Source organism: Dendronephthya gigantea, unplaced genomic scaffold (assembly GCF_004324835.1).
Source record: "Dendronephthya gigantea isolate DGI-Jeju-01 unplaced genomic scaffold, DenGig_1.0 000322F, whole genome shotgun sequence".
Classification (NCBI taxonomy): Eukaryota; Metazoa; Cnidaria; class Anthozoa; order Malacalcyonacea; family Nephtheidae; genus Dendronephthya; species Dendronephthya gigantea.
The window spans coordinates 29137-101225 of record NW_021163332.1 but is presented as its reverse complement, the minus strand read 5'-3'; the positions used below and the strand labels follow the sequence as shown (position 1 = coordinate 101225).

Below are 72089 nucleotides of genomic sequence, written 5' to 3'. Positions count from 1 at the left end.
TGAAACGCATCAAAATGTTTTACCGGAACCATCAAATGTCAGGAAAACCCAAGCATGAAGCAAACCATGCTTTATCAACGTCAGACGTGTTTTACGACTTCGGAAGAGAAAAGAGTGGGTCTTTCAATCGCAATTTATTTTTTCAGAACATAATATTTTCCATTTATCTCCACGATTTTGACTAACTGATGCAAGGCATTTTCAAATCGAAAAAATATCATATCTCTTAGATAGGGGACAGAGATATTTTGGATACAAACTCCATTTTATCCTGATAATAATGTTTCATTGTTCGCTGTCCCATTTAATTGATGGTGTTGTATCATCCTAAATATTCTAGTTTTGCGAAAAGCATCTGTAACTTTTGTTTTCAGCATATCAAAGACGATTATACGGACTTTGAAACGCATCAAAATGTTTTACCGGAACCATCATATGTCAGGAAAACCCAAGCATGAAGCAAACCATGCTTTAGTCAACGTCACGACGTGTTTTACGACTTCGGAAGAGAAAAGAGTCGGGTCTTTCAAGCACAATTTAGTTTTTTAGAACATAATATTTTCCATTTCTCTCCACGATATTAACTAACTGATGCAAGGCATTTTCAAATCGAAAAAATATCATATCTCTTAGATAGGGGACAAAAATATTTTGGATACAAACTCCATTTTATCCTGATAATAATGTTTCATTGTTCGTTGTCCCATTTAATTGATGGTGTTGTATCATCCTAAATATTCTAGTTTTGCGAAAAGCTGTAACTTTTGTTTTCAGCATATCAAGGACGATTATACGGACTTTGAAACGCATCAAAAGGTTTTACCGGAACCATCATATGTCAGGAAAACCCAAGCATTAAGCAAACCATGCTTTAGTCAAGACCAAGACCTGTTTTACGACTTCTGAAGAGAAAAGAGTCGGGTCATTCAAGCGCAATTTATTTTTTTAGAACATAATATTTTACGTTTCTCTCCACGATATTGACTAACTGATGCAAAGCATTTTCAAATCGAAAAATATCATATCTCTTAGATAGGGGACAAAAATATTTTGGATGCAAACTCCAGTTTATCGTGATAATAATGTTTCATTGTTCGCTGTCCCATTTAATTGATGGTGTTGTATCATCCTAAATATTCTAGTTTTGCGAAAAGCATCTGTAACTTTTGTTTTCAGCATATCAAAGACGATTATACGGACTTTGAAACGCATCAAAATGTTTTACTGGAACCATCATATGTCAGGAAAACCCAAGCATGAAGCAAACCATGCTTTAGTCAACGTCAGGACGTGTTTTACGACTTCGGAAGAGAAAAGAGTCGGGTCTTTCAAGCACAATTTTTTTAGAAATAATTTCCATTTCTCTCCACGATATTGACTAACTGATGCAAGGCATTTTCAAATCGAAAAAATATCATATCTCTTAGATAGGGGACAGAAAGATATTTTAGATACAAACTCCATTTTATCCTGATAATAATGTTTCATTGTTCGCTGTCCCATTTAATTGATGGTGTTGTATCATCCTAAATATTCTAGTTTTGCGAAAAGCATCTGTAACTTTTGTTTTCAGCATATCAAAGACGATTATACGGACTTTGAAACACATCAAAATGTTTTACCGGAACCATCATATGTCAGGAAAACCCAAGCATGAAGCAAACCATGCTTTAGTCAACGTCACGACGTGTTTTACGACTTCGGAAGAGAAAAGAGTCGGGTCTTTCAAGCACAATTTAGTTTTTTAGAACATAATATTTTCCATTTCTCTCCACGATATTGACTAACTGATGCAAGGCATTTTCAAATCGAAAAAATATCATATCTCTTAGATAGGGGACAAAAATATTTTGGATACAAACTCCTTTTTATCCTGATAATAATGTTTCATTGTTCGCTTTACCATTTAATTGATGGTGTTGTATCATCCTAAATATTCTAGTTTTGCGAAAAGCATCTGTAACTTTTGTTTTCAGCATATCAAGGACGATTATACGGACTTTGAAACGCTTCAAAATGTTTTACCGGAACCATCATATGTCAGGAAAACCCAAGCATGAAGCAAACCATGCTTTAGTCAAGGCCAAGACCTGTTTTACGACTTCTGAAGAGAAAAGAGTCGGGTCTTTCAAGCACAATTTAGTTTTTTAGAACATAATATTTTCCATTTCTCTCCACGATATTGACTAACTGATGCAAGGCATTTTCAAATCGAAAAAATATCATATCTCTTAGATAGGGTACAAAAATATTTTGGATACAAACTCCTTTTTATCCTGATAATAATGTTTCATTGTTCGCTGTACCATTTAATTGATGGTGTTGTATCATCCTAAATATTCTAGTTTTGCGAAAAGCATCTGTAACTTTTGTTTTCAGCATATCAAGGACGATTATATGGACTTTGAAAGGCATCAAAAGGTTTTACCGGAACCATCATATGTCAGGAAAACCCAAGCATGAAGCAAACCATGCTTTAGTCAAGGCCAAGACCTGTTTTACGACTTCTGAAGAGAAAAGAATCGGGTCTTTCAAGCACAATTTAGTTTTTTAGAACATAATATTTTCCATTTCTCTCCACGATATTGACTAACTGATGCAAGGCATTTTCAAATCGAAAAAATATCATATCTCTTAGATAGGGGACAAAAATATTTTGGATACAAACTCCATTTTATCCTGATAATAATGTTTCATTGTTCGTTGTCCCATTTAATTGATGGTGTTGTATCATCCTAAATATTCCAGTTTTGCGAAAAGCATCTGTAACTTTTGTTTTCAGCATATCAAAGACGATTATACGGAATTTGAAACGCATCAAAATATTTTACCGGAAACATCATAAGTCAGGAAAATCCAAACATGAAGCAAACCATGCTTTAATCAACGTCACGACGTGTTTTACGACTTCGGAAGAGAAAAGAGTCGGGCTTTTCAAAAGCAATTTATTTTTTTAGAGCATAATATTTTCCATTTCTCTCCAGGATATTGACTAACTGATGCAAGGCATTTTCAAATCGAAAAAATCATATCTCTTAGATAGGGGACAAAAATATTTTGGATGCAAACTCCATTTTATCCTGATAATAATGTTTCATTGTTTGCTGTCCCATTTAATTGATGGTGTTGTATCATCCTAAATATTCTAGATTTGCGAAAAGCATCTGTAACTTTTGTTTTCAGCATATCAAAGACGATTATACGGACTTTGAAACGCATCAAAATGTTTTACTGGAACCATCATATGTCAGGAAAACCCAAGCATGAAGCAAACCATGCTTTATTCAACGTCAGGACGTGTTTTACGACTTCGGAAGAGAAAAGAGTCGGGTCTTTCAAGTGCAATTTAGTTTTTTAGAACATAATATTTTCCATTTCTCTCCATGATATTGACTAACTGATGCAAAGCATTTTCAAATCGAAAAAATATCATATCTCTTAGATAGGGGACAAAAATATTTTGGATACAAACTCCATTTTATCCTGATAATAATGTTTCATTGTTCGCTGTCCCATTTAATTGATGGTGTTGTATCATCCTAAATATTCTAGTTTTGCGAAAAGCATCTGTAACTTTTGTTTTCAGCATATCAAGGACGATTATACGGACTTTGAAACGCATCAAAATGTTTTACCGGAACCATCATATGTCAGGAAAACCTAAGCATTAAGCAAACCATGCTTTAGTCAACGTCAGGACGTGTTTTACGACTTCGGAAGAGAAAAGAGTCGGGTCTTTCAAGCGCAATTTAGTTTTTTAGAACATAATATTTTCCATTTCTCTCCACGATATTGACTAACTGATGCAAAGCATTTTCAAATCAAAAAAATATCATATCTTTTAGATAGGGGACAAAAATATTTTGGATACAAACTCCATTTTTTCCTGATAATAATGTTTCATTGTTCGCTGTCCCATTTAATTGATGGTGTTGTATCATCCTAAATATTCTAGTTTTGCGAAAAGCATCTGTAACTTTTGTTTTCAGCATATCAAAGACGATTATACGGACTTTGAAACGCATCAAAATGTTTTACCGGAACCATCATATGTCAGGAAAACCAAGCATAAGCAAACCATGCTTTAGTCAACGTCACGACGTGTTTTACGACTTCGGAAGAGAAAAGAGTCGGGTCTTTCAAGCACAATTTAGTTTTTTGGAACATAATATTTTCCATTTCTCTCCACGATATTGACTAACTGATGCAAGGCATTTTCATATGGAAAAAAATCATATCTCTTAGATAAGGGACAAAAATATTTTGGATGCAAACTCCATTTTATCCTGATAATAATGTTTCATTGTTCGCTGTCCCATTTAATTCATGGTGTTGTATCATCCCAATATTCGAGTTTTGCGAAAAGCATCTGTAACTTTTGTTTTCAGCATATCAAAGACGAGTATACGGACTTTGAAACGCATCAAAATGTTTTACCGGAACCATCATATGTCAGGAAAACCCAAGCATGAAGCAAACCATGCTTTAGTCAAAGTCAAGACGTGTTTTACGACTTCGGAAGAGAAAAGAGTCGGGTCTTTCAAGCACAATTTAGTTTTTTAGAACATAATATTTTCCATTTCTCTCCACGATATTGACTAACTGATGCAAGGCATTTTCAAATCGAAAAAATATCATATCTATTAGATAGGGGACAAAAATATTTTGGATATAAACTCCATTTTATCCTGATAATAATGTTTCATTGTTCGTTGTCCCATTTAATTGATGGTGTTGTATCATCGTAAATATTCTAGTTTTGCGAAAAGCATTTGTAACTTTTGTTTTCAGCATATCAAAGACGATTATACGGACTTTGAAACGCATCAAAATGTTTTACTGGAACCATCATATGTCAGGAAAACATAAGCATGAAGCAAACCATGCTTTAGTCAACGTCAGGAGGTTTTACGACTTCGGAAGAGAAAAGAGTCGGGTCTTTCAAGCACAATTTATTTTTTTAGAACATAATATTTTCCATTTCTCTCCACGATATTGACTAAATGATGCAAGGCTTTTCAAATCGAAAAAATATCATATCTCTTAGATAGGGGACAGAGATATTTTGGATACAAACTCCATTTTTTCCTGATAATAATGTTTCATTGTTCGCTGTCCCATTTAATTTATGGTGTTGTATCATCCTAAATATTCTAGTTTTGCGAAAAGCATCTGTAACTTTTGTTTTCAGCATATCAAAGACGATTATACGGACTTTGAAACGCATCAAAATGTTTTACCGGAACCATCATATGTCAGGTAAACCCAAGCATGAAGCAAACCATGCTTTAGTCAACGTCACGACGTGTTTTACGACTTCGGAAGAGAAAAGAGTTGGGTCTTTCAAGCACAATTTAGTTTTTTAGAACATAATATTTTCCATTTCTCTCCACGATATTGACTAACTGATGCAAGGCATTTTCAAATCGAAAAAATATCATATCTCTTAGATAGGGGACAAAAATATTTTGGATACAAACTCCATTTTATCCTGATAATAATGTTTCATTGTTCGCTGTCCCATTTAATTGATGGTGTTGTATCATCCTAAATATTCTAGTTTTGCGAAAAGCATCTGTAACTTTTGTTTTAAGCATATCAAGGACGATTATTCGGACTTTAAACGCATCAAAATGTTTTACCGGAACCATCATAATTATGTCAGAAAACCCAAGCATGAAGCAAACCATGCTTTAATCAACGTCAAGACGTGTTTTACGACTTCGGAAGAAAAAAGAGTCGAGTCTTTCAAGCGCATTTTATTTTTTTAGAACATAATATTTTCCATTTAATTTCTTTCCACTATTTTAACTAACTGATGCAAGGCATTTTCAAATCGAAAAAATATCATATCTTTTAGATAGGGGACAAAAATCTTTTGGATGCAAACTCCATTTTATCCTGATAATAATGTTTCATTGTTCGCTGTCCCATTTAATTGATGGTGTTGTATCATCCTAAATATTCTAGTTTTTTGCGAAAAGCATCTGTAACTTTTTTTTTTAGCATAACAAAGACGATTATACGGACTTTGAAACGCATCAAAATGTTTTACCGGAACTATCATATGTCAGGAAAACCCAAGCATTAAGCAAACCATGCTTTAGTCAACGCCACGACCTGTTTTACGACTTCGGAAGAGAAAAGAGTCGGGTCTTTCAAGCACAATTTAGTTTTTTGGAACATAATATTTTCCATTTCTCTCCACGATATTGACTAACTGATGCAAGGCATTTTCAAATCGAAAAAATACATATCTCTTAGATAGGGGACAAAAATATTTTGGATGCAAACTCCATTTTATCCTGATAATAATGTTTCATTGTTCGCTGTCCCATTTAATTCATGGTGTTGTATCATCCCAATATTCGAGTTTTGCGAAAAGCATCTGTAACTTTTGTTTTCAGCATATCAAAGACGATTATACGGACTTTGAAACGCATCAAAATGTTTTACCGGAACCATCACATGTCAGGAAAACCCAAGCATGAAGCAAACCATGCTTTAATCAACGTCATGACGTGTTTTACGACTTCGGAAGAGAAAAGAGTGGGGTCTTTCAATCGCAATTTATTTTTTCAGAACATAATATTTTCCATTTATCTCCACGATTTTGACTAACTTATGCAAGGCATTTTCAAATCGAAAAAATATCATATCTCTTAGATAGGGGACAAAACTATTTTGGATGCAAACTCCATTTTATCCTGATAATAATGTTTCATTGTTCGCTGTCCCATTTAATTGATGGAGTTGTATTATCCTAAATATTCTAGTTTTGCGAAAATAATCTGTAACTTTTGTTTTCAGCATATCAAAGACGATTATACGGACTTTGAAGCGCATCAAAATGTTTTACCGGAACCATCATATGTCAGGAAAACCCAAGCATGAAGCAAACCATGCTTTAATCAACGTCACGAGGTGTTTTACGACTTCGGAAGAGAAAAGAGTCGGGTCTTTCAAGCGCAATTTATTTTTTTAGAAAATAATATTTTCCATTTAATTTCTCTCCACAATATTGACTAACTGATGCAAGGCATTTTCAAATCGAAAAAATATCATATCTCTTAGATAGGGGACAAATATATTTTGGATGCAAACTCCATTTTATCCTGATAATAATTTTTCATTTTTCGCTGTACCATTTAATTGATGGTGTTGTATCATCCTAAATATTCTAGTTTTGCGAAAAGCATCTGTAACTTTTGTGTTCAGCATATCAAAGACGATTATACGGACCATTGCCAGAAATATGCGACATTTGCGCCCATAAACATGCAACAATGCTGTCAGCGCATTCCACTTGCGACATGCGCAGTAATTACATACTTCATGCTGCTCTGCTGCAAAGTCTGCTGCATGCTTGAGCTCCTACAAATTCGCCATGGCAAAGCAAAATATTTTGCCCAGAAAATCGAAGGGAAAATGCTTTGTCGATGGATTTTATTCCAATCATTTCGATGGCGTTAACTTTAGAGAACGTGCTCAACATGTAAGGCAATGTTTGCCCGGCCATTTTATGGTGGAACGGATAATTTCTTCGAGAGGAACAGTTAAGGTTAGTCTTAAAAATATTTTATTTCTTGAAATATATCTCTCGATAAACAAATTATGGAAGACTGAAATATAGGGCTAGAAAGACTCAGGAGTATATGACCTTTAAGTGTTTAAAACAGATGTTTAGCATTGTGTCTAAATATTAATATGACCACACTTGTCATATATAAAGCGAAGTAATTGCTTTATATAATGTGCTTAAAAAACTTATACATTTGTTTCCACTAGAACAAAGAATTCCTGGTAAAAAGGGAGGGCTACGATTTGGCAAACTGCACTTGGGAGCCAGAGAAGAATATTCCTTAACATATAATAAGGTAGGCCATAAATTATTTTATTAGCTTGATTTGTGCAACTGATCTTCCAACAGCAAATAATAATACAGTATATGTTCCTTGTTATATACATTTTAGATCTTTGTATGATAATCCCACAATTGAGCCAGTCAGAGTTGAGCAGTTCATGCTTAAGTTTATGCATAGCGTGAAGGCAAAGCTGAGATCGAAATTGATGGATCCGAATCTTACAATTGAGTGTGACCATGATGTATTCAGGTACTTGTTTGGAAAGAAAGGCTGTCTCTCCAGAGTTCCAGGAGCTACCATGCTAAACAAGGATGACTTTGTTGATTTGGGACTTCCATCGTATTGGCACTACTCACTAAACAAGTATGGTGATGGCTACTGCATCGAGTTCCCAGTCAGGGCTAAGTCTGTATTGAGAAAGACAAAAAAGGATTATTTTTTGAGTGATGATGGCATTTTAGTTCCATCAACATCATATGTAGTTGAAATGGCAACATTTTACATCACTAAAAACCCTTGTTCATAGGATAGCATGTAGCACACATGGGATGTGATAGTAAATTCAAATTAGATAATATATTACAGTAATAAAATATTCTTTGTTTTTATATACCGTAGTGAAGCCATGTTTGCACTATAGGTCCTGGCCTGGCCTTTAGAAATATTATTTTATAACAAGCAAATGCAGCACATAAATAATAGTTTATACCTTCCAAGGGTCTGCTTAGACGTGGACGCTTTCGCCTTTCCTTGAAGATTCTTTCTGTCCAATAGTCATTGTCATGTTTTGTGTAGTTATTTGGCGTCTTTTCATACTGTTGTAGAACATCCAGGCGTTTAAGCGCTAGAAGCGAGTCTTTGCATGAATCATGCTTGTTGCATTTTCTATGATATATGGCACGCACTACATCATTTGTCTTCTCGACTCCTTGGCCAGTGAAGATTTTAACACCATTATCATCAGATAAAGCCTTGGCACGTGGTACACAAGCATGTGCATATATGGTGTAATGTTTGATTTGGAATAGCCTTCTTCTTTGTCTTTTAAAGACAGAAACAGGTTCACCCACTCATTTGCCTTGAAAAAACAAAAGAGAGGGGAATTTTGATATTAACCTTTGATCTGATGCGCTTTTCAACTCGCTTAGCTAGAAAAACTTGCCTCGTGTATTCGGCCCCTTAGAGTAAATACTAATGGTTTTATTTACCTTCTTAAAAAAATCATCTAGATTTTGCCCTGATGTTGTCCAAGAAGATAGTGTCTTGTACAACTCTTCAAATCCCTTAAATAAAATTATAAAAGAAATATGTCTCTAATGCAAATTATAACTTTAGCCAAAATGTAATAAACAAGTTTTACTGGTGTACATTTCATTCACCTCAGAGGCTGCCAGCCCAAGCAAGGGGGGGGGAGTGGGGGTCTGGATCCTCCCTATTTACCTGCCATATTTGTTTGATTGTATCACATGTGTTTTCATTCACCACTTCACTGAACTTCTCGGGTAACCGGTTCAATAGCTGTTTTTTCTCTTTTCCCACCATACTCCTCCAGTCATACCCACTTGTCTTCTTTCCAGTTCCATCCACTTTCTTCCAAACAGTGAATGGAATCCCGACATCATTGATTGCCTTCACCAGTGTTTTTAGGTGAAGACCTTTTGGTTCATTTCCCTTCTTATTCTTGTCGTCTCTTAGATCCCACCTCACAGTTTGGAGAATAAGATTTCTCTCCAAGACATCTACAACAGAATAATTATAAGATTTTTAATCAATATCAGACTGGCATTTGTGCGACATCTGACATTGTTCCAGTCAGCATGTAAAAGAGGCTTGCTAACACCAGATGAGTGTAGACATATATTTACCTGTTATTCTTAGTAGGAGGTGGAGTTCATCAATCCTAACATTTTCAAGTTTAATTTGTAATAATGGAGGTGAAATACAACCAAAATTATTCTTCTTTTTGGTGCAAAGATTAATTAGCTCCTCCAGGGTCCTTTTAATTTCATCGCTCCAATAATGTGACTCAGATTTTGACATATCCCATCTATAGTATTAAACATAGTTTAACCTTGCAATATGTTATAAAATATATGTTAAAGATTCTGCTCATAATGAGTAGATAGACTTTAATTCCCACCTTTCATCCTTGCTGATCTTGCAATAAATGCAGGCATATATGGAGTTAGCAGCATTGAGGCCAAGCATTGCCAAGAGGAACTTAATTCATTAAGAGAATAACATTAGAATATACATGAAGCCAGCAACATTTTGGACGGCATTTGTCACTTTTTATTTAAAATATATATAGAATATAGCTGGAGTATGTAGGATTGTTACCTTGTAGTCACCTCCCAGAAAAAATTCCAGTTGGATGATTTTTCCATCGACCTCAATTGCGCCTTCTGCAATTAGCTGGTTTATCTCATCCAGAACTTCTTTGAAAGATGTGGCCATACTTTCATAGCACTCTTTTCCACAAACTATGGCAAATGCATGATTGCCTAGAACGATTTTTAATTGTACCTTGTGATATATGCAATTACTATAATTGCAAAGTAATTAAATTGACAGATTACCTTTTGTGGACATTACTTGCTTTTCATCAGAAAGTAAGGCAAACGACATCACAATATAGTTAGATACCCGGGATATATTGGCACCATCACCAGAAATTTTAACCTTCTGACAACTCACTTCTCCATTATCAACCTAAAATAATTAAAATAAACCTATTATACTAGTTTTCTACCAATATTATTGCCATAATCAATGCCACTGATTGGTTATGCATGACCTGGAGAAACTTTCCCACAGGATCAGAGTAAAATGCCCCTGTTGACAATGATGATTATCACCATTACTTCTGCATTTCAAAATACTTACTTTCTCTTTTATCTTTCGTCTAAGTTCCTCTTTAAAGCTGATCTGGGCACCCACTAGATCCCCTGAGTTCTTGAGATTGCAAAGGAACTATTCACATCAGCTCGAGACTGTTTGATCATGTAACTGCGAGGCAAACTACTCTCTTTTTCAGTGAGGGCATGATAAGCTGCGTCACCAACACAAAATCTGTCCATGATATACAAGACTTCCTTTATCTTAGTCTTTTTAGCCTCCGGCAACTCTTCATACTTTGAACTTTTTTGCTCCCTCGCTCCTGGATGTATGTCGATTTGTTGCCCATTGGAGTCTTCAACAGAAATTGCATTTAGAGTTACACCATATGAGTCAAGGAACCATAGAGCTCTCTCAGATTTTGTCTTCAATTCCCGCATCTAATGATAATAATAATAATTAGAAAGCACCATTCACCAAGGTGTTTTTCAGGGAGTGAATACACTGAATAAAGTTAAATCAAAATTAAATATATGTGAAGCTACAGCTTTTACCTTTCTCTGACGTTGCCTTGTTCCAACTTGGTCCAATTTACCTGACGTATTCTCAAGGTTATCAGCACAGTTTTGGCAAGCAGTATCTTGGAGCTTCTTGGTCAGGACAGAATTTTCATTCTATAACATGTTTTTTTCTTCAATCGAATCGTTCAATTTATCTTCAACAACTTTCGCCCTTTCGTTAGCTTCAACCAACTCGGAGTTCAGCTCTGAACACTTGGTTTCAAGCTCAGTTACGGTCCTTACGCTCTCGACATCTTCCTCACAGATCTTTATGCTACGTGTTTTTTGTAATAGCTTCTTCTTCTTCCTTCCACTTTTTCTACGGCATTCACGTATTGCTAAGCAGGCAGCATCATTGATCCGTTTCTCTAAGGCAGCACTTTCGACGATTTTGAACGGGAGCACTTGCTCTTTTGCAATCAAATTTACATATTTATGAGCTTGACCTTTCGTCTTAAGGTCGTGCCAGTATATTAAAATTTCCTGGGGAATTTCAAGAACGAAATAGGGTTTATGAGATGATATTTGTTTCCCATAGTTAACGTCGCTGGTTTTGCTAGAAAACGTTACTTTTGAAATGAACTTTTTGGGATTTTCAGCCATCACAACACTGCCAGGCCAAAAATCCAAAATTCCCGCGTTTACTCATATTTGAATAAATAGTGCAATGTTGTGACATACCGCTGATAAACTATGAACTTTGTGGGCTCATTTCTGAGCAAGCTCGGTATTTCAGCGGCGTTTAGCTTCATTTGACATGCGCCTGAGTATTTCAAAACATGTGAACTGAAAAGACAAGAAGACGAGCTTCAAAACAATAGTTTTGAAGGCGAAATCGTTCAAAATCTCGCCGAATTATGGCAATTTTAAGCAAAGCAAAGCTCTTTGCCGGACATAAACATAAGGCTGGACAAGGTAAAGGAAGGTAAATGTTTTTAGTTTTTATATTAGTCGAAGAAACCGACACCTCATCTTGCCAGAGCAAGCTTCGCATGTTGGAATTTGTATTATATATACCCTGAAATACGTCCTTTTAGTGGGGAAGTATGTTAGAATTGATGATCAATGGCGTCTAATTCGCTACAATCCGTAGATAAGTTTGAATCGCTCAAGGACAAGCTTTATCGGCTTCTAGAAATCACAATATTTTGCTTTTTGCTTTCGCTACAAGTCGATTTACCATGTTCATACTTCGCATATAACAAAATGTATTATTTTGCACTATTTCTAGTACTATTTATTATAAATTTGCAAGCATTTTAGAGAACAAATGCCTGTTGCGCAATATCGCATGTTGCTTATTTCTGGCAATGCTTTGAAACGCATCAAAATGTTTTACCGGAACCATCATATGTCAGGAAAACCCAAGCATGAAGCAAACCATGCTTTAATCAACGTCACGACGTGTTTTACGACTTCGGAAGAGAAAAGAGTCGGGCCTTTCAAGCAAAATTTATTTTTTTAGAACATAATATTTTCCATTTCATTTCTCTCCAGAATATTGACTAACTGATGCAAAGCATTTTCAAATCGAAAAATATCATATCTCTTAGATTGGGGACAAAAATCTTTTGGATGCAAACTCCATTTTATCCTGATAATAATGTTTCATTGTTCGCTGTCCCATTTAATTGATGGTGTTGTATCATCCTAAATATTCTAGTTTTGCGAAAAGCATCTGTAACTTTTGTTTTCAGCATAACAAAGACGATTATACGGACTTTGAAACGCATCAAAATGTTTTACCGGAACCAACATATGTCAGGAAAACCCAAGCATGAAGCAAACCATGCTTTAGTCAACGTCACGACGTGTTTTACGACTTCGGAAGAGAAAAGAGTCGGGTCTTTCAAGCACAGTTTTTTTTTTCAGAACATAATATTTTCCATTTCTCTCCAGGATATTGACTAACTGATGCAAGGCATTTTCAAATCGAAAAAATATCATATCTCTTAGATAGGGGACAAAAATATTTTGGATGCAAACTCAATTTTATTCTGATAATAATGTTTCATTGTTCGCTGTCCCATTTAATTGATGGTGTTGTATCATCCTAAATATTCTAGTTTTTCGAAAAGCATCTGTAACTTTCGTTTTCAGCATATCAAAGACGATTATACGGACTTTGAAACGCAGGAGGCAAGCAGGAAGCAAACCATGCTTTAATCAACGTCACGACCTGTTTTACGACTTCGGAAGAGAAAAGAGTCGAGTCTTTCAAGCGCAATTTATATTTTTAGAACATAATATTTTCCATTTAATTTCTCTCCACTATATTGACTAACTGATGCAAGGCATTTTCAAATCGAAAAAATATCATATCTCTTACAGTACTGCTCAGAAGTAAGTTAACAGAAAACGCGTTTGGAACGCGTCCAGAACGCGTCCGGAACGCGTTCCACATCGCATTCCAAACGCGTTCCAACTGCGTTCCATTTCGTTCCAAAACGCGTTCCATTTGCGTTCGGCTTTTAGCGGAACGCGTTTCAGACGCGTTCCTACTAAATCAGTCGGAAATCGGCGGGAGTTATCGTAAGAATTAATTAGCGTCAACGCTCGATAAACGATTCATTTCATTTGTGATTATACTGTCTGTGAACATGGGGAAGCTTTCCGAGTATGCGAGAAAAAGAATAATTTCTTTGCAGTCAAGCGGTGTTAACCAAACCAAAATAAAAAAATTGCTTGAGGAAGAGGGCATAAAAACCTCAAGAACTTCTGTATGTCGTTTCCTTTCGCGTTATTCGAAGACAGGCAACATTGGCGATGCTCCGCGTAGTGGTCGAAATACAAAATTGTCACCGGAAGCTATGGCATATATTGACGAGAAGATGGGGGAAAACGATGAACTTACGTCTCGAGAATTAAAAGAAAAGATGAAAAATTATTTAGACCTCAAAATTTCCGAAGCCACAATTCGAAGGATCAGACGCAAACTCGGTTGGAAAGTGGAAAACGCGCGATATTGCCAACTCGTGCGCGAGCCAAACAAAATAAAAAGGCTGGCATTCTGTCTTAAAGCATATACAGAAAAGGACAAATTTAAAAATGTCATCTTCACGGACGAAACATCAGTTCAAATGGAGCAATATGCTAGAGTGTGTTTTCACAAAGAGGGAACACAGCCGAAACGAAAAGGCCGTCCTAAGCATCCCTTAAAGGTATGTATGACACACCACTGTCCCCACATGGCATAAAAATGCAAATAATTTACAAAAACGTTGTATTTATACACTATTATAAAGTTATAAAAAATATATATTTGATATGTAGGCTATTCTAATAAGCAGTGCTTCATAAATTTTACAGATTTTTATAGCAATGTGTTTATACTTAATTTCTATGCAAACTTCAAAAACAGTTAAATCTAATGAATATGTCATCAGATCAGAGTTGTCATTATATGGAATATATCTATTTATACATGTCAGAAACAAATATGAAAATGATGAATACATGCATAATTATATCTAATGATTCGATTAGGTACATGTTTGGGATGGAATTTCTTGGAGAGGGGCAACCCAAGTGTGTATCTTCAGCGGATGCATGGAAAGCATTGGTTACCAAACCATTTTAGAAAGAAACTTGCTACCATTTGTGAGAACAGTCTATCCTGATGAGCACCGCATGTGGCAAGATAATGATCCTAAACACACCAGCAATTCCACAAAGAAATGGATGAAAGACAATGGAATTGAACATTGGGTGACACCTCCTGAATCACCGGTTAGTAAACAATATCCCAACATCTTCAAGTATACTTATAATACAAGCCACATGTGTCAATGTGTTATTATTCTGGGAATTATGAACTCAGTAAATTACTGATGGTACTGTAATATTATATATTCTTACAGGACTTGAATCCTGAATAATATCTTAATTGAGAATATTTGGGCTAGTTTGAAACATCATTTGAGAAAATATGTAAAGCCAACTAACAAGGATGAACTTATCAATGGCATTCGAGAATACTGGCAGAGTGTAACAAGAGAAACATGCCAAAGATACATTCAACATGTTCAAAAAGTTATTCCTGCAATTATTGCATGTGAAGGAGGACCTTCAGGATATTAATTAAATAAGTGTAAATAAGTGTAAATATTGTAAATATCATTAAAGTTAATTAAAGATATTCTATGTTACCAGGAAGTTTCATTTCTATGAATTGGTATGCTGATTCTGTTGATATGTCTAAATAAAACTTAAAACTTTAAAAGATTTTATTTTGAATTGAGCTTTTGACTATACACCAATCATCAGGATTAATATGGTAAGAATATATGCATGCTTAAAATAAGACATTTTACCAAGTCAGCATACCAATTCATAGAAATCATTAAAGTTATTGTAAGAATACAGAATATTGTAAATAAGTTTAAATATTGTAAATATCATTGAAGTTATATCATTATATCATATTGTAAATATCATGGAACATAAGAAAGGTTATTTCCTGCATTTGAGTTTTTTGAAAAAATATTGACCTACCAGAGCCCTGACTTTGGCATGTAAGGGCATTTCATTTGTGGGGCATTTTACACTGAAATTTTACCCACTTCATTGTGTTAAAAGATGACCTAGAGGTTTGAAAGGTTATATACCAAAGGTTTCACCACAAAAAAAGGTATGATACTTCTATAGTTCTATTGCTTGGCAATATTACATTATTACTCATTGCTTTATCAAATAATATATCAATTAGCAGTTTACTGTTGACAATCTACTAATCATTGAGCATTATTTTGTCAAATTGAATAAAGGTTGACCTAACTACCTTTAAAATCAAGCAAATTTTTTCTTTGACAATATTTTCTTTTATTAAATGACAAATAACTTATTAATATTATATACATTTCTTATGATAACAATAGCTAGGTTAGAAATATATTAAATTATAGTGCATGCAAAATGTAGAAATGTTTTAATATGTACAATAATGATGTTCATTATATCAATGATTGTGCTATGTATATATGACCAAGTTTCTTTTATTTGGAATTATTTTTGTTTATGAGTGCTGATATGATTACTGTTTATATCTTAGTTTCCTTATCGCACTGTCAATTGCCTTTCTACATACAGCCCATGTTTTTCTTCTATCTTCCGTAGGGAACTTTTTAAATGTTGTTTCTTTAATTAAGTCCATGCGAGGATCTTTCTCTAATGATTTTTTCTGATGAGAACCAGAACAGTTTGAAACCTTTAGCTCTTCTTCATCAAACATTTCAAACACTAGATTTTTTGCATAGTTTGAAACTGATGAACTTTTCTTGAATAATTCATCATAATTCATTGGTGAAAGTGTGGACACAGATGGAGAGGTAATACTTTCTGGTTCAGTTGTTGTAATGTTCATTCCCGTACAAATCACTCCCGTACGAATCTATAATAATACGTTCGCCATTTTGGCTTACAAATATGTTTAAGTCCCGACGCCTAATGCGCATGCGTGTCCACAATTTCTCGCCATGTTATGTGAAAAAATATGCTGTTTTCCACCGTAATTTTCCAAGATGAGTAATTTTGAAAGCTAATTGTCAATATCATTCCCTAGTTATAATCGAAAGGCTTTAATAAAAAGTACAGCGCAATCTACAAAACGCCACTATCTAGGTTAATCAAGTAGCTGCTTTCCAATGCAGTATTTTTTAAAATCTTAAACATTTCCCAGCAAATCTTTCCTTTCCTATCAAAAAAGCACGCATTGTGTACAGTTATAAACAATAAAACACACATATCACGGCGCAAATATGCAAAAAAGTATTTGAGGCCGAACACAAAATTCCAGAACACCTTTGTATGTCTATTAATTACGATAAATTACCACGACAATGCTTTTCCTTATATAATTGTATCCACGCTTGTTGTAATTCTCCAACAATAACATGGCTAGTTCATATATGAACTTAGCCTATAGGCTAATTTTTCAATAGCAATCACTACAATGGAAAGTCTTCATTCAAAGCTATGGTTCAATCTCCAAAAAGCCAATTATTTATGTAAGAAAATAAGCTTTTTTCCACCGTAGTCTTTTTGAAACTCTTACACATTTCCCAGCGAATTTTTCTTTTCGTAACAAAAAAGTGCACATTGTCTCCAGTAAAGTACAATGCAACGCAAAAAACATAGCGCAAATAAGAAAAAAATAATGGGAACAGAAAAGAAAATTCCAGAAACAACCTGTCAAGTAAATATAGACTGTGTTAATAATTAGGATAAACTACCGAAACAATATACTTTTCGTGATATAACTATGTCCAGACTTGTTTTAATTAACAGACAATCAAGAAGAGCAAATTTGAAGGCTAATTGTCAATATCATTCCATAGTTATAATCGAAAGGCTTTAATTAAAATTACGGCGCAATCTACCAAACCCCATTATCTAGGTTAATCAAGAAGCTGCTTTCCAATGCAGTATTTTTTTTTATAATCTTAAACATTTCCCAGCAAATCTTCCTTTTCCTATAAAAAAGTACGCATTGTGTACAGTGATATACAATAAAACACACATATCACGGCGCAAATATGCAAAAAAGTATTTGAGGCCGAACACAAAATTCCAAAATACCCTTGTCAATCTCCAAAAAGCTAATTTTTTATGTGAAAAAATATGCTGTTTTCCACCGTATTTTTCCAAGATGAGTAATTTTGAACAATAACTGTCAATATCATTCCCTAGTTATAATCGAAAGGTTTTAATCAAAATTACGGCGCAATCTACAAAACGCCATTATCTAGGTTAATAAAGTAGCTGTTTTCCAATGCAGTATTTTTTAAAATCTTAAACATTTCCCAGCAAATCTTTCTTTTCCTATCAAAAAAGTACGCATTATGTACAGTGATTTACAAAAAAACACACATATCATGGCGCAAATATGCAAAAAAGTATTTGAGTTCGAACACAAAATTCCAGAATACCTTTGTCAGGTAAAAATAATCTGTGTTAATTACGATAAATTACCACGACAATGCTTTTCCTTATATAATTGTATCCACGCTTGTTGTAATTCTCCAACAATAACATGGCTAGTTCATATATGAACTTAGCCTATAGGCTAATTTTTCAATAGCAATCACTACAATGGAAAGTCTTCATTCAAAGCTATGGTTCAATCTCCAAAAAGCCAATTATTTATGTAAGAAAATAAGCTTTTTTCCAGCGTAGTCTTTTTGAAACTCTTACACATTTCCCAGCGAATTTTTCTTTTCGTATAAAACGTGCACATTGTCTCCAGTAAAGTACAATGCAACGCAAAAAACATAGCGCAAATAAGAAAAAAATAATGGGAACAGAAAAGAAAATTCCAGAAACAACCTGTCAAGTAAATATAGACTGTGTCAATAATTAGGAATTAAACTACCGAAACAATATACTTTTCGTGATATAACTATGTCCAGACTTGTTTTAATTAACAGACAATCAAGAAGAGCAAATTTGAAGGCTAATTGTCAATATCATTCCATAGTTATAATCGAAAGGCTTTAATTAAAATTACGGGCGCAATCTACCAAACCCCATTATCTAGGTTAATCAAGAAGCTGCTTTCCAATGCAGTATTTTTTTATTCTTAAACATTTCCCAGCAAATCTTCCTTTTCCTATAAAAAAGTACGCATTGTGTACAGTGATATACAATAAAACACACATATCACGGCGCAAATATGCAAAAAAGTATTTGAGGCCGAACACAAAATTCCAAAATACCCTTGTCAATCTCCAAAAAGCTAATTTTTTATGTGAAAAAATATGCTGTTTTCCACCGTATTTTTCCAAGATGAGTAATTTTGAACGCTAACTGTCAATATCATTCCCTAGTTATAATCGAAAGGTTTTAATCAAAATTACGGCGCAATCTACAAAACGCCATTATCTAGGTTAATAAAGTAGCTGTTTTCCAATGCAGTATTTTTTAAAATCTTAAACATTTCCCAGCAAATCTTTCTTTTCCTATCAAAAAAGTACGCATTATGTACAGTGATTTACAAAAAAACACACATATCATGGCGCAAATATGCAAAAAAGTATTTGAGTTCGAACACAAAATTCCAGAATACCTTTGTCAGGTAAAAATAATCTGTGTTAATTACGATAAATTACCACGACAATGCTTTTCCTTATATAATTGTATCCACGCTTGTTGTAATTCTCCAACAATAACATGGCTAGTTCATATATGAACTTAGCCTATAGGCTAATTTTTCAATAGCAATCACTACAATGGAAAGTCTTCATTCAAAGCTATGGTTCAATCTCCAAAAAGCCAATTATTTATGTAAGAAGATAAGCTTTTTTCCACCGTAGTCTTTTTGAAACTCTTACACATTTCCCAGCGAATTTTTCTTTTCGTATCAAAAAAGTGCACATTGTCTCCAGTAAAGTACAATGCAACGCAAAAACATAGCGCAAATAAGAAAAAATAATGGGAACAGAAAAGAAAATTCCAGAAACAACCTGTCAAGTAAATATAGACTGTGTAATAATTAGGATAAACTACCGAAACAATATACTTTTCGTGATATAACTATGTCCAGACTTGTTTTAATTAACAGACAATCAAGAAGAGCAAATTTGAAGGCTAATTGTCAATATCATTCCAAGTTATAATCGAAAGGCTTTAATCAAAACTAATGCGCAATCTACCAACCCCATTATCTAGGTTAATCAAGAAGCTGCTTTCCAATGCAGTATTTTTTAAATCTTAAACATTTCCCAGCAAATCTTCCTTTTCCTATAAAAAAAGTACGCATTGTGTACAGTGATATACAATAAAACACACATATCACGGCGCAAATATGCAAAAAAGTATTTGAGGCCGAACACAAAATTCCAAAATACCCTTGTCAATCTCCAAAAAGCTAATTTTTTATGTGAAAAAATATGCTATTTTCCACCGTATTTTTCCAAGATGAGTAATTTTGAAGGCTAACTGTCAATATCATTCCCTAGTTATAATCGAAAGGCTTTAATCAAAATTACGGCGCAATCTACAAAACGCCATTATCTAGGCTAATCAAGTAGCTGCTTTCCAATGCAGTATTTTTTAAAATCTTAAACATTTCCCAGCAAATCTTTCTTTTCCTATCAAAAAAGTACGCATTGTGTACAGTGATATACAATAAAACACACATATCACGGCGCAAATATGCAAAAAAGTATTTGGCCGAACACAAAATTCCAGAATACCTTTGTCAGGTAAAATAATCGTGTTAATTACGATAAATTACCACGACAATGCTTTTCCTTATATAATTGTATCCAAGCTTGTTGTAATTCTCCAACAATAACATGGCTAGTTCATATATGAACTTAGCCTATAGGCTAATTTTTCAATAGCAATCACTACAATGGAAAGTCTTCATTCAAAGCTATGGTTCAATCTCCAAAAAGCCAATTATTTATGTAAGAAAATAAGCTTTTTTCCAGCGTAGTCTTTTTGAAACTCTTACACATTTCCCAGCGAATTTTTCTTTTCGTATAAAACGTGCACATTGTCTCCAGTAAAGTACAATGCAACGCAAAAAACATAGCGCAAATAAAAAAAAATAATGGGAACAGAAAAGAAAATTCCAGAAACAACCTGTCAAGTAAATATAGACTGTGTTCAATAATTAGGATAAACTACCGAAACAATATACTTTTCGTGATATAACTATGTCCAGACTTGTTTTAATTAACAGACAATCAAGAAGAGCAAATTTGAAGGCTAATTGTCAATATCATTCCATAGTTATAATCGAAAGGCTTTAATTAAAATTACGGCGCAATCTACCAAACCCCATTATCTAGGTTAATCAAGAAGCTGCTTTCCAATGCAGTTTTTTTAAAATCTTAAACATTTCCCAGCAAATCTTCCTTTTCCTATAAAAAAAGTACGCATTGTGTACAGTGATATACAATAAAACACACATATCACGGCGCAAATATGCAAAAAAGTATTTGAGGCCGAACACAAAATTCCAAAATACCCTTGTCAATCTCAAAAAGCTAATTTTTTATGTGAAAAAATATGCTATTTTCCACCGTATTTTTCCAAGATGAGTAATTTTGAAGGCTAACTGTCAATATCATTCCCTAGTTATAATCGAAAGGCTTTAATCAAAATTACGGCGCAATCTACAAAACGCCATTATCTAGGCTAATCAAGTAGCTGCTTTCCAATGCAGTATTTTTTAAAATCTTAAACATTTCCCAGCAAATCTTTCTTTTCCTATCAAAAAAGTACGCATTGTGTACAGTGATATACAATAAAACACACATATCACGGCGCAAATATGCAAAAAAGTATTTGAGGCCAACACAAAATTCCAGAATACCTTTGTCAGGTAAAAATAATCTGTGTTAATTACGATAAATTACCACGACAATGCTTTTCCTTATATAATTGTATCCAAGCTTGTTGTAATTCTCCAACAATAACATGGCTAGTTCATATATGAACTTAGCCTATAGGCTAATTTTTCAATAGCAATCACTACAATGGAAAGTCTTCATTCAAAGCTATGGTTCAATCTCCAAAAAGCCAATTATTTATGTAAGAAAATAAGCTTTTTTCCAGCGTAGTCTTTTTGAAACTCTTACACATTTCCTAGCGAATTTTTCTTTTCGTATCAAAAACGTGCCCATTGTCTCCAGTAAAGTACAATGCAACGCAAAAAACATAGCGCAAATAAGAAAAAATAATGGGAACAGAAAAGAAAATTCCAGAAACAACCTGTCAAGTAAATATAGACTGTGTTAATAATTAGGATAAACTACCGAAACAATATACTTTTCGTGATATAACTATGTCCAGACTTGTTTTAATTAACAGACAATCAAGAAGAGCAAATTTGAAGGCTAATTGTCAATATCATTCCAAGTTATAATCGAAAGGCTTTAATCAAAACTACGGCGCAATCTACCAAACCCCATTATCTAGGTTAATCAAGAAGTTGCTTTCCAATGCAGTATTTTTTAAAATCTTAAACATTTCCCAGCAAATCTTCCTTTTCCTATAAAAAAAGTACGCATTCTGTACAGTGATATACAATAAAACACACATATCACGGCGCAAATATGCAAAAAAGTATTTGAGGCCGAACACAAAATTCCAAAATACCCTTGTCAATCTCCAAAAAGCTAATTTTTTATGTGAAAAAATATGCTATTTTCCACCGTATTTTTCCAAGATGAGTAATTTTGAAGGCTAACTGTCAATATCATTCCCTAGTTATAATCGAAAGGCTTTAATCAAAATTACGGCGCAATCTACAAAACGCCATTATCAAGGTTAATCAAGTAGCTGCTTTCCAATGCAGTATTTTTAAAATCTTAAACATTTCCCAGCAAATCTTTCTTTTCCTATCAAAAAAGTACGCATTGTGTACAGTGATATACAATAAAACACACATATCACGGCGCAAATATGCAAAAAAGTATTTGAGGCCGAACACAAAATTCCAGAATACCTTTGTCAGGTAAAAATAATCCGTGTTAATTACGATAAATTACCACGACAATGCTTTTCCTTATATAATTGTATCCAAGCTTGTTGTAATTCTCCAACAATAACATGGCTAGTTCATATATGAACTTAGCCTATAGGCTAATTTTTCAATAGCAATCACTACAATGGAAAGTCTTCATTCAAAGCTATGGTTCAATCTCCAAAAAGCCAATTATTTATGTAAGAAAATAAGCTTTTTTCCAGCGTAGTCTTTTTGAAACTCTTACACATTTCCCAGCGAATTTTTCTTTTCGTAAAAACGTGCACATTGTCTCCAGTAAAGTACAATGCAACGCAAAAAACATAGCGCAAATAAGAAAAAAATAATGGGAACAGAAAAGAAAATTCCAGAAACAACCTGTCAAGTAAATATAGACTGTGTCAATAATTAGGATAAACTACCGAAACAATATACTTTTCGTGATATAACTATGTCCAGACTTGTTTTAATTAACAGACAATCAAGAAGAGCAAATTTGAAGGCTAATTGTCAATATCATTCCATAGTTATAATCGAAAGGCTTTAATTAAAATTACGGCGCAATCTACCAAACCCCATTATCTAGGTTAATCAAGAAGCTGCTTTCCAATGCAGTATTTTTTAAAATCTTAAACATTTCCCAGCAAATCTTCCTTTTCCTATAAAAAAAGTACGCATTGTGTACAGTGATATACAATAAAACACACATATCACGGCGCAAATATGCAAAAAAGTATTTGAGGCCGAACACAAAATTCCAAAATACCCTTGTCAATCTCAAAAAAGCTAATTTTTTATGTGAAAAAATATGCTATTTTCCACCGTATTTTTCCAAGATGAGTAATTTTGAAGGCTAACTGTCAATATCATTCCCTAGTTATAATCGAAAGGCTTTAATCAAAATTACGGCGCAATCTACAAAACGCCATTATCTAGGCTAATCAAGTAGCTGCTTTCCAATGCAGTATTTTTTAAAATCTTAAACATTTCCCAGCAAATCTTTTTTCCTATCAAAAAAGTACGCATTGTGTACAGTGATATACAATAAAACACACATATCACGGCGCAAATATGCAAAAAAGTATTTGAGGCCAACACAAAATTCCAGAATACCTTTGTCAGGTAAAAATAATCTGTGTTAATTACGATAAATTACCACGACAATGCTTTCCTTATATAATTGTATCCAAGCTTGTTGTAATTCTCCAACAATAACATGGCTAGTTCATATATGAACTTAGCCTATAGGCTAATTTTTCAATAGCAATCACTACAATGGAAAGTCTTCATTCAAAGCTATGGTTCAATCTCCAAAAAGCCAATTATTTATGTAAGAAAATAAGCTTTTTTCCAGCGTAGTCTTTTTGAAACTCTTACACATTTCCCAGCGAATTTTTCTTTTCGTATAAAACGTGCACATTGTCTCCAGTAAAGTACAATGCAACGCAAAAAACATAGCGCAAATAAGAAAAAAATAATGGGAACAGAAAAGAAAATTCCAGAAACAACCTGTCAAGTAAATATAGACTGTTAATAATTAGGATAAACTACCGAAACATATACTTTTCGTGATATAACTATGTCCAGACTTGTTTTAATTAACAGACAATCAAGAAGAGCAAATTTGAAGGCTAATTGTCAATATCATTCCCAAGTTATAATCGAAAGGCTTTAATCAAAACTAATGCGCAATCTACCAAACCCCATTATCTAGGTTAATCAAGAAGCTGCTTTCCAATGCAGTATTTTTTAAAATCTTAAACATTTCCCAGCAAATCTTCCTTTTCCTATAAAAAAAGTACGCATTGTGTACAGTGATATACAATAAAACACACATATCACGGCGCAAATATGCAAAAAAGTATTTGAGGCCGAACACAAAATTCCAAAATACCCTTGTCAATCTCCAAAAAGCTAATTTTTTATGTGAAAAAATATGCTATTTTCCACCGTATTTTTCCAAGATGAGTAATTTTGAAGGCTAACTGTCAATATCATTCCCTAGTTATAATCGAAAGGCTTTAATCAAAATTACGGCGCAATCTACAAAACGCCATTATCTAGGCTAATCAAGTAGCTGCTTTCCAATGCAGTATTTTTTAAAATCTTAAACATTTCCCAGCAAATCTTTCTTTTCCTATCAAAAAAGTACGCATTGTGTACAGTGATATACAATAAAACACACATATCACGGCGCAAATATGCAAAAAAGTATTTGAGGCCGAACACAAAATTCCAGAATACCTTTGTCAGGTAAAAATAATCCGTGTTAATTACGATAAATTACCACGACAATGCTTTTCCTTATATAATTGTATCCAAGCTTGTTGTAATTCTCCAACAATAACATGGCTAGTTCATATATGAACTTAGCCTATAGGCTAATTTTTCAATAGCAATCACTACAATGGAAAGTCTTCATTCAAAGCTATGGTTCAATCTCCAAAAAGCCAATTATTTATGTAAGAAAATAAGCTTTTTTCCAGCGTAGTCTTTTTGAAACTCTTACACATTTCCCAGCGAATTTTTCTTTTCGTATAAAACGTGCACATTGTCTCCAGTAAAGTACAATGCAACGCAAAAAACATAGCGCAAATAAGAAAAAAATAATGGGAACAGAAAAGAAAATTCCAGAAACAACCTGTCAAGTAAATATAGACTGTGTCAATAATTAGGATAAACTACCGAAACAATATACTTTTCGTGATATAACTATGTCCAGACTTGTTTTAATTAACAGACAATCAAGAAGAGCAAATTTGAAGGCTAATTGTCAATATCATTCCATAGTTATAATCGAAAGGCTTTAATTAAAATTACGGCGCAATCTACCAAACCCCATTATCTAGGTTAATCAAGAAGCTGCTTTCCAATGCAGTATTTTTTAAAATCTTAAACATTTCCCAGCAAATCTTCCTTTTCCTATAAAAAAAGTACGCATTGTGTACAGTGATATACAAAAAACACACATATCACGGCGCAAATATGCAAAAAAGTATTTGAGGCCGAACACAAAATTCCAAAATACCCTTGTCAATCTCAAAAAAGCTAATTTTTTATGTGAAAAAATATGCTATTTTCCACCGTATTTTTCCAAGATGAGTAATTTTGAAGGCTAACTGTCAATATCATTCCCTAGTTATAATCGAAAGGCTTTAATCAAAATTACGGCGCAATCTACAAAACGCCATTATCTAGGCTAATCAAGTAGCTGCTTTCCAATGCAGTATTTTTTAAAATCTTAAACATTTCCCAGCAAATCTTTCTTTTCCTATCAAAAAAGTACGCATTGTGTACAGTGATATACAATAAAACACACATATCACGGCGCAAATATGCAAAAAAGTATTTGAGGCCCAACACAAAATTCCAGAATACCTTTGTCAGGTAAAAATAATCTGTGTTAATTACGATAAATTACCACGACAATGCTTTTCCTTATATAATTGTATCCAAGCTTGTTGTAATTCTCCAACAATAACATGGCTAGTTCATATATGAACTTAGCCTATAGGCTAATTTTTCAATAGCAATCACTACAATGGAAAGTCTTCATTCAAAGCTATGGTTCAATCTCCAAAAAGCCAATTATTTATGTAAGAAAATAAGCTTTTTTCCAGCGTAGTCTTTTTGAAACTCTTACACATTTCCCAGCGAATTTTTCTTTTCGTATAAAACGTGCACATTGTCTCCGCAAATAAAATGCACATGTTCAACTTAGCGCAATAAGAAAAAATGGGAACAGAAAAGAAAATTCCAGAAACAACCTGTCAAGTAAATATAGACTGTGTCAATAATTAGGATAAACTACCGAAACAATATACTTTTCGTGATATAACTATGTCCAGACTTGTTTTAATTAACAGACAATCAAGAAGAGCAAATTTGAAGGCTAATTGTCAATATCATTCCCATAGTTATAATCGAAAGGCTTTAATTAAAATTACGGCGCAATCTACCAAACCCCATTATCTAGGTTAATCAAGAAGCTGCTTTCCAATGCAGTATTTTTTAAAATCTTAAACATTTTCCAGCAAATCTTCCTTTTCCTATCAAAAAAGTACGCATTGTGTACAGTGATATACAATAAAACACACATATCAGGTCGCAAATATGCAAAAAAGTATTTTAGGCCGAACACAAAATTCCAAAATACCCTTGTCAATCTCCAAAAAGCTACTTATTTATGTGAAAAAATATGCTGTTTTCCACCGTAATTTTCCAAGATGAGTAATTTTGAACACTAACTGTCAATATCATTCCCTAGTTATAATCGAAAGGCTTTAATAAAAAGTACGGCGCAATCTACAAAACGCCATTATCTAGGTTAATCAAGTAGCTGCTTTCCAATGCAGTATTTTTTAAAATATTAAACATTTCCCAGCAAATCTTCCTTTTCCTATAAAAAAAGTAGGCATTGTGTACAGTGATATACAATAAAACACACATATCACGGCGCAAATATGCAAAAAAGTATTTGAGGCCGAACACAAAATTCCAGAATACCTTTGTCAGGTAAAAATAATCTGTGTTAATTACGATAAATTACCACGACAATGCTTTTCCTTATATAATTGTATCCACGCTTGTTGTAATTCTCCAACAATAACATGGCTAGTTCATATATGAACTTAGCCTATAGGCTAATTTTTCAATAGCAATCACTACAATGGAAAGTCTTCATTCAAAGCTATGGTTCAATCTCCAAAAAGCCAATTATTTATGTAAGAAAATAAGCTTTTTTCCACCGTAGTCTTTTTGAAACTCTTACACATTTCCCAGCGAATTTTTCTTTTCGTATCAAAAAAGTGCACATTGTCTCCAGTAAAGTACAATGCAACGCAAAAACATAGCGCAAATAAGAAAAAAATAATGGGAACAGAAAAGAAAATTCCAGAAACAACCTGTCAAGTAAATATAGACTGTGTTAATAATTAGGATAAACTAGCGAAACAATATACTTTTCGTGATATAACTATGTCCAGACTTGTTTTAATTAACAGACAATCAAGAAGAGCAAATTTGAAGGCTAATTGTCAATATCATTCCCAAGTTATAATCGAAAGGCTTTAATCAAAACTACGGCGCAATCTACCAAACCCCATTATCTAGGTTAATCAAGAAGCTGCTTTCCAATGCAGTATTTTTTAAAATCTTAAACATTTCCCAGCAAATCTTCCTTTTCCTATAAAAAAGTACGCATTGTGTACAGTGATATACAATAAAACACACATATCACGGCGCAAATATGCAAAAAAGTATTTGAGGCCGAACACAAAATTCCAGAATACCTTTGTCAGGTAAAAATAATCTGTGTTAATTACGATAAATTACCACGACAATGCTTTTCCTTATATAATTGTATCCACGCTTGTTGTAATTCTACAACAATAACATGGCTTGTTCATATATGAACCTAGCCTATAGGCTAATTTTTCAATAGCAATCACTACAATGGAAAGTCTTCATTCGAAGCTATGGTTCAATCTCCAAAAAGCCAATTATTTATGTGAGAAAATAAGCTTTTTTCCACCGTAGTCTTTTTGAAACTCTTACATATTTCCCAGCGAATTTTTCTTTTCGTATCAAAAAAGTGTACATTGTCTCCAGTAAAGTGAAATGCAACGCAAAAATCATAGCGCAAATAAAAAAAAAATAATGGGAACAGAAAAGAAAATTCCAGAAACAACCTGTCAAGTAAATATAGACTGGGTTAATAATTAGGATAAACTACCGAGACAATATACTTTTCGTGATATAACTATGTCCAGACTTGTTTTAAATAACTGACAATCAAGAACAGCAATTTTGAAGGCTAATTGTCAATATCATTTTCTAATTACAATCCAAAGGCTTTAATCAAAACTACGGCGCAATTTACAAAACTCCATTATCTAGGTTAATCAAGAAGCTGCTTTCCAATGCAGTATTTTTTCAAATCATAAACATTTCCCAGCAAATCTTCCTTTTCCTATCAAAAAAGTACGCATTGTGTACAGTGATATACAATAAAACACAGATATCACGGCGTAAATATGCAAAAAAGTTTGAGGCCGAACATAAAATTCCAAAATACCATTGTCAGTCTCCAAAAAGCTAATTTTTTATGTGAAAAAATATGCTGTTTTCCACCGTATTTTTCCAAGATGAGTAATTTTGAAGGCTAACTGTCAATATCATTCCCTAGTTGTAATCGAAAGGCTTTAATCAAAAGTACGGCGCAATCTACAAAACGCCATTATCTAGGCTAATCAAGTAGCTGCTTTCCAATGCAGTATTTTTTAAAATCTTAAACATTTCCCAGCAAATCTTTCTTTTCCTATCAAAAAAGTACGCATTGTGTACAGTGATATACAATAAAACACACATATCACGGCGCAAATATGCAAAAAAGTATTTGAGGCCGAACACAAAATTCCAGAATACCTTTGTCAGGTAAAAATAATCTGTGTTAATTACGATAAATTACGACGACAATGCTTTTCCTTTTATAATTGTATCCACGCTTGTTGTAATTCTCCAACAATAACATGGCTAGTTCATATATGAACTTAGCCTATAGGCTAATTTTTCAATAGCAATCACTACACTGGAAAGTCTTCATTCAAAGCTATGGTTCAATCTCCAAAAAGCCAATTATTTATGTAAGAAAATAAGCTTTTTTCCTCCGTAGTCTTTTTGAAACTCTTACACATTTCCCAGCGAATTTTTCTTTTCGTATCAAAAAAGTGTACATTGTCTCCAGTAAAGTACAATGCAACGCAAAAAACATAGCGGAAATAAGAAAAAAATAATGGGAACAGAAAAGAAAATTCCAGAAACAACCTGTCAAGTAAATATAGACTGTGTTAATAATTAGGATAAACTACCGAAACAATATACTTTTCGTGATTTAGCTAACTATGTCCAGACTTGTTTTAATTAACAGACAATCAAGAAGAGCAAATTTGAAGGCTAATTGTCAATATCATTCCCAAGTTATAATCGAAAGGCTTTAATCAAAACTACGGCGCAATCTACAAAACGCCATTATCTAGGCTAATCAAGTAGCTGCTTTCCAATGCAGTATTTTTTAAAATCTTAAACATTTCCCAGCAAATCTTTCTTTTCCTATCAAAAAAGTACGCATTGTGTACAGTGATATACAATAAAACACACATATCACGGCGCAAATATGCAAAAAAGTATTTGAGGCCGAACACAAAATTCCAGAATACCTTTGTCAGGTAAAAATAATCTGTGTTAATTACGATAAATTACGACGACAATGCTTTTCCTTTTATAATTGTATCCACGCTTGTTGTAATTCTCCAACAATAACATGGCTAGTTCATATATGAACTTAGCCTATAGGCTAATTTTTCAATAGCAATCACTACACTGGAAAGTCTTCATTCAAAGCTATGGTTCAATCTCCAAAAAGCCAATTATTTATGTAAGAAAATAAGCTTTTTTCCTCCGTAGTCTTTTTGAAACTCTTACACATTTCCCAGCGAATTTTTCTTTTCGTATCAAAAAAGTGTACATTGTCTCCAGTAAAGTACAATGCAACGCAAAAAACATAGCGCAAATAAGAAAAAAATAATGGGAACAGAAAAGAAAATTCCAGAAACAACCTGTCAAGTAAATATAGACTGTGTTAATAATTAGGATAAACTACCGAAACAATATACTTTTCGTGATATAACTATGTCCAGACTTGTTTTAATTAACAGACAATCAAGAAGAGCAATTTGAAGGCTAATTGTCAATGTCATTCCAAGTTATAATCGAAAGGCTTTAATCAAAATTACGGCGCAATCTACAAAACGCCATTATCTAGGTTAATCAAGTAGCTGCTTTCCAATGCAGGATTTTTTAAAATCTTAAACATTTCCCAGCAAATATTTCTTTTCCTATCAAAAAAGTACGCATTGTGTACAGTGATATACAATAAAACACACATATCACGGCGCAAATATGCAAAAAAGTATTTGAGGCCGAACACAAATTCCAGAATACCTTTGTCAGGTAAAATAATCTGTGTTAATTACGATAAATTACCACGACAATGCTTTTCCTTATATAATTGTATCCACGCTTGTTGTAATTCTCCAACAATAACATGGCTAGTTCATATATGAACTTAGCCTATAGGCTAATTTTTCAATAGCAATCACTACAATGGAAAGTCTTCATTCAAAGCTATGGTTCAATCTCCAAAAAGCCAATTATTTATGTAAGAAAATAAGCTTTTTACCACCGTAGTCTTTTTGAAACTCTTACACATTTCCCAGCGAATTTTTCTTTTCGTATCAAAAAAGTGCACATTGTCTCCAGTAAAGTACAATGCAACGCAAAAACATAGCGCAAATAAGAAAAAAATAATGGGAACAGAAAAGAAAATTCCAGAAACAACCTGTCAAGTAAATATAGACTGTGTTAATAATTAGGATAAACTACCGAAACAATATACTTTTCGTGATATAACTATGTCCAGACTTGTTTTAATTAACAGACAATCAAGAAGAGCAAATTTGAAGGCTAATTGTCAATATCATTCCCAAGTTATAATCGAAAGGCTTTAATCAAAACTACGGCGCAATCTACCAAACCCATTATCTAGGTTAATCAAGAAGCTGCTTTCCAATGCAGTATTTTTTAAAATCTTAAACATTTTCCAGCAAATCTTCCTTTTCCTATCAAAAAAGTACGCATTGTGTACAGTGATATACAATAAAACACACATATCACGGCGCAAATATGCAAAAAAGTATTTTAGGCCGAACACAAAATTCCAAAATACCCTTGTCAATCTCCAAAAAGCTACTTATTTATGTGAAAAAATATGCTGTTTTCCACCGTAATTTTCCAAGATGAGTAATTTTGAACTAACTGTCAATATCATTCCCTAGTTATAATCGAAAGGCTTTAATAAAAATACGGCGCAATCTACAAAACGCCATTATCTAGGTTAATCAAGTAGCTGCTTTCCAATGCAGTATTTTTTAAAATATTAAACATTTCCCAGCAAATCTTCCTTTTCCTATAAAAAAAGTAGGCATTGTGTACAGTGATATACAATAAAACACACATATCACGGCGCAAATATGCAAAAAAGTATTTGAGGCCGAACACAAAATTCCAGAATACCTTTGTCAGGTAAAAATAATCTGTGTTAATTACGATAAATTACCACGACAATGCTTTTCCTTATATAATTGTATCCACGCTTGTTGTAATTCTCCAACAATAACATGGCTAGTTCATATATGAACTTAGCCTATAGGCTAATTTTTCAATAGCAATCACTACAATGGAAAGTCTTCATTCAAAGCTATGGTTCAATCTCCAAAAAGCCAATTATTTATGTAAGAAAATAAGCTTTTTTCCACCGTAGTCTTTTTGAAACTCTTACACATTTCCCAGCGAATTTTTCTTTTCGTATCAAAAAAGTGCACATTGTCTCCAGTAAAGTACAATGCAACGCAAAAAACATAGCGCAAATAAGAAAAAAATAATGGGAACAGAAAAGAAAATTCCAGAAACAACCTGTCAAGTAAATATAGACTGTGTTAATAATTAGGATAAACTAGCGAAACAATATACTTTTCGTGATATAACTATGTCCAGACTTGTTTTAATTAACAGACAATCAAGAAGAGCAAATTTGAAGGCTAATTGTCAATATCATTCCCAAGTTATAATCGAAAGGCTTTAATCAAAACTACGGCGCAATCTACCAAACCCCATTATCTAGGTTAATCAAGAAGCTGCTTTCCAATGCAGTATTTTTTAAAATCTTAAACATTTCCCAGCAAATCTTCCTTTTCCTATAAAAAAAGTACGCATTGTGTACAGTGATATACAATAAAACACACATATCACGGCGCAAATATGCAAAAAAGTATTTGAGGCCGAACACAAAATTCCAGAATACCTTTGTCAGGTAAAAATAATCTGTGTTAATTACGATAAATTACCACGACAATGCTTTTCCTTATATAATTGTATCCACGCTTGTTGTAATTCTACAACAATAACATGGCTAATTCATATATGAACTTAGCCTATAGGCTAATTTTTCAATAGCAATAACTACAATGGAAAGTCTTCATTCGAAGCTATGGTTCAATCTCCAAAAAAGCCAATTATTTATGTGAGAAAATAAGCTTTTTTCCACCGTAGTCTTTTTGAAACTCTTACATATTTCCAAGCGAATTTTTCTTTTCGTATCAAAAAAGTGTACATTGTCTCCAGTAAAGTGAAATGCAACGCAAAAATCATAGCGCAAATAAGAAAAAAAATAATGGGAACAGAAAAGAAAATTCCAGAAACAACCTGTCAAGTAAATATAGACTGGGTTAATAATTAGGATAAACTACCGAGACAATATACTTTTCGTGATATAACTATGTCCAGACTTGTTTTAAATAACTGACAATCAAGAACAGCAATTTTGAAGGCTAATTGTCAATATCATTTTCTAATTACAATCCAAAGGCTTTAATCAAAACTACGGCGCAATTTACAAAACTCCATTATCTAGGTTAATCAAGAAGCTGCTTTCCAATGCAGTATTTTTTCAAATCATAAACATTTCCCAGCAAATCTTCCTTTTCCTATCAAAAAAGTACGCATTGTGTACAGTGATATACAATAAAACACAGATATCACGGCGTAAATATGCAAAAAAGTATTTGAGGCCGAACATAAAATTCCAAAATACCATTGTCAGTCTCCAAAAAGCTAATTTTTTATGTGAAAAAATATGCTGTTTTCCACCGTATTTTTCCAAGATGAGTAATTTTGAAGGCTAACTGTCAATATCATTCCCTAGTTGTAATCGAAAGGCTTTAATCAAAAGTACGGCGCAATCTACAAAACGCCATTATCTAGGCTAATCAAGTAGCTGCTTTCCAATGCAGTATTTTTTAAAATCTTAAACATTTCCCAGCAAATCTTTCTTTTCCTATCAAAAAAGTACGCATTGTGTACAGTGATATACAATAAAACACACATATCACGGCGCAAATATGCAAAAAAGTATTTGAGGCCGAACACAAAATTCCAGAATACCTTTGTCAGGTAAAAATAATCTGTGTTAATTACGATAAATTACGACGACAATGCTTTTCCTTTTATAATTGTATCCACGCTTGTTGTAATTCTCCAACAATAACATGGCTAGTTCATATATGAACTTAGCCTATAGGCTAATTTTTCAATAGCAATCACTACACTGGAAAGTCTTCATTCAAAGCTATGGTTCAATCTCCAAAAAGCCAATTATTTATGTAAGAAAATAAGCTTTTTTCCTCCGTAGTCTTTTTGAAACTCTTACACATTTCCCAGCGAATTTTTCTTTTCGTATCAAAAAAGTGTACATTGTCTCCAGTAAAGTACAATGCAACGCAAAAAACATAGCGGAAATAAGAAAAAAATAATGGGAACAGAAAAGAAAATTCCAGAAACAACCTGTCAAGTAAATATAGACTGTGTTAATAATTAGGATAAACTACCGAAACAATATACTTTTCGTGATTTAGCTAACTATGTCCAGACTTGTTTTAATTAACAGACAATCAAGAAGAGCAAATTTGAAGGCTAATTGTCAATATCATTCCCAAGTTATAATCGAAAGGCTTTAATCAAAACTACGGCGCAATCTACAAAACGCCATTATCTAGGCTAATCAAGTAGCTGCTTTCCAATGCAGTATTTTTTAAAATCTTAAACATTTCCCAGCAAATCTTTCTTTTCCTATCAAAAAAGTACGCATTGTGTACAGTGATATACAATAAAACACACATATCACGGCGCCAATATGCAAAAAAGTATTTGAGGCCGAACACAAAAATTCCAGAATACCTTTGTCAGGTAAAAATAATCTGTGTTAATTACGATAAATTACGACGACAATGCTTTTCCTTTTATAATTGTATCCACGCTTGTTTAATTCTCCAACAATAACATGGCTAGTTCATATATGAACTTAGCCTATAGGCTAATTTTTCAATAGCAATCACTACATGGAAAGTCTTCATTCAAAGCTATGGTTCAATCTCCAAAAAGCCAATTATTTATGTAAGAAAAATAAGCTTTTTTCCCGTAGTCTTTTTGAAACTCTTACACATTTCCCAGCGTTTTTCTTTTCGTATCAAAAAAGTGTACATTGTCTCCAGTAAAGTACAATGCAACGCAAAAAACATAGCGCAAATAAGAAAAAAATAATGGGAACAGAAAAGAAAATTCCAGAAACAACCTGTCAAGTAAATATAGACTGTGTTAATAATTAGGATAAACTACCGAAACAATATACTTTTCGTGATATAGCTAACTATGTCCAGACTTGTTTTAATTAACAGACAATCAAGAAGAGCAAATTTGAAGGCTAATTGTCAATGTCATTCCCAAGTTATAATCGAAAGGCTTTAATCAAAATTACGGCGCAATCTACAAAACGCCATTATCTAGGTTAATCAAGTAGCTGCTTTCCAATGCAGGATTTTTTAAAATCTTAAACATTTCCCAGCAAATCTTTCTTTTCCTATCAAAAAGTACGCATTGTGTACAGTGATATACAATAAAACACACATATCACGGCGCAAATATGCAAAAAAGTATTTGAGGCCGAACACAAAGTTCCAGAATACCTTTGTCAGGTAAAAATAATCTGTGTTAATTACGATAAATTACCACGACAATGCTTTTCCTTATATAATTGTATCCACGCTTGTTGTAATTCTCCAACAATAACATGGCTAGTTCATATATGAACTTAGCCTATAGGCTAATTTTTCAATAGCAATCACTACAATGGAAAGTCTTCATTCAAAGCTATGGTTCAATCTCCAAAAAGCCAATTATTTATGTAAGAAAATAAGCTTTTTCCAGCGTAGTCTTTTTGAAACTCTTACACATTTCCCAGCGAATTTTTCTTTTCGTATCAAAAAAGTGCACATTGTCTCCAGTAAAGTACAATGCAACGCAAAAAACATAGCGCAAATAAAAAAATAATGGGAACAGAAAAGAAAATTCCAGAAACAACCTGTCAAGTAAATATAGACTGTGTTAATAATTAGGATAAACTACCGAAACAATATACTTTTCGTGATATAACTATGTCCAGACTTGTTTTAATTAACAGACAATCAAGAAGAGCAAATTTGAAGGCTAATTGTCAATATCATTCCCAAGTTATAATCGAAAGGCTTTAATAAAACTATGCGCAATCTACCAAACCCCATTATCTAGGTTAATCAAGAAGCTGCTTTCCAATGCAGTATTTTTTAAAATCTTAAACATTTCCAGCAAATCTTCCTTTTCCTATAAAAAAGTACGCATTGTGTACAGTGATATACAATAATAAAACACACATATCACGGCGCAAATATGCAAAAAAGTATTTTAGGCCGAACACAAAATTCCAAAATACCCTTGTCAATCTCCAAAAAGCTAATTTATGTGAAAAAATATGCTGTTTTCCACCGTATTTTTCCAAGATGAGTAATTTTTGAACTAACTGTCAATATCATTCCCTAGTTATAATCGAAAGGCTTTAATCAAAAGTACGGCGCAATCTACAAAACGCCATTATCTAGGTTAATCAAGTAGCTGCTTTTCCAATGCAGTATTTTTTAAAATCTTAAACATTTCCCAGCAAATCTTCTTTTCCTATAAAAAAGTACGCATTGTGTACAGTGATATACAATAAAACACACATATCACGGCGCAAATATGCAAAAAAGTATTTGAGGCCGAACACAAAATTCCAGAATACCTTTGTCAGGTAAAAATAATCTGTGTTAATTACGATAAATTACCACGACAATGCTTTTCCTTATATAATTGTATCCAGCTTGTTGTAATTCTCCAACAATAACATGGCTAGTTCATATATGAACTTAGCCTATAGGCTAATTTTTCAATAGCAATCACTACAATGGAAAGTCTTCATTCAAAGCTATGGCTCAATCTCCAAAAAGCCAATTATTTATGTAAGAAAATAAGCTTTTTTCCAGCGTAGTCTTTTTGAAACTCTTACACATTTCCCAGCGAATTTTTCTTTTCGTATAAAACGTGCACATTGTCTCCAGTAAAGTACAATGCAACGCAAAAAACATAGCGCAAATAAGAAAAAAATAATGGGAACAGAAAAGAAAATTCCAGAAACAACCTGTCAAGTAAATATAGACTGTGTCAATAATTAGGATAAACTACCGAAACAATATACTTTTCGTGATATAACTATGTCCAGACTTGTTTTAATTAACAGACAATCAAGAAGAGCAAATTTGAAGGCTAATTGTCAATATCATTCCATAGTTATAATCGAAAGGCTTTAATTAAAATTACGGCGCAATCTACCAAACCCCATTATCTAGGTTAATCAAGTAGCTGCTTTTCAATGCAGTATTTTTTAAAATCTTAAACATTTCCCAGCAAATCTTTCTTTTCCTATCAAAAAAGTACGCATTGTGTACAGTGATATACAATAAAACACACATATCACGGCGCAAATATGCAAAAAAGTATTCGAGGCCGAACACAAAATTCCAGAATACCTTTGTCAGGTAAAAATATTCTGTGTTAATTACGATAAATTACCACGACAATGCTTTTCCTTATATAATTGTATCCAAGCTTGTTGTAATTCTCCAACAATAACATGGCTAGTTCATATATGAACTTAGCCTATAGGCTAATTTTTCAATAGCAATCACTACAATGGAAAGTCTTCATTCAAAGCTATGGTTCAATCTCCAAAAAGCCAATTATTTATGTAAGAAAATAAGCTTTTTTCCAGCGTAGTCTTTTTGAAACTCTTACACATTTCCCAGCGAATTTTTCTTTTCGTATCAAAAAAGTGCACATTGTCTCCAGTAAAGTACAATGCAACGCAAAAAACATAGCGCAAAAAGAAAAAAAATAATGGGAACAGAAAAGAAAATTCCAGAAACAACCTGTCAAGTAAATATAGACTGGTTAATAATTAGGATAAACTACCGAAACAATATACTTTTCGTGATATAACTATGTCCAGACTTGTTTTAATTAACAGACAATCAAGAAGAGCAATTTGAAGGCTAATTGTCAATATCATTCCCAAGTTATAATCGAAAGGTTTATCAAAACTACGGCGCAATCTACCAAACCCATTATCTAGGTTAATCAAGAAGCTGCTTTCCAATGCAGTATTTTTTTTTATAATCTTAAACATTTCCCAGCAAATCTTCCTTTTCCTATAAAAAAGTACGCATTGTGTACAGTGATATACAATAAAACACACATATCACGGCGCAAATATGCAAAAAAGTATTTGAGGCCGAACACAAAATTCCAAAATACCCTTGTCAATCTCCAAAAAGCTAATTTTTATGTGAAAAAATATGCTGTTTTCCACCGTATTTTTCCAAGATGAGTAATTTTGAACGCTAACTGTCAATATCATTCCCTAGTTATAATCGAAAGGTTTTAATCAAAATTACGGCGCAATCTACAAAACGCCATTATCTAGGTTAATCAAGTAGCTCTTTTCCAATGCAGTATTTTTTAAAATCTTAAACATTTCCCAGCAAATCTTTCTTTTCCTATCAAAAAAGTACGCATTATGTACAGTGATATACAACAAAACACACATATCACGGCGCAAATATGCAAAAAAGTATTTGAGTTCGAACACAAAATTCCAGAATACCTTTGTCAGGTAAAAATAATCTGTGTTAATTACGATAAATTACCACGACAATGCTTTTCCTTATATAATTGTATCCACGCTTGTTGTAATTCTCCAACAATAACATGGCTAGTTCATATATGAACTTAGCCTATAGGCTAATTTTTCAATAGCAATCACTACAATGGAAAGTCTTCATTCAAAGCTATGGTTCAATCTCCAAAAAGCCAATTATTTATGTAAGAAAATAAGCTTTTTTCCAGCGTAGTCTTTTTGAAACTCTTACACATTTCCCAGCGAATTTTTCTTTTCGTATCAAAAAAGTGCACATTGTCTCCAGTAAAGTACAATGCAACGCAAAAAACATAGCGCAAATAAGAAAAAAATAATGGGAACAGAAAAGAAAATTCCAGAAACAACCTGTCAAGTAAATATAGACTGTGTTAATAATTAGGATAAACTACCGAAACAATATACTTTTCGTGATATAACTATGTCCAGACTTGTTTTAATTAACAGACAATCAAGAAGAGCAAATTTGAAGGCTAATTGTCAATATCATTCCCAAGTTATAATCGAAAGGCTTTAATCAAAACTACGGCGCAATCTACCAAACCCATTATCTAGGTTAATCAAGAAGCTGCTTTCCAATGCAGTATTTTTTAAAATCTTAAACATTTCCCAGCAAATCTTCTTTTCCTATAAAAAAAGTACGCATTGTGTACAGTGATATACAAAAAAACACTCATATCACGGCGCAAATATGCAAAAAAGTATTTGAGGCCGAACACAAAATTCCAGAATACCTTTGTCAGGTAAAAATAATCTGTGTTAATTACGATAAATTACCACGACAATGCTTTTCCTTATATAATTGTATCCACGCTTGTTGTAATTCTACAACAATAACATGGCCAGTTCATATATGAACCTAGCCTATAGGCTAATTTTTCAATAGCAATCACTACAATGGAAAGTCTTCATTCGAAGCTATGGTTCAATCTCCAAAAAGCCAATTATTTATGTGAGAAAATAAGCTTTTTTCCACCGTAGTCTTTTTGAAACTCTTACATATTTCCAGCGAATTTTTCTTTTCGTATCAAAAAAGTGTACATTGTCTCCAGTAAAGTGAAATGCAACGCAAAAATCATATCGCAAATAAAAAAAAAATAATGGGAACAGAAAAGAAAATTCCAGAAACAACCTGTCAAGTAAATATAGACTGTGTTAATAATTAGGATAAACTACCGAGACAATATACTTTTCGTGATATAACTATGTCCAGACTTGTTTTAAATAACTGACAATCAAGAACAGCAATTTTGAAGGCTAATTGTCAATATCATTTCTAATTACAATCCAAAGGCTTTAATCAAAACTACGGCGCAATTTACAAAACTCCATTATCTAGGTTAATCAAGAAGCTGCTTTCCAATGCAGTTTTTTTCAAATCATAAACATTTCCCAGCTAATCTTCCTTTTCCTATCAAAAAAGTACGCATTGTGTACAGTGATATACAATAAAACACAGATATCACGGCGTAAATATGCAAAAAAGTATTTGAGGCCGAACATAAAATTCCAAAATACCATTGTCAATCTCCAAAAAGCTAATTTTTTATGTGAAAAAATATGCTGTTTTCCACCGTATTTTTCCAAGATGAGTAATTTTGAAAGCTAACTGTCAATATCATTCCCTAGTTGTAATCGAAAGGCTTTAATCAAAAGTACGGCGCAATCTACAAAACGCCATTATCTAGGCTAATCAAGTAGCTGCTTTCCAATGCAGTATTTTTTAAAATCTTAAACATTTCCCAGCAAATCTTTCTTTTCCTATCAAAAAAGTACGCATTGTGTACAGTGATATACAATAAAACACACATATCACGGCGCAAATATGCAAAAAAGTATTTGAGGCCGAACACAAAATTCCAGAATACCTTTGTCAGGTAAAAATAATCTGTGTTAATTACGATAAATTACCACGACAATGCTTTTCCTTATATAATTGTATCCAAGCTTGTTGTAATTCTCCAACAATAACATGGCTAGTTCATATATGAACTTAGCCTATAGGCTAATTTTTCAATAGCAATCACTACAATGGAAAGTCTTCATTCAAAGCTATGGTTCAATCTCCAAAAAGCCAATTATTTATGTAAGAAAATAAGCTTTTTTCCAGCGTAGTCTTTTTGAAACTCTTACACATTTCCCAGCGAATTTTTCTTTTCGTATCAAAAAAGTGCACATTGTCTCCAGTAAAGTACAATGCAACGCAAAAAACATAGCGCAAATAAGAAAAAAATAATGGGAACAGAAAAGAAAATTCCAGAACAACCTGTCAAGTAAATATAGACTGTGTCAATAATTAGGATAAACTACCGAAACAATATACTTTTCGTGATATAACTATGTCCAGACTTGTTTTAATTAACAGACAATCAAGAAGAGCAAATTTGAAGGCTAATTGTCAATATCATTCCATAGTTATAATCGAAAGGCTTTAATTAAAATTACGGCGCAATCTACAAAACGCCATTATCTAGGTTAATCAAGTAGCTGCTTTCCAATGCAGTATTTTTTAAAATCTTAAACATTTCCCAGCAAATCTTTCTTTTCCTATCAAAAAAGTACGCATTGTGTACAGTGATATACAATAAAACACACATATCACGGCGCAAATATGCAAAAAAGTATTCGAGGCCGAACACAAAATTCCAGAATACCTTTGTCAGGTAAAAATATTCTGTGTTAATTACGATAAATTACCACGACAATGCTTTTCCTTATATAATTGTATCCAAGCTTGTTGTAATTCTCCAACAATAACATGGCTAGTTCATATATGAACTTAGCCTATAGGCTAATTTTTCAATAGCATTCACTACAATGGAAAGTCTTCATTCAAAGCTATGGTTCAATCTCCAAAAAGCCAATTATTTATGTTAGAAAATAAGCTTTTTTCAAGCGTAGTCTTTTTGAAACTCTTACACATTTCCCAGCGAATTTTTCTTTTCGTATCAAAAAAGTGCACATTGTCTCCAGTAAAGTACAATGCAACGCAAAAAACATAGCGCAAAAAAGAAAAAAATAATGGGAACAGAAAAGAAAATTCCAGAAACAACCTGTCAAGTAATTATAGACTGTGTTAATAATTAGGATAAACTAGCGAAACAATATACTTTTCGTGATATAACTATGTCCAGACTTGTTTTAATTAACAGACAATCAAGAAGAGCAAATTTGAAGGCTAATTGTCAATATCATTCCCAAGTTATAATCGAAAGGCTTTAATCAAAACTACGGCGCAATCTACCAAACCCCATTATCTAGGTTAATCAAGAAGCTGCTTTCCAATGCAGTATTTTTTTTTATAATCTTAAACATTTCCCAGCAAATCTTCCTTTTCCTATAAAAAAGTACGCATTGTGTACAGTGATATACAATAAAACACACATATCACGGCGCAAATATGCAAAAAAGTATTTGAGGCCGAACACAAAATTCCAAAATACCCTTGTCAATCTCCAAAAAGCTAATTTTTTATGTGAAAAAATATGCTGTTTTCCACCGTATTTTTCCAAGATGAGTAATTTTGAACGCTAACTGTCAATATCATTCCCTAGTTATAATCGAAAGGTTTTAATCAAAATTACGGCGCAATCTACAAAACGCCATTATCTAGGTTAATCAAGTAGCTCTTTTCCAATGCAGTATTTTTTAAAATCTTAAACATTTCCTAGCAAATCTTACTTTTCCTATCAAAAAAGTACGCATTATGTACAGTGATATACAAAAAAACACACATATCACGGCGCAAATATGCAAAAAAGTATTTGAGTTCGAACACAAAATTCCAGAATACCTTTGTCAGGTAAAAATAATCTGTGTTAATTACGATAAATTACCATGACAATGCTTTTCCTTATATAATTGTATCCACGCTTGTTGTAATTCTACAACAATAACATGGCTAGTTCATATATGAACTTAGCCTATAGGCTAATTTTTCAATAGCAATCGCTACAATGGAAAGTCTTCATTCAAAGCTATGGTTCAATCTCCAAAAAGCCAATTATTTATGTAAGAAAATAAGCTTTTTTCCACCGTAGTCTTTTTGAAACTCTTACACATTTCCCAGCGAATTTTTCTTTTCGTATCAAAAAAGTGCACATTGTCTCCAGTAAAGTACAATGCAACGCAAAAAACATAGCGCAAATAAGAAAAAAATAATGGGAACAGAAAAGAAAATTCCAGAAACAACCTGTCAAGTAAATATAGACTGTGTTAATAATTAGGATAAACTACCGAAACAATATACTTTTCGTGATATAACTATGTCCAGACTTTTTTTAATTAACAGACAATCAAGAAGAGCAAATTTGAAGGCTAATTGTCAATATCATTCCCAAGTTATAATCGAAAGGCTTTAATCAAAACTACGGCGCAATCTACCAAACCCCATTATCTAGGTTAATCAAGAAGCTGCTTTCCAAAGCAGTATTTTTTTTTATAATCTTAAACATTTCCCAGCAAATCTTCCTTTTCCTATAAAAAAAGTACGCATTGTGTACAGTGATATACAATAAAACACACATATCACGGCGCAAATATGCAAAAAGTATTTGAGGCCGAACACAAAATTCCAAAATACCCTTGTCAATCTCCAAAAAGCTTATTTTTATGTGAAAAAATATGCCGTTTTCCACCGTATTTTCCAAGATGAGTAATTTTGAACGCTAACTGTCAATATCATTCCCTAGTTATAATCGAAAGGTTTTAATCAAAATTACGGCGATATCTACAAAACGCTATTATCTAGGTTAATCAAGTAGCTGCTTTCCAATGCAGTATTTTTTAAAATCTTAAACATTTCCCAGCAAATCTTTCTTTTCCTATCAAAAAAGTACGCATTGTGTACAGTGATATACAAAAAAACACACATATCACGGCGCAAATATGCAAAAAAGTATTTGAGGCCGAACACAAAATTCCAGAATACCTTTGTCAGGTAAAAATAATCTGTGTTAATTACGATAAATTACCACGACAATGCTTTTCCTTATATAATTGTATCCACGCTTGTTGTAATTCTACAACAATAACATGGCTTGTTCATATATGAACTTAGCCTATAGGCTAATTTTTCAATAGCAATCACTACAATGGAAAGTCTTCATTCAAAGCTATGGTTCAATCTTCAAAAAGCCAATTATTTATGTAAGAAAATAAGCTTTTTTCCACCGTAGTCTTTTTGAAACTCTTACACATTTCCCAGCTAATTTTTCTTTTCGTATCAAAAAAGTGCACATTGTCTCCAGTAAAATACAATGCAACGCAAAAAAAATAGCGCAAATAAGATAAAAATAATGGGAACAGAAAAGAAAATTCCAGAAACAACCTGTCAAGTAAATATAGACTAATTTTCTTGTATGATTGCATGGCGACTTTAGTAATTATAATAACTTGTAGGTACACCACGTAAGTATTAAATACTGCAAAGCTTTCGGTCCGTTAACCCGGACCTTCATCAGTGCAATTACTTGAATACACAATTACTTGAATTGTCTGTTTACCATATATTGGCCCAGCTTCATATAAAATCGTTAGGATTTTAAAAGAAGTTGGAATACAAGTTTACCATTCTAGCAATAACAAATTGTTTCGCGCTCTTTACACACACAAGGATGGCGTCGATGAACAACAGAAACCTGGTGTGTACCGCATTCCATGTGAATGTGGTTTGGTTTACATTGGAGAGACCGGTAGAAATCTCTCAATACGTCTTAAAGAACATAAGACGAACTGCGAGAAAGGTAAACTGGATAAGTCTGCAGTAGCTCACCATGCATGGACTTATGATCATCGCATTAAATGGAACGATGCTACCATTTTAGCAAACGATAAGTTTACTGTCTCTCGTAAAATGAGAGAATCTATTGAAATTTATAAACATCAAACTATCGTCCAAGAGGGAAAGCCACTTAATAGTCCGTGGCGTGCTCTTTTCGGTGTCTCTTAGTCAAATACTTGTCTAGGGCGCGCGCATTAATTAGAACTTAATTAAATGAAACCGTTTAATTAATAGCGCGAGCAAACTAATCACGACTAACATGATATTTAAGTGACGCGCAAACGTGTATTCAAGTAATTGCACTGATGAAGGTCCGGGTTAACGGACCGAAAGCTTTGCAGTATTTAATACTTACGTGGTGTACCTACAAGTTATTATAATAAATATAGACTGTGTTAATAATTAGGATAAACTACCGAAACAATATACTTTTCGTGATATAACTATGTCCAGACTTGTTTTAATTAACAGACAATCAAGAAGAGCAAATTTGAAGGCTAATTGTCAATATCATTCCCAAGTTATAATCAAAAGGCTTTAATCAAAACTACGGCGCAATCTACCAAACCCCATTATCTAGGTTAATCAAGAAGCTGCTTTCCAATGCAGTATTTTTTAAAATCTTAAACATTTCCCAGCAAATCTTCCTTTTCCTATCAAAAAAGTACGCATTGTGTACAGTGATATACAATAAAAAACACATATCACGGCGCAAATATGCAAAAAAGTATTTGATGCCGAACACAAAATTCCAAAATACCTTTGTCAATCTCTAAAAAGCTAATTTTTTATGTGAAAAAATATGCTGTTTTCCAACGTATTTTTCCAAGATGAGTAATTTTGAACGCTAACTGTCAATATCATTCCCTAGTTATAATCGAAAGGCTTTAATCAAAATTACGGCGCAATCTACAAAACGCCATTATCTAGGTTAATCAAGTAGCTGCTTTCCAATGCAGGATTTTTTAAAATCTTAAACATTTCCCAGCAAATCTTTCTTTTCCTATCAAAAAAGTACGCATTGTGTACAGTGATATACAATAAAACACACATATCACGGCGCAAATATGCAAAAAAGTATTTGAGGCCGAACACAAATTTCCAGAATACCTTTGTATGTCTATTAATTACGATAAATTACCACGACAATGCTTTTCCTTTTATAATTGTATCCACGCTTGTTGTAATTCTCCAACAATAACATGGCTAGTTCATATATGAATTTAGCCTATAGGCTAATTTTTCAAGAGCAATCACTACACTGGAAAGTCTTCATTCAAAGCTATGGTTCAATCTCCAAAAAGCCAATTATTTATGTAAGAAAATAAGCTTTTTTCCTCCGTAGTCTTTTTGAAACTCTTACACATTTCCCAGCGAATTTTTCTTTTCGTATCAAAAAAGTGTACATTGTCTCCAGTAAAGTACAATGCAACGCAAAAAACATAGCGCAAATAAGAAAAAAATAATGGGAACAGAAAAGAAAATTCCAGAAACAACCTGTCAAGTAAATATAGACTGTGTTAATAATTAGGATAAACTACCGAAACAATATACTTTTCGTGATATAACTATGTCCAGACTTTTTTTAATTAACAGACAATCAAGAAGAGCAAATTTGAAGGCTAATTGTCAATATCATTCCCAAGTTATAATCGAAAGGCTTTAATCAAAACTACGGCGCAATCTACCAAACCCCATTATCTAGGTTAATCAAGAAGCTGCTTTCCAAAGCAGTATTTTTTTTTATAATCTTCAACATTTCCCAGCAAATCTTCCTTTTCCTATAAAAAAAGTACGCATTGTGTACAGTGATATACAATAAAACACACATATCACGGCGCAAATATGCAAAAAAGTATTTGAGGCCGAACACAAAATTCCAAAATACCCTTGTCAATCTCCAAAAAGCTAATTTTTTATGTGAAAAAATATGCCGTTTTCCACCGTATTTTTCCAAGATGAGTAATTTTGAACGCTAACTGTCAATATCATTCCCTAGTTATAATCGAAAGGTTTTAATCAAAATTACGGCGATATCTACAAAACGCTATTATCTAGGTTAATCAAGTAGCTGCTTTCCAATGCAGTATTTTTTAAAATCTTAAACATTTCCCAGCAAATCTTTCTTTTCCTATCAAAAAAGTACGCATTGTGTACAGTGATATACAAAAAAACACACATATCACGGCGCAAATATGCAAAAAAGTATTTGAGGCCGAACACAAAATTCCAGAATACCTTTGTCAGGTAAAAATAATCTGTGTTAATTACGATAAATTACCACGACAATGCTTTTCCTTATATAATTGTATCCACGCTTGTTGTAATTCTACAACAATAACATGGCTTGTTCATATATGAACTTAGCCTATAGGCTAATTTTCAATAGCAATCACTACAATGGAAAGTCTTCATTCAAAGCTATGGTTCAATCTTCAAAAAGCCAATTATTTATGTAAGAAAATAAGCTTTTTTCCACCGTAGTCTTTTGAAACTCTTACACATTTCCCAGCTAATTTTTCTTTTCGTATAACAAAAAAGTGCACATTGTCTCCAGTAAAGTACAATGCAACGCAAAAAAAATAGCGCAAATAAGATAAAATAATGGGAACAGAAAAGAAAATTCCAGAAACAACCTGTCAAGTAAATATAGACTAATTTTCTTGTATGATTGCATGGCGACTTTAGTAATTATATAACTTTGTAGGTCACCACGTAAGTATTAAATACTGCAAAGCTTTCGGTCCGTTAACCCGGACCTTCATCAGTGCAATTACTTGAATACACAATTACTTGAATTGTCTGTTTACCATATATTGGCCCAGCTTCATATAAAATCGTTAGGATTTTAAAAGAAGTTGGAATACAAGTTTACCATTCTAGCAATAACAAATTGTTTCGCGCTCTTTACACACACAAGGATGGCGTCGATGAACAACAGAAACCTGGTGTGTACCGCATTCCATGTGAATGTGGTTTGGTTTACATTGGAGAGACCGGTAGAAATCTCTCAATACGTCTTAAAGAACATAAGACGAACTGCGAGAAAGGTAAACTGGATAAGTCTGCAGTAGCTCACCATGCATGGACTTATGATCATCGCATTAAATGGAACGATGCTACCATTTTAGCAAACGATAAGTTTACTGTCTCTCGTAAAATGAGAGAATCTATTGAAATTTATAAACATCAAACTATCGTCCAAGAGGGAAAGCCACTTAATAGTACGTGGCGTGCTCTTTTCGGTGTCTCTTAGTCAAATACTTGTCTAGGGCGCGCGCATTAATTAGAACTTAATTAAATGAAACCGTTTAATTAATAGCTCGAGCAAACTAATCACGACTAACATGATATTTAAGTGACGCGCAAACGTGTATTCAAGTAATTGCACTGATGAAGGTCCGGGTTAACGGACCGAAAGCTTTGCAGTATTTAATACTTACGTGGTGTACCTACAAGTTATTATAATAAATATAGACTGTGTTAATAATTAGGATAAACTACCGAAACAATATACTTTTCGTGATATAACTATGTCCAGACTTGTTTTAATTAACAGACAATCAAGAAGAGCAAATTTGAAGGCTAATTGTCAATATCATTCCCAAGTTATAATCGAAAGGCTTTAATCAAAACTACGGCGCAATCTACCAAACCCCATTATCTAGGTTAATCAAGAAGCTGCTTTCCAATGCAGTATTTTTTAAAATCTTAAACATTTCCCAGCAAATCTTCCTTTTCCTATAAAAAAAGTACGCATTGTGTACAGTGATATACAATAAAACACACATATCACGTCGCAAATATGCAAAAAAGTATTTTAGGCCGAACACAAAATTCCAAAATACCCTTGTCAATCTCTAAAAAGCTAATTTTTTATGTGAAAAAATATGCTGTTTTCCACCGTATTTTTCCAAGATGAGTAATTTTGAACGCTAACTGTCAATATCATTCCCTAGTTATAATCGAAAGGCTTTAATCAAAATTACGGTGCAATCTACAAAACGCCATTATCTAGGCTAATCAAGTAGCTGCTTTCCAATGCAGTATTTTTTAAAATCTTAAACATTTCCCAGCAAATCTTTCCTTTCCTATCAAAAAAGCACGCATTGTGTACAGTTATAAACAATAAAACACACATATCACGGCGCAAATATGCAAAAAAGTATTTGAGGCCGAACACAAAATTCCAGAATACCTTTGTATGTCTATTAATTACGATAAATTACCACGACAATGCTTTTCCTTTTATAATTGTATCCACGCTTGTTGTAATTCTCCAACAATAACATGGCTAGTTCATATATGAATTTAGCCTATAGGCTAATTTTTCAATAGCAATCACTAATTTTTTATGTGAAAAAATATGCTTTTTTCCACCGTATTTTTCCAAGATGAGTAATTTTGAACGCTAACTGTCAATATCACTCCCTAGTTATAATCGAAAGGCTTTAATCAAAATTACGGCGCAATCTAGAAAACGCCATTATCTAGGTTAATCAAGTAGCTGCTTTCCAATGCAGGATTTTTTAAAATCTTAAACATTTCCCAGCAAATCTTTCTTTTCCTATCAAAAAAGTACGCATTGTGTACAGTGATATACAATAAAACACACATATCACGGCGCAAATATGCAAAAAAGTATTTGAGGCCGAACACAAAATTCCAGAATACCTTTGTCAGGTAAAAATAATCTGTGTTAATTACGATAAATTACCACGACAATGCTTTTCCTAATATAATTGTATCCACGATTGTTGTAATTCTCCAACAATAACATGGCTAGTTAATATATGAACTTAGGCTAATTTTTCAATAGCAATCAATACAATGGAAAGTCTTCATTCAAAGCTATGGTTCAATCTCCAAAAAGCCAATTATTTATGTAAGAAAATAAGCTTTTTTCCACCGTAGTCTTTTTGAAATTCTTACACATTTCCCAGCGAATTTTTCTTTTCCTATCAAAAAAGTGCACATTGTCTCCAGTAAAGTACAATGCAACGCAAAAAACATAGCGCAAATAAGAAAAAAATAATGGGAACAGAAAAGAAAATTCCAGAAACAACCTGTCAAGTAAATATAGACTGTGTTAATAATTAGGATAAACTAGCGAAACAATATACTTTTCGTGATATAGCTAACTATGTCCAGACTTGTTTTAATTAACAGACAATCAAGAAGAGCAAATTTGAAGGCTAATTGTCAATATCATTCCCAAGTTATAATCGAAAGGCTTTAATCAAAACTACGGCGCAATCTACCAAACCCCATTATCTAGGTTAATCAAGAAGCTGCTTTCCAATGCAGTATTTTTTCAAATCTTAAACATTTCGCAGCAAATCTTACTTTTCCTATAAAAAAAGTACGCATTGTGTACAGTGATATACAATAAAACACACATATCACGGCGCAAATATGCAAAAAAGTATTTGAGGCCGAACACAAAATTCCAAAATACCCTTGTCAATCTCTAAAAAGCTAATTTTTTATGTGAAAAAATATGCTGTTTTCCACCGTATTTTTCCAAGATGAGTAATTTTGAACGCTAACTGTCAATATCATTCCCTAGTTATAATCGAAAGGCTTTAATCAAAATTACGGCGCAATCTAGAAAACGCCATTATCTAGGTTAATCAAGTAGCTGCTTTCCAATGCAGGATTTTTTAAAATCTTAAACATTTCCCAGCAAATCTTTCTTTTCCTATCAAAAAACTACGCATTGTGTACAGTGATATACAATAAAACACACATATCACGGCGCAAATATGCAAAAAAGTATTTGAGGCCGAACACAAAATTCCAGAATGCCTTTGTCAGGTAAAAATAATCTGTGTTAATTACGATAAATTACCACGACAATGCTTTTCCTTATATAATTGTATCCACGCTTGTTGTAATTCTCCAACAATAACATGGCTAGTTCATATATGAACTTAGCCTATAGGCTAATTTTTCAATAGCAATCACTACAATGGAAAGTCTTCATTCAAAGCTATGGTTCAATCTCCAAAAAGCCAATTATTTATGTAAGAAAATAAGCTTTTTTCCACCGTAGTCTTTTTGAAACTCTTACACATTTCCCAGCGAATTTTTCTTTTCGTATCAAAAAAGTGCACATTGTCTCCAGTAAAGTACAATGCAACGCAAAAAACATAGCGCAAATAAGAAAAAAATAATGGGAACAGAAAAGAAAATTCCAGAAACAACCTGTCAAGTAAATATAGACTGTGTTAATAATTAGGATAAACTACCGAAACTTTTCGTGATATAACTTTGTCCAGACTTGTTTTAATCAACAGACAATCAAGAAGAGCAAATTTGAAAGCTAATTGTCAATATCATTCCCAAGTTATAATCGAAAGGCTTTAATAAAAACTACGGCGCAATCTACCAAACCCCATTATCTAGGTTAATCAAGAAGCTGCTTTCCAATGCAGTATTTTTTAAAATCTTAAACATTTCCCAGCAAATCTTCCTTTTCCTATAAAAAAAGTACGCCGGCATTGTGTACAGTGATATACAATAAAACACACATATCACGGCGCAAATATGCAAAAAAGTATTTGAGGCCGAACACAAAATTCCAAAATACCCTTGTCAATCTCCAAAAAGCTAATTTTTTATGTGAAAAAATATGCTGTTTTCCACCGTATTTTTCCAAGATGAGTAATTTTGAACGCTAACTGTCAATATCATTCCCTAGTTATAATCGAAAGGCTTTAATCAAAACTACGGCGCAATCTACAAAACGCCATTACCGAGGTTAATCAAGAAGCTGCTTTCCAATGCAGTATTTTTTAAAATCTTAAACATTTCCCAGCAAATCTTGCTTTTCCTATCAAAAAAGTACCCATTGTGTACAGTGATATACAATAAAACACACATATCACGGCGCAAATATGCAAAAAAGTATTTTAGGCCGAACACAAAATTCCAAAATACCCTTGTCAATCTCCAAAAAGCTAGTTATTTATGTGAAAAAATATGCTGTTTTCCACCGTAATTTTCCAAGATAAGTAATTTTGAAGGCTAATTGTCAATATCATTCCCTAGTTATAATCGAAAGGCTTTAATAAAAAGTACGGCGCAATCTACAAAACGCCATTATCTAGGTTAATCAAGTAGCTGCTTTCCAATGCAGTATTTTTTAAAATCTTAAACATTTCCCAGCAAATCTTTCCTTTCCTATCAAAAAAGCACGCATTGTGTACAGTTATGAACAATAAAACACACATATCACGGCGCAAATATGCAAAAAAGTATTTGAGGCCGAACACAAATTTCCAGAATACCTTTGTATGTCTATTAATTACGATAAATTACGACGACAATGCTTTTCCTTATATAATTGTATCCACGCTTGTTGTAATTCTCCAACAATAACATGGCTAGTTAATATATGAACTTAGTTTATAGGCTAATTTTTCAATAGCAATCACTACACTGGAAAGTCTTCATTCAAAGCTATGGTTCAATCTCCAAAAAGCCAATTATTTATATAAGAAAATAAGCTTTTTTCCACCGTAGTCTTTTTGAAACTCTTACACATTTCCTAGCGAATTTTTCTTTTCGTATCAAAAAAGTGCCCATTGTCTCCAGTAAAGTACAATGCACAGCAAAAAACATAGCCCAAATAGAAAAAAATAATGGGAACAGAAAAGAAAATTCCAGAAACAACCTGTCAAGTAAATATAGACTGTGTTAATAATTAGGATAAACTACCAAAGCAATATACTTTTCGTGATATAACTATATCCAGACTTGTTTTAATTAACAGACAATCAAGAAGAGCAAATTTGAAGGCTAATTGTCAGTATCATTCCCAAGTTATAATCGAAAGGCTTTAATCAAAACTACGGCGCAATCTACCAAACCCCATTATCTAGGTTAATCAAGAAGTTGCTTTCCAATGCAGTATTTTTTAAAATCTTAAACATTTCCCAGCAAATCTTCCTTTTCCTATAAAAAAAGTACGCATTCTGTACAGTGTATTACAATAAAACACACATCACGGCGCAAATATGCAAAAAAGTATTTGAGGCCGAACACAAAATTCCAAAATACCCTTGTCAATCTCCAAAAAGCTAATTTTTTATGTGAAAAAATATGCTGTTTTCCACCGTATTTTTCCAAGATGAGTAATTTTGAACGCTAACTGTCAATATCATTCCCTAGTTATAATCGAAAGGCTTTAATCAAAACTACGGCGCAATCTACAAAACGCCATTACCAAGGTTAATCAAGAAGCTGCTTTCCAATGCAGTATTTTTTAAAATCTTAAACACTTCCCAGCAAATCTTTCCTTTCCTATCAAAAAAGCACGCATTGTGTACAGTTATGAACAATAAAACACACATATCACGGCGCAAATATGCAAAAAAGTATTTGAGGCCGAACACAAATTTCCAGAATACCTTTGTATGTCTATTAATTACGATAAATTACCACGACAATGCTTTTCCTTATATAATTGTATCCACGCTTGTTGTAATTCTCCAACAATAACATGGCTAGTTAATATATGAACTTAGCCTATAGGCTAATTTTTCAATAGCAATCACTACCATGGAAAGTCTTCATTCAAAGCTATGGTTCAATCTCCAAAAAGCCAATTATTTATGTAAGAAAATAAGCTTTTTTCCACCGTAGTCTTTTTGAAACTCTTACACATTTCCCAGCGAATTTTTCTTTTCGTATCAAAAAAGTGCACATTGTCTCCAGTAAAGTACAATGCAACGCAAAAAACATAGCGCAAATAAGAAAAAAATAATAGGAACAGAAAAGAAAATTCCAGAAACAACCTGTCAAGTAAATATAGACTGTGTTAATAATTAGGATAAACTACCGAAGCAATATACTTTTCGTGATATAGCTATATCCAGACTTGTTTTAATTAACAGACAATCAAGAAGAGCAAATTTGAAGGCTAATTGTCAATATCATTCCAAAGTTATAATCGAAAGGCTCTAATAAAAACTACGGCGCAATCTACCAAACCCTATTATCTAGGTTAATCAAGAAGCTGCTTTCCAATGCAGTATTTTTTAAAATCTTAAACATTTCCCAGCAAATCTTCCTTTACTATAATAAGTACGCATTGTGTACAGTGATATAAAATAAAATACAAATATCACGGTGCAAATATGCAAAAAAGTATTTGAGGCCGAACACAAAATTCCAAAATACCCTTGTCAATCTCTAAAAAGCTAATTTTTTATGTGAAAAAATATGCTGTTTTCCACCGTATTTTTCCAAGATGAGTAATTTTGAACGCTAACTGTCAATATCATTCCCTAGTTATAATCGAAAGGCTTTAATCAAAATTACGGCGCAATCTACAAAACGCCATTATCTAGGTTAATCAAGTAGCTGCTTTCCAATGCAGTATTTTTTAAAATCTTAAACATTTCCCAGCAAATCTTTCTTTTCCTATCAAAAAAGTACGCATTGTTTCAGTGATATACAATAAAACACAAATATCACGGCGCAAATATGCAAAAAATATTTGAGGCTGAACACAAATATCCAAAATAACCTTGTCAATCTCCAAAAAGCTAATTTTTTATGTGAAAAAATATGCTGTTTTCCACCGTATTTTTCCAAGATGAGTAATTTTGAAGGCTAACTGTCAATATCATTCCCTAGTTATAATCGAAAGGCTTTAATCAAAAATACGGCGCAATCTACCAAACCCCATTATCTAGGTTAATCAAGAAGCTGCTTTCCAATGCAGTATTTTTTAAAATCTTAAACATTTCCCAGCAAATCTTCCTTTTCCTATCAAAAAAGTACGCATTTTGTACAGTGATATAAAATAAAACACACATATCACGGCGCAAATATGCAAAAAAGTATTTGAGGCCGAACACAAAATTCCAGAATACCTTTGTCAGGTAAAAATAATCTGTGTTAATTACGATAAATTACCACGACAATGCTTTTCCTTATATAATTGTATTTACGCTTGTTGTAATTCTCCAACAATAACATGGCTAGTTCATATATGAACTTAGCCTATAGGCTAATTTTTCAATAGCAATCACTACAATGGAAAGTCTTCATTCAAAGCTATGGTTCAATCCCCAAAAAGCCAATTATTTATGTAAGAAAATAAGCTTTTTTCCAGCGAAGTCTTTTTGAAACTCTTACACATTTCCCAGCGAATTTTTCTTTTCGTATCAAAAAAGTGCACATTGTCTCCAGTAAAGTACAATGCAACGCAAAAAACATAGCGCAAATAAGATAAAAATAATGGGAACAGAAAAGAAAATTCCAGAAACAACCTGTCAAGTAAATATAGACTGTGTGAATAATTAGGATAAACTACTGAAACAATATACTTTTCGTGATATAACTATGTCCAGACTTATTTTAATTAACAGACAATCAAGAAGAGCAAATTTGAAGGCTAATTGTCAATATCATTCCCAAGTTATAATCGAAAGGCTTTAATCAAAACTACGGCGCAGTCTACCAAACCCCATTATCTAGGTTAATCAAGAAGCTGCTTTCCAATGCAGTATTTTTTTTTATAATCTTAAACATTTTTCAGCAAATCTTCCTTTTCCTATCAAAAAAGTACGCATTGTGTACAGTGATATACAAAAAAACACACATATCACAGCGCAAATATGCAAAAAATTATTTGAGGCCGAACACAAAATTCCAGAATACCTTTGTATTCCTATTAATTACGATAAATTACCACGACAATGCTTTTCCTTATATAATTGTATCCACGCTTGTTGTAATTCTACAACAATAACATGGCTAGTTCATATATGAACCTAGCCTATAGGCTAATTTTTCAATAGCAATCACTACAATGGAAAGTCTTCATTCGAAGCTCTCTGGTTCAATCTCCAAAAAGCCAATTATTTATGTGAGAAAATAAGCTTTTTTCCGCCGTAATCTTTTTGAAACTCTTACACATTTCCCAGCGAATTTTTCTTTTCGTATCAAAAAGTGTACATTGTCTCCAGTAAAGTGAAATTCAACGCAAAAATCATAGCGCATATAAGAAAAAAAATAATGGGAACCGAAAAGAAAATTCCAGAAACAACCTGTCAAGTAAATATAAATCTTTTTAGTAATTAGGATAAACTACCGAAACAATATACTTTTCGTGATAATTATAACTATGTCCAGACTTGTTTAAATTAACTGACAATCAAGAAGAGCAATTTTGAAGTCTAATTGTCAATATCATTCTCTAATTACAATCCAAAGGTTTTAATCAAAACTACGGCGCAATTTACAAAACTCCATTATCTAGGTTAATCAAGAAGGTGCTTTCCAATGCAGTATTTTTTAAAATCTTAAACATTTCCCAGCAAATCTTCCTTTTCCTATCAAAAAAGTACGCATTGTGTACAGTGATATACAATAAAACACACATATCACGGCGCAAATATGCAAAAACGTATTTTAGGCCGAACACAAAATTGCAAAATACCCTTGTCAATCTCCAAAAAGCTACTTATTTATGTGAAAAAATATGTTGTTTTCCACCGTAATTTTCCAAGATGAGTAATTTTGAAGGCTAATTTTCAATGTCATTCCCTAGTTATAATCCAAAGGCTTTAATCAAAAATACGAGGCAATCTACAAAACGCCATTACCTAAGTTAATCACGAAGCTGCTTTCCAATGCAGTATTTTTTAAAATCTTAAACATTTCCCAGCAAATCGTTCTTTTCCTATCAAAAAAGTACGCATTGTGTACAGTGATATACAATAAAACACACATATCACGGCGCAAATATGCAAAAAAGTATTTGAGGCCGAACACAAAATTCCAGAATACCTTTGTATTCCTATTAATTACGATAAATTACCACGACAATGCTTTTCCTTATATAATTGTATCCACGCTTGTTGTAATTCTACAACAATAACATGGCTATTTCATATATGAACATAGCCTATAGGCTAATTTTTCAATAGCAATCACTACCATGGAAAGTCTTCATTCGAAGCTATGGTTCAATCTCCAAAAAGCCAATTATCTATGTGAGAAAATAAGCTTTTTTCCACCGTAGTCTTTTTGAAACTCTTACACATTTCCCAGCGAATTTTTCTTTTCGTATCAAAAAAGTGTACATTGTCTCCAGTAAAGTGAAATGCAACGCAAAAATCATAGCGCAAATAAGAAAAAAAATAATGGGAACAGAAACGAAAATTCCAGAAACAACCTGTAAAGTAAATATAGACTGTTTTAATAATTAGGATAAACTACAGAAACAATATACTTTTCGTGATATAACTATGTCCAGACTTGTTTTAATTAACTGACAATCAAGAAGAGCAATTTTGAAGGCTAATTGTCAATATCATTCTCTAATTACAATCCAAAGGCTTTAATCAAAACTACGGCGCAATTTTTAAAACTCCATTATCTAGGTTAATCAAGAAGCTGCTTTCCAATGCAGTATTTTTTAAAGTCATAAACATTTCCCAGCAAATCTTCCTTTTCCTATCAAAAAAGTACGCATTGTGTACAGTGATATAAAATAAAACACACATATCACGGCGCAAATATGCAAAAAAGTATTTTAGGCCGAACACAAAATTGCAAAATACCCTTGTCAATCTCCAAAAAGCTATTTATTTATGTGAAAAAATATGCTGTTTTCCACCGTAATTTTCCAAGATGAGTAATTTTGAAGGCTAATGGTCAATATCATTCCCTAGTTATAATCGAAAAGCTTTAATCAAAAATACGGCGCAATCTACAAAAATCCATTACCTAGGTTAATCAAGAAGCTGCTTTCCAATGCAGTATTTTTTAAAATCTTAAACATTTCCCAGCAAATCTTTCTTTTCCTATCAAAAAAGTACGAATTGTGCACAGTGATATACAATAAAACACACATATCACGGCGCAAATATGCAAAAAAGTATTTTAGGCCGAACACAAAATTCCAGAATACCTTTGTATTCCTATTAATTACGATAAATTACCACGACAATGTTTTTCCTTATATAATTGTATCCACGCTTGTTGTAATTCTACAACAATAACATGGCCTGTTCATATATGAACCTAGCCTATAGGCTAATTTTTCAATAGCAATCACTACAATGGAAAGTCTTCATTCGAAGCTATGGTTCAATCTCCAAAAAACCAATTATTTATGTGAGAAAATAAGCTTTTTTCCACCGTAGTCTTTTTGAAACTCTTACACATTTCCCAGCGAATTTTTCTTTTCGTATCAAAAAAGTGTACATTGTCTCCAGTAAAGTGAAATGCAACGCAAAAATCATAGCGCAAAAAAGAAAAAAAATAATGGGAACAGAAAAGAAAATTCCAGAAACAACCTGTCAAGTAAATATAGACTGTGTTAATAATTAGGATAAACTACCGAAACATTATACTTTTCGTGATATAACTATGTCCAGACTTGTTTTAATTAACTGACAATCAAGAAGAGCAATTTTGAAGGCTAATTGTCAATATCATTCTCTAATTACAATCCAAAGGCTTTAATCAAAACTACGGCGCAATTTACAAAACTCCATTATCTAGGTTAATCAAGAAGCTGCTTTCCAATGCAGTATTTTTTAAAATCTTAAACATTTCCCCGCAAATCTTCCTTTTCCTATCAAAAAAGTACGAATTGTGTACAGTGATATACAATAAAACACACATATCACGGCGCAAATATGCAAAAAAGTATTTGAGGCCGAACACAAAATTCCAGAATACCTTTGTATTTCTATTAATTACGATAAATTACTACGACAATGCTTTTCCTTATATAATTGTATCCACGCTTGTTGTAATTCTACAACAATAACATGGCTAGTTCATATATGAACCTAGCCTATAGGCTAATTTTTCAATAGCAATCACTACAATGGAAAGTCTTCATTCGAAGCTATGGTTCAATCTCCAAAAAGCCAATTATTTATGTGAGAAAATAAGCTTTTTTCCACCGTAGTCTTTTTGAAACTCTTACACATATCCCTGCGAATTTTTCTTTTCCTATCAAAAAAGTGTACATTGTCTCCAGTAAAGTGAAAAGCAACGCAAAAATCATAGCGCAAATAAGAAAAAAAATAATGGGAACAGAAAAGAAAATTCCAGAAACAACATGTCAAGTAAATATAGACTGTTTTAATAATTAGGATAAACTACCGAAACAATATACTTTTCGTGATATAACTATGTCCAGACTTGTTTTAATTAACTGACAATCAAGAAGAGCAATTTTGAAGGCTAATTGTCAATATTTTTCTCTAATTACAATCCAAAGGCTTTAATCAAAACTACGGCGCAATTTACAAAACTCCATTACCTAGGTTAATCAAGAAGCTGCTTTCCAATGCAGTATTTTTTAAAATCTTAAACATTTCCCAGCAAATCTTTCTTTTCCTATCAAAAAAGTACGCATTGTGTACAGTGATATACAATAAAACACACATATCACGGCGCAAATATGCAAAAAAGTATTTTAGGCCGAACACAAAATTGCAAAATACCCTTGACAATCTCCAAAAAGCTACTTATTTATGTGAAAAAATATGCTGTTTTCCACCGTAATTTTCCAAGATGAGTAATTTTGAAGGTTAATTGTCAATATCATTCCCTAGTTATAATCGAAAGGCTTTAATCAAAAATACGGCGAAATCTACAAAACGTTATTACCTAGGTTAATCAAGAAGCTGCTTTCCAATGCAGTATTTTTTAAAATTTAAACATTTCCCAGCAAATCGTTCTTTTCCTATCAAAAAAGTACGAATTATGTACAGTGATATACAATAAAACACACATATCACGGCGCAAATATGCAAAAAAGTATTTGAGGCCGAACACAAAATTCCAGAATACCTTTGTATTCCTATTAATTACGATAAATTACCACGACAATGCTTTTCCTTATATAATTGTGTCCACGCTTGTTGTAATTCTGCAACAATAAAAAGGCTAGTTCATATATGAACCTAGCCTATAGGCTAATATTTCAATAGCAATCACTACAATCGAAAGTCTTCATTCGAAGCTATGGTTCAATCTCCAAAAAGCCAATTATTTATGTGAGAAAATAAGCTTTTTTCCAGCGTAGTCTTTTTGAAACTCTTACACATTTCCCAGCGAATTTTTCTTTTCGTATCAAAAAAGTGTACATTGTCTCCAGTAAAGTGAAATGCAACGCAAAAATCATAGCGCAAATAAGAAAAAAAATAATGGGACCAGAAAAGAAAATTCCAGAAACAACCTGTCAAGTAAATATAGACTGTGTTAATAATTAGGATAATCTACCGAGACAATATACTTTTCGTGATATAACTATGTCCAGACTTGTTTTAAATAACTGACAATCAAGAAGAGCAATTTTGAAGGCTAATTGTCAATATCATTCTCTAATTACAATCCAAAGGCTTTAATCAAAACTACGGCGCAATCTACCAAACCCCATTATCTAGGTTAATCAAGAAGCTGCTTTCCAATGCAGTATTTTTTAAAATCTTAAACATTTCCCCGCAAATCTTCCTTTTCCTATCAAAAAATTACGCATTGTGTACAGTGATATACATTAAAACACACATATCACGGCGCAAATATGCAAAAAAGTATTTGAGGCCGAACACAAAATTCCAGAGTACCTTTGTCAGGTAAAAATAATATGTGTTAATTACGATAAATTACCACGACACTGCTTTTCCTTATATAATTGTATCAACGCTTGTTGTAATTCTACAAAAATAACATGGCTAGTTCCAACCTCGTACCCAGGGTCTTTACTCGTGGGGAGAAAAGACCCTGGTTGCCGCTGGTCACGTGGCACCCAGATTCTGGGTGCTAAATTGAAATTTTCCTGTGGGAGGGGTGGGAGAGGAGCGTACGTTTGTTATCGGAAAATTTTCCTCGTAGTATTGTGTTTTGTCCTTCGCAAAAAGAAAAAATATACATAGTTCACGCTTGAAGATTTTGTGTTATTGCAATTCAATAACACTGTCATGGCCTCAGAAGAATGGAGTATTAAGTTACATGTTAATCATGGAATTAGATCAAATTTCAAAAGAATACTCATTCAGTTTTCGCCAATGGCTAGTAAAGGCACGCCAAAAAAGTACTACAAGAATCCATCTAAATCGTCGGTCAATATCTCGCGCTGCAGACTCTGTAATTCTGTTGGTGATCCGAGGCATTGTAAAGGTTTGTTTCGGGACTCTAACGTCGCGATTTTACGTGACGTTGAGACTATTTTCGGCGATAAGTTGCCACAAAGTAGCAACCTTCCGCACTTGATCTGTCGGCCATGTGAGAGAAGACTAAAAACTGCTATACTGTTAAAGAAAACAATTTACGAAACGCAGCAACAACTACAAGAAGAAATCCGTGCCAAACGTTGTGTTGAGATATCGCCGTCGGTCGATAAACCAGCACCCAAAGTTCGAGCAACTGGGATTACGCGTCGACGCAGTATTGATTTTGACATCGCTACCTCTGAAAGCGCAAGTCCTACAACATTACCTTCACAAGTAAGTGTTCTTTATTTTGCGTGTAATGCTGTTTAATTCTAGTATTTTGATATTTTTCTTGTAGAATATTTAGCGCTATTAATGAGGCGTGATATTCACAAATGATTAATATTTAATCATGGTCATGAATAATAAGATCTATATTTGGTTCATACTTCATAGTAATTTTAATTTATTGTGAAATGTTTCGAAATTGATATCTTTTAAAATATATTCTAATTTGCCTATTTAAAGGAAGGTGAATTATTGGATTTGGCTAAGGCAAATCAAGAATTGATTGAGGTTGCCAGAAGAAGTGAACCATCTGTTCTCAGGCAAATATCCTATGATGGTATGTCAGATGAGGGTTGGATGTCGGAAGTGTTAGAAGAGATGGCAACCAGATGTCCAGTTGTGAACAAAATACTGCTATCTCTGATAGAAAGCAGCATCTATCCGGGGAAGAAGAATCCTGGCATCTGCTTAATTTATGGCATCATAATGTTCTTAAGATGCCATGAATTGAGTAGAATTCAGAGAATAAACTCGGTTTTGTTGGTACAAGGTCAAGCATCTGTTAATGTAAGTCATTACATTTTCATGCCCAAGTAATTTTTTGTGTTGTTAAATATGTTATGAATATAAAGTAATCTAAATACTTAATTAAGCCCTCTGATTAAAACTATCCATATTGGAGCCACATCAACAGTATGAAAAATTGCTATGAGACAATGAATTCTGCTTAACTGCTGTAAATAAAATTGCTTAGGCTTCTAGCTTTAGGCAGTTGCCAGGCAGTTAAATCAATTTTGTGCATGTGTGGCCAAATGAACGAGATCACCAATGCACTGATAGGATATGCCATATGCATGGTTAGGATTTACAAGTGTTTAGTAAATAAAGGGTTTTTAGCATATGTAGTCAGGTAATACTGAAATTATTTTACCACAGGCTCATCATGTCCTTCATTGTACTGTAACACTAACAGCTGACTTAACTAAATATTACCATTCAATTCTGTTTGTGTATTTAGAACCAAAAATTCTGAATTTGCATTCTTATTGAATGCTGTACCTGTTTTAGAATGATTGACAACTGATCTTGTAGCCTTGTATGTGATTCCTGATTCTTTTGTACCTTCTCCCCAGAATTCAACATTTGTTTTTTGATCATCTGTTATTTAGTGTATTGCCAAATTGAATAAATATGGGCTATGTCTTGAGCCCACCAAAAAGTACAAGATCCTTGACGATGTTGGAAAACATTTACTTGACCGTGCCACAGAGCTAGTGAAGTCTGGTTACAAGTTTGTCTACGTATTAGACAATATCGACTGGGAAGAAAAAGCACATGATATGAGGCAGGATATTCAAAACCGTAGCGTTCATGCAGTTGCTTCCAGTATTGTCTTTAATCGAGTACCAGACCAAGGCTTTTCTGACTCTGGTCCACAGCAGGATCTCAGGAAAATCAATGCCAGGGATGTGGTGGCTGTAAATGATTCAGAGCTAAAAGAGATACGAAGTCGGTACCAGGTCATCATTGCCAAAATTTTGTTTGAACATTTACCATCCTTCGCCATGTTTCAACCATTTACCCCTCAAACCACCAAATGTGTTTATTCCAAAGAATTATCCGAAAAATCTGAGGTTGTCACAATGCCAGTACTTATGAAAGATGAAAAGAAATACTCGGACTGTGTTGATGTTTTGGACCAACTTGAGAAGTGGACTCGTGAAATATATTCATCAGCTGGACTGTGTGCACCAGAGCCTGAAGAAAACTGTGAAAGTACACCTGCAATTGGAACAACATCAAGACCTGATCAACCTGCCTCACATGTCCCACCAGCTGCATCTGAGAGTGATCCATTGCATGGTGTGAAAGTACCATGCTTTGGAGATCAACTCACCCGTGTTAGATTTGCTGGGGCAAAAGATTTACGTGCTGGGTGCCATTCAGCCAAGCAGAGGTTGGATCATCTCTATCCCTTTTGCATTGTTGACTGGCATACGAAGAGAAGTTATCTTAAGGTATTGTAGTGTATAATTGTCTACTCCTATAAATTATTTTGCGCCTGTAGTTTTATTTGCACCCATGATTTACACTGGTCTCTGCAAAATTAATGTATCAACACTGGTACTGCAATTGGGTAGATTGTGTCGAATACTAAACAGGTATGTCCTTGGAATATTTGTCTTCTAATATTTCATTTACTGCTTTTCAGACTGTTTTTAAGAAATTATATCTCAATTCTGGAAGGGAAAAGGGTACACTTCGCTTCTTCAGGGAAAAGCTAAACAGGAGAAATGTTACAGCTGATGTCAAACACTATGAGGATTGTGAGCAGCTGTTTTTCAGTGTTGGTAAGTGTTTTGTTATCGAAGCCCTTTTGGAGTTTTTCCAAATGGGTGATGCAAAACACAAGCCAACAGCAAACGGTCCTCATAGTGTTTATGTTCTCAGTGAAGAGTACCAGAAGAGCTACCTCAACAATACCCTGGACAAATTCCTCAATGAGTATGTTTTTGTTGGTGATGATGAGACTGTGGCAACTGATGATGAGACTACGTTATCTGGTGATGATGAGACGACTGATGGTGTTTGGGCCTACAGTATAAACATCTTGAAGTCATTCCTTCTGCTGGCAGATATAAAGGATGCTGTTGCAACAGGTAATGGTGAGTACCTGTGTGTGTTAAGAAAGCAGCTGTTACAACATTTCTTTTCCACTTCTGGTTTTAATGAGTTTACAATTGAAATGTTCATCAATATTTTGCAAACCAAAGTCCTCTTATCAGAAGCTGAAGCCCATAGATGCAAATGGGCTGCTACTGTTAATTGGAAAGGTGGGAATGGAAAGAACATTGAAATTGATCTATTTCAAGAGAACCGCAACTGCGAGATGAAAAAACTGATTCGTTCTATGGGGGCTAACAAAACTGAAAAGGCAATCGAAAGGGCAAGCAAAGCATCAGGAGGAGTTTCGAAAATTGTGGAGGCATTCGAAGGTCAGGTGAATATTCGACCAAAGTCATCAGGCCACACACACAAGTCGTCAGCTGATGATGAACAACTGATAGGGAAAGATTTGAGGGCATTAAGACCATTTAGGAAGGAAGAGGGTAGGATGTTTGAGACATTTGGAAATATCTCGTGTGATCCACTACACTCATTCAATGAAGAAAAATTCAAGGAATGGATTGACAGGCATAAGAACAACATTCTCATGCATTACCCAGTGTTTGATGACAGAGAACAATCAACTGAATGATTAATTTTAAAATAAAAACATTATAATAGCACTTGTGCAGTGTTTTCTTTTATGCTATTGTCTTTACCTGCAACACTTACGTGATGCAATATATTTGCTTTACACCAAAATGAGGTTTAGTGATGAAGACAATAACATAAGGGAAAACCTGCAGAAGTACTATTGCTATATTTGGGGGAAATTATTTGAGACTGAACCATTTGAAACCCATCACCTCCTAATACAATTAAACTACCCATATCACAATTTAACCATGGTACACATATGCCAGATTGATATACTCATTGGCACTGGCACTGTTCTGTTGTTGAGTGATATATTCTACCGTAAAATACTAAAGTAAGGTCTGTCTGGGGTGCATTGGGACTCAGTGGTTTCACTGGATTCATTAGTGTGTAAATAGACTTATATGTATTATGCCATATATTAAACTTTGTTACATATAAGATAATTTAATTTAATACTTTTAGTATTACAGTTGTTGTCAAAAAGGTTGTATATATATATACAGCCGCTGTCATTAATGTTGTCCAAATCAGGTATATCAATATACCTGTCATGTGACTTATTGGTATGCACCAACTCGAGTGTGCTTGCTATGTAAATATATCTGCTATGCGGGTGCTTCATACATTTACATATCAAGCACACTCGAGTTGGTGCATACCAATAAGTCACATGACAGGTATATTGATATACTTGATTTGGACAATATTAATGACAGCAGCTGTATATATATATTTACATATTTATTTATACATTTATACACTTAATACATTTTAGCTTAATCGGATTCTGAAGTTTCTAATAAGCACATAGTGCATGTACAATGTTCCTCACACACATTGCAACAAAGGTGTAATGGCTTGCAAAGAGTACTTTGTTCATAGTCCAAAGACTTTAACAGCAACTTTCTCAGACACTCATTCTCACTCGAACAAAAGTTACGCATATCGTCTTGCATATCAACTCTTCTTACCAATATCTCTGTTATTGTAATATAGGCTAGCTGTTGATGGCTTGCCATCCCTTCCAGCACGCCCAGTCTCTTGAAAATATGCCTTGACTGAATATGGAGGTCCAACATGAATCACCTGACGTATATTAGGTATGTCCACACCCATTCCAATGGCAACAGTTGCAAAAACCACCCGAATAATACTTCTTTTTGAGCAAAGCTGTTTCAAAATCTCTTCTTTCATTTGGTCAGTTTGTGGTGCATGGAACTGAGCAAACAACCTATTTGATGGGGTTGGTTTAGCACCTGGAGGGTAATACTGTTGGGGACCAAGAATATGCTCAAACAATTTATATGCAAATCCACATATCTTTAAGGGTGTATACAGAATTGTTAAAGGATATTGATTCTTTTCTTGGAGAAGACCAATTGCAATTGGCTCCAAAATAGACTTGACAGCATCAATGTCTTGTCCAGATCGAAATATTTTACTGTAAAAAATATTTTTCCTATCTGGATTGGCAACAATAGAAATGCAATTTTTCAATCCAAGTGAGTCCTGAATAGCCTTCATGTCCATCCTATTAGCTGTTGCAGTCATGGCAAGACATGGGACATCTGGGAACAATGCACATAATACTCCCAGTTTTCCGTAATCTTTCCTAAAGTCTTTCCCCTACAGTACGAAACAAAAATATCATAGAATTTGTTTAGTGAAGCATCCATTTTTTTCCAGATGGCTACCCAAATTTTACACATGGTATACTAGAAAATCTGTTTACTAATATTGGAATTTTCATTTTTCAAAATACTAACCATTCCACTATACAATGAGCCTCGTCTACGACAATAGCAACAACATTCTCTTGGTAGATATTGCTCAGCAATAATTCCCGTCCATATTTACTGGAAATCAAAGTCTCTGGATGCGCAAAAACAATGTTATAAGCTCCAACACGTAAATTGTTCTCTTCGCACAGACTGAAATCGACATCTACATAATCGTTCATATATTCCTCGTCAGAATCAAGTTCCCGACTTCTCGGCTCTTTCACATTCAAAACGGACGCTCGGATTCCACTCGTACTTAAGCGAGATATTTGGTCACTCGTCAAGGAATTAAGAGGCGATACAACGATGACTATTGAATCTATCTGTTCCGTTGAAATACTCGATTTCGAACTAGAACCGCGCAATTTATGTTTCGCGAACAACAGTACAGGCGTAAGATGGAAGATCAGAGATTTTCCATATCCCGTTGGTAAAACGCACATAACATCCTTTTGCAAGTAAATACTCTCAAGACAGATAACTTGCTTTGGTTTTAAGGTAATTTTTTTATATAAACTATTTAAAACCGCAAATTCCAAGCACGAGAAAAAGGCAATGTATTCCAACATGGCGAAAACAGCAGAAATGACAGCTAACAAGTGGAAGCATGTAATATGATACTTTCTCCACACCCCCTGAGGCGATGCAATTTTTATAGGCCACGTGACCAGCGGCAACCAGGGTCTTTTCTCCCCACGAGTAAAGACCCTGGGTACGAGGTTGGGCTAGTTCATATATGAACCTAGCCTATAGGCTAATTTTTCAATAGCAATCACTACAATGGAAAGTCTTCATTCGAAGCTATGCTTCAATCTCCAAAAAGCCAATTATTTATGTGAAAAAATTAAGCTTTTTTCCACCGTAGTATTTTTGAAACTCTTACACATTTCCCAGCGAATTTTTCTTTTCGTATCAAAAAAGTGTACATTGTCTCCAGTAAAGTGAAGTGCAACGCAAAAATCATAGCGCAAATAAGAAAAAAAATAATAGGAACAGAAAAGAAAATTCCAGAAACAACCTGTCAAGTAAATATAGTAATTGATGGTGTTGTATCATCCTAAATATTCTAGTTTTGCAAAAAGCATCTGTAACTTTTGTTTTCAGCATATCAAAGACGATTATACGGACTTTGAAACGCATCAAAATGTTTTACCGGAACCATCATATGTCAGGAAAACCCAAACATGAAGCAAACCATGCTTAAATCAACGTCACGACGTGTTTTACGACTTCGGAAGAGAAAAGAGTCGGGTCTTTCAAGCGTTTTTTTTTTTAGAACATAATATTTTCCATTTCTCTCCACGATATTGACTAACTGATGCAAAGCATTTTCAAATCGAAAAATGTCATATCTCTTAGATAGGGGACAAAAATATTTTGGATGCAAACTCCATTTTATCCTGATAATAATGTTTCATTGTTTGCTGTCCCATTTAATTGATGGTGTTCTATCATCCTAAATATTCTAGTTTTGCGAAAAGCATCTGTAACTTTTGTTTTCAGCATATCAAAGACGATTATATGGACTTTGAAACGCATCAAAATGTTTTACCGCAACCATCATATGTCAGGAAAACCCAAGCATGAAGCAAACCATTCTTCAGTCAATGTCACGACGTGTTTTACGACTTCGGAAGAGAAAAGAGTCGGGTCTTTCAAGCGCAATTTAGTTTTTTAGAACATAATATTTTCCATTTCTCTCCACGATATTGACTAACTGATGCAAGGCATTTTCAAATCGAAAAAATATCATATCTCTAGATAGGGAACAAAAATATTTTGGATGCAAACTCCATTTTAACCTGATAATAATGTTTCATTGTTCGCTGTCCCATTTAATTGATGGTGTTGTATCATCTTTAATATTCTAGTTTTGCAAAAAGCATCTGTAACTTTTGTTTTCAGCATATCAAAGACGATTATACGGACTTTGAAACGCATCAAAATGTTTTACCGGAACCATCATATGTGAAGAAAACCCAAGCATGAAGCAAACCATTCTTTAGTCAACGTCATGACGTGTTTTACGACTTCGGAAGAGAAAAGAGTCGGGTCTTTCAAGCGCAATTTAGTTTTTTAGAACATAATATTTTCCATTTCTCTCCACGATATTGACTAACTGATGCAAGGCATTTTCAAATCGAAAAAATATCATATCTTCTCAGATAGGGACAAAAAATTTTGGATGCAAACTCCATTTTATTGATAAATGTTTCATTGTTCGCTGTCCCATTTAATTGATGGTGTTGTATCATCCTAAATATTCTAGTTTTGCGAAAAGCATCTGTAACTTTTGTTTTCAGCATATCAAAGACGATTATACGGACTTTGAAACGCATCAAAATATTTTACCGGAACCATCATATGTCAGGAAAACCCAAGCATGAAGCAAACCATGCTTTAGTCAACATCACGACGTGTTTTACGACTTCGGAAGAGAAAAGAGTTGGGTCTTTCAAGCGCAATTTTTTTTTCAGAACGGAATATTTTCCATTTCTCTCCACGATATTGACTAACTGATGCAAGGCATTTTCAAATCGAAAAAATATCATATCTTTTAAATAGGGGACAAAAATATTTTGGATGCAAACTCCATTTTATCCTGATAACAATGTTTCATTGTTCGCTTTCCCATTTAATTGATGGTGTTGTATCATCCTAAATACTCTAGTTTTGCGAAAAGCATCTGTAACTTTTGTTTTCAGCATATCAAAGACGATTATACGGACTTTGAAACGCATCAAAATATTTTACCGGAACCATCATATGTCAGGAAAACCCAAGCATGAAGCAAACCATGCTTTAATCAACGTCACGACGTGTTTTACGACTTCGGAAGAGAAAAAGTCGGGTCTTTCAAGCAATTTATTTTTTTAGAACATAATTTTTCCATTTCTCTCACGATATTGATTAACTGTTGCAAGGCATTTTCAAATCGAAAACATATCATATCTCTTAGATAGGGGACAAAAATATTTTGGATGCAAACTCCATTTTTCTGATAATAATGTTTCATTGTTCGCTGTCCCATTTAAATGATGGTGTTGTATCATGCTAAATATTCTAGTTTTTCGAAAAGCATCTGTAACTTTTGTTTTCTGCATATCAAAGACGATTATACGGACTTTGAAACGCATAAAAATGTTTTACGGAACCATTGTATGTCAGGAAAACCCAAGCATGAAGCAAACCATGCTTTAGTCAACGTCACGACGTGTTTTACGATTCGGAAGAGAAAAGAGTCGGGTCTTTCAAGCGCAATTTATTTTTCAGAACATAATATTTTCCATTTCTCTCCACGATATTGACTAACTGATGCAAGGCATTTTCAAATCGAAAAAATATCTATCTCTTAGATAGGGGACAAAAATATTTTGGATGCAAACTCCATTTTATCGTGATAATAATGTTCATTTTCGCTGCCCATTTAATTGATGGTGTTGTATCATCCTAAATATTCTAGTTTTGCGAAAATCTGTAACTTTTGTTTTCAGCATATCAAAGACGATTATACGACTTTGAAACGCATCAAAATGTTTTACCGGAACCATCATATGTCAGGAAAACCCAAGCATGAAGCAAACCATGCTTTAATCAACGTCACGACGTGTTTTACGACTTCGGAAGAGAAAAGAGTCGGGTCTTTCAAGCGCAATTTAATTTTTAAAAACATAATATTTTCCATTTCTTTCCACGATATTGACTAACTGATGCAAGCATTTTCAAATCGAAAATATCATATCTCTTAGATAGGGGACAAAAATATTTGGATGCAAACTCATTTTATCCTGATAATAATGTTTCATTGTTCGCTGTCCCATTTAATTGATGGTGTTGTATCATCTAATATTCTAGTTTTGCGAAAAGCATCTGTAACTTTTGTTTTCAGCATATCAAGGACGATTATACGGACTTTGAAACGCATCAAAAGGTTTTACCGGAACCATCATATGTCAGGAAAACCCAAGCATGAAGCAAACCATGCTTTAGTCAACGTCACGACGTGTTTTACGACTTCGGAAGAGAAAGAGTCGGGTCTTTCAAGCGCAATTTATTTTTCAGAACATAATATTTTCCATTTCTCTCGAGATATTGACTAACTGATGCAAGGCATTTTCAAATCGAAAAAATATCATATCTCTTAGATAGGGGACAAAAATATTTTGGATACAAACTCCATTTTTCGTGATAATAATGTTTCATTGCTCGCTGTCCCATTTAATTGATGGTGTTGTATCATCCTAAATATTCTAGTTTTGCGAAAAGCATCTGTAACTTTTGTTTTCAGCATATCAAAGACGATTATACGGACTTTGAAACGCATCAAAATGTTTTACTGGAACCATCATATGTCAGGAAAACCCAAGCATGAAGCAAACCATGCTTTAGTCAACGTCACGACGTGTTTTACTACTTCGGAAGAGAAAAGAGTCGGGTCTTTCAAGCGCAATTTATTTTTTCAGAACATAATATTTTCCATTTCTCTCCACGATATTGACTAACTGATGCAAGGCATTTTCAAATCGAAAAAATATCTATTCTCTTAGATAGGGGACAAAAATATTTTGGATGCAAATTCCATTTTATCGTTATAATAATGTATCATTTTTCGCTGCCCCATTTAATTGATGGTGTTGTATCATCCTAAATATTCTAGTTTTGCGAAAAACGTCTGTAACTTTTGTTTTCAGCATATCAAAGACGATTATACCTACTTTGAAACGCAACAAAATGTTTTACCGGAACCATCATATGTCAGGAAAACCCAAGCATGAAACAAACCATGCTTTAATCAACGTCACGACGTGTTTTACGACTTGGAAGAGAAAAGAGTCGGGTCTTTCAAGCGCAATTTATTTTTTGAACATAATATTTTCCATTTCTCCACGATATTGACTAACTGATGCAAAGCATTTTCAAATCGGAAAATATCATATCTCTGAGATAGGGGACAAAAATATTTTGGATGCAAACTTCATTTTATCCTGATAATAATGTTTCATTGTTCGCTGTCCCATTTAATTGATGGTGTTATCATCTAAATATTCTAGTTTTGCGAAAAGCATCTGTAACTTTTGTTTTCAGCATATCAAGGACGATTATACGGACTTTGAAACGCATCAAAATGTTTTACCGGAACCATCATATGTCAGGAAAACCCAAGCATGAAGCAAACCATGCTTTAGTCAACGTCACGACGTGTTTTACGACTTCGGAAGAGAAAAGAGTCGGGTCTTTCAAGCGCAATTTATTTTTTCAGAACATAATATTTTCCATTTCTCTCGAGGATATTGACTAACTGATGCAAGGCATTTTCAAATCGAAAAAATATCATATCTCTTAGATAGGGGACAAAAATATTTTGGATACAAACTCCATTTTTCGATAATAATGTTTCATTGTTCGCTGTCCCATTTAATTGATGGTGTTGTATCATCCTAAATATTCTAGTTTTGCGAAAAGCATCTGTAACTTTTGTTTTCAGCATATCAAAGACGATTATACGGACTTTGAAACGCATCAAAATGTTTTACTGGAACCATCATATGTCAGGAAAACCCAAGCATGAAGCAAACCATGCTTTAGTCAACGTCACGACGTGTTTTACTACTTCGGAAGAGAAAAGAGTCGGGTCTTTCAAGCGCAATTTATTTTTTCAGAACATAATATTTTCCATTTCTCTCCACGATATTGACTAACTGATGCAAGGCATTTTCAAATCGAAAAAATATCTATTCTCTTAGATAGGGGACAAAAATATTTTGGATGCAAATTCCATTTTATCGTTATAATAATGTATCATTTTCGCTGCCCATTTAATTGATGGTGTTGTATCATCCTAAATATTCTAGTTTTGCGAAAAACGTCTGTAACTTTTGTTTTCAGCATATCAAAGACGATTATACCTACTTTGAAACGCAACAAAATGTTTTACCGGAACCATCATATGTCAGGAAAACCCAAGCATGAAACAAACCATGCTTTAATCAACGTCACGACGTGTTTTACGACTTGGGAAGAGAAAAGAGTCGGGTCTTTCAAGCGCAATTTATTTTTTCAGAACATAATATTTTCCATTTCTTCCACGATATTGACTAACTGATGCAAAGCATTTTCAAATCGGAAAAAATATCATATCTCTGAGATAGGGGACAAAAATATTTTGGATGCAAACTCATTTTATCCTGATAATAATGTTTCATTGTTCGCTGTCCCATTTAATTGATGGTGTTGTATCATCTTTAATATTCTAGTTTTGCAAAAAGCATCTGTAACTTTTGTTTTCAGCATATCAAAGACGATTATACGGAC

General features: G+C 33.5%; 2 protein-coding genes across 2 annotated transcripts; one reads left to right on the top strand and one right to left on the bottom strand.

Annotated features, from left to right (window-relative positions):
- The first annotated feature begins 60220 nt into the window (after positions 1 to 60220).
- LOC114541922 lies at positions 60221 to 64208 on the top strand. Its single transcript, XM_028561717.1, has 4 exons — positions 60221 to 60735; positions 60970 to 61296; positions 61899 to 62747; positions 62942 to 64208. Exons 1-4 carry the CDS (start codon positions 60298 to 60300, stop codon positions 63986 to 63988), a joined length of 2661 nt encoding a protein of 886 aa, XP_028417518.1. The 5' UTR covers positions 60221 to 60297; the 3' UTR covers positions 63989 to 64208.
- Positions 64209 to 64953: 745 nt separating this feature from the next.
- On the bottom strand, positions 64954 to 66220 carry LOC114541921 (ATP-dependent DNA helicase RecQ-like). The gene is made up of 2 exons (XM_028561716.1): positions 65762 to 66220; positions 64954 to 65622 (listed from the first exon to the last, which is right to left on the bottom strand). Exons 1-2 carry the CDS (start codon positions 66218 to 66220, stop codon positions 64954 to 64956), a joined length of 1128 nt encoding a protein of 375 aa, XP_028417517.1.
- Between the last annotated feature and the right edge of the window lie 5869 nt (positions 66221 to 72089).

Coding starts and splice junctions, on each gene's coding strand:
- LOC114541922 (XM_028561717.1), top strand. CDS start 60,298: ATGGCTAGTAAAGGCACGCCAAAAAAGTACTACAAGAATCCATCTAAA. Junction 61,297..61,898: donor AAGGTCAAGCATCTGTTAAT/GTAAGTCATTAC, acceptor TCTGTTATTTAG/TGTATTGCCAAATTGAATAA. Junction 62,748..62,941: donor CGAAGAGAAGTTATCTTAAG/GTATTGTAGTGT, acceptor ACTGCTTTTCAG/ACTGTTTTTAAGAAATTATA.
- LOC114541921 (XM_028561716.1), bottom strand. CDS start 66,220: ATGTGCGTTTTACCAACGGGATATGGAAAATCTCTGATCTTCCATCTT. Junction 65,623..65,761: donor CTCATTGTATAGTGGAATGG/TTAGTATTTTGA, acceptor TTCGTACTGTAG/GGGAAAGACTTTAGGAAAGA.